The sequence below is a fragment of the Glycine max genome, chromosome 4 (genome assembly GCF_000004515.6).
Source record: "Glycine max cultivar Williams 82 chromosome 4, Glycine_max_v4.0, whole genome shotgun sequence".
Lineage (NCBI taxonomy): Eukaryota > Viridiplantae > Streptophyta > Magnoliopsida > Fabales > Fabaceae > Glycine > Glycine max.
Window position 1 is genome coordinate 1,238,567 of NC_016091.4, and position 71,014 is coordinate 1,309,580.

Here is a 71,014-nt window from a genome sequence, read left to right on the forward strand (position 1 = left end):
GGGAATTGAATGCTGAGTTAACAGTTATTATTACAAGACATTTTCTTTTGACATGTATCATTACACGACATGTTAGTAGGCATAAAAAAAAAAGCAAAAAAGAAAAAGAAAAAGATTAGCAGCAGAATAACAATAATATTATGAATATTAATATTAAAAGAAAGAACCGACGAGTCGCTTTTTAATCAGTGTTGCAGTCGCTTTACTAAATTCCCGTCCCTACCAATCAAGCCACAAAATTGTTGTTTACTGCTCAATTTTTTTGTTTGTATTTTTTATTTATTTATTTCTTTTCCAATCGGAGGAGCCATAAAATGAAAAAAGTAAAGTTTTGGTAGGTATAAGATGAGCATTTCTAATGGAGCAAGAAATTGGTGATTCATTTTTCTTTGTGAATTGCATTGCAATGTAAGTCTTCTTCTTTTCCTTTTCCTTTTTCCCTTTCCGTCTTTGGAATTCAGTGAGGTTTCCGTTATGCATTAGATTCGATTCGTCAAACCAGAAAGTTATGTGTCTATATGAAATGTATTGTACATAGGTATCACTCACTGTTCACACTCTCAGGGATTCACTCTCTCGCAACCTTCTTCTAATTTCATGTTAAATTGTCAATTTTAACCATACATATCTGTTTCCCTTCAGGATCTGGGTTCATTGATTGGCTTTGCGAGGTAAAAATCCCTTCTTCTTCTTTTTTTCAGGATCATTTTTGTTTTCCCTTTTGTTTTAATTATAGAATTCTGTGGGTTTGATGTGGAATGTTAACTGGAACATTGAATCATAGGAGAGCTTGGGTGCTACTCTGAACGCAAATTTTCAAGATAGCTATGGGTGTTGTATATTTTTTTGTGAAGAAGAATTAGTGAGCATAATGTTTTCTGAAAGATTGGGGGCAGACGAATCTCATTGTCAAGATTTACAGAGTTTGAGTGTGTCAAAGCGACTTGTGAGGAGTGTTAGCCAGAAGTGGAGGAAGAAGAGTAACAGGAATTCTGGGGAAGAAGCTGACGATGTAAATGGAGTTTCTTTAAGATGCTTAAATCTGTATGGACGAGGTGGGGGCTGCAAGGTAGGTGCTGACACTGGTGATGATTTTGGCGATTCAAGCAGTAGAAGGAGATCTAGTGCCAGTGACGAAGGAAAGGGATATAAGCCGATTTGTGGCCCAGAAGAAACTGCTGTGGATTGCTTTTCATATGGGGTGAAGGACAGGTTCTGGAGGAGACACAACCGAAAGAATTCTGAGCTTGAAGAATTGTTTACAAACAATAGAATGCATATTTTTCTTCCTGATGATATTCTTGAAATGTGTTTGGTTAGGCTTCCACTGACAAGTCTCATGAATGCCCGTCTTGTGTGTAAAAAATGGAGGTCGTTGACCACCACGCCTAGGTTCCTCCATATGAGAAGGGAGGGTTCATATCAAAGTCCATGGTTGTTTCTGTTCGGGGTTGTTAAAGATGGATTTTGTTCTGGTGAGATACATGCGCTGGATGTGTCTCTGAATCAATGGCACAGGATAGATGCTCATTTTCTCAGAGGAAGGTTCTTGTTCTCTGTTGCTGGTATACAGGATGATATCTTCATTGTTGGAGGATGTTCGAGCTTGACTAACTTTGGGAAAGTGGATAGGAGCTCATTCAAAACACACAAAGGGGTGCTTGCATTTAGCCCCTTGACAAAATCTTGGCGTAAAATGCCATCCATGAAATATGCTAGATCAAATCCTATATTAGGAATCTCTGAGGTCAGCTTGGATTTTCCAACTTGTCAAAGTCATCAAAGTCGGCAGGATAGACGTTTTCCAAGATCAAGGATTGGTGGGGTTTCAGACGTCTATGAGGATCCTCACAAGCTTTCAATGAGACGTCATTGCAAACCTGCTTTTAATGAGACTGAAGCTTCATCTTTGCCCAGTCGAAAGGCATACAAATTTCTTAGACAAAAAAGTGACCATTCAAGCTCAAAGGGCAGTAAAAGATTTTTGTTGATAGCTGTAGGAGGTCTGGGGTCTTGGGATGAGCCTCTGGACGCTGGGGAAATATATGATTCTGTGTCAAATAAATGGACTGAAATCCCAAGATTACCTTTTGATTTTGGGGTTGCTCGTTCTGGAATTGTTTGTGGCAGGATGTTTTATGTTTATTCTGAAACAGACAAGCTTGCAGCATATGACATAGAACGGGGTTTCTGGATTGCAATTCAAGCCACTCCAATCCCACCTCGTGTACATGGGTACTACCCCAAACTTGTATCTTCTGATGGCCGCCTTTTCATGCTCTCAGTGTCCTGGTGTGAAGGGGATGGTCAGATTGGGAGACGAAACAAGGCTGTTAGAAAATTATGGGAGTTGGATCTCATGTATCTTACCTGGACTGAAGCCTCAGTGCATCCGGATGCCCCAATGGACTGGAACGCTGTTTTTGTGTCAGATAAAAGCCTGATTTTTGGGGTGGAGATGTTCAAAATAATTGGCCGGGTATTGGGTTTTTTCACCGTTTGTGATGTGTCTGATATGGCAAACTGGAACCATATTTCAAGGGATCATGTTACTCATGAGCTGGACGTTTCTTCGTGCTTGACCAAATCTGTGGCAGTGTTACACCTTTGAAATCCTTTGTGCGTGTATGCTAAACAACAGAATCTTAGGTCTTCCCTCTATGTTTTGAGGTACAACATGACCGGTAAGTCCTGCTGTATATTTGCTGCATATAATTGTAATGGGCAAATCTTCTGAACACGATTCTCAGTTTCTGTGCTTCTCATGTACCTTTTATTTAATTCATTTCTCACCAATCATAAAAGTTGAATTCCACACCGACTTTGCACTTATATTAGGTTTTTGTATTATAACTAGTAGCACTAATCAGCCTCCTTGTGTATTTGGCATATGGCTATACGTGTATGCAATACAAGTGACATTGTCTCAATTCTGAAGAAGACACTCCCAGAGGCAGGGAATTGGCTCAATGAAAACGAGTATATAATGTGTGATTAGGTGCATTTTGCACCCTTAATCTTGTTTTCCGGAAAAGTTGCTAGAGATTTTCTTGTGAATCTGTGCATCTACCATTATTTGCATGTGACCATTTAACTGTTAAGTTTATTCTTGTTTATCCCTTTTTAACCGAATGAAAAGAGGCTTATTTTACTTGTATTGGAATTTTAGTTCTTTTTTCATTAGAAGAATAAAAGTCACAAAAATCAAAATTTTAATTATTTGGTCGTAACTTTTGAAATGGCCATGCGAAAACTTTTAATTTATGTACTATTGTGCGTGTGGATAATGACAACACAGTCGATTGCATGCAATATGCAACGATATGAAAATTTTAGTCATAAGTAAAATACAAACAAGAAGAAAACTATTTTGATGTTGACATATATATATATATATATGATAAATTTATTAATTTTTATAATAATTATCTTATAAGTTATATTAAAGATGATATCTGATTGTTAAACTATGTAATACTTACACTAACTATACATGCCCTTTAAACCATATAATTGTGAAAATATGTAAAAACAGCAAAGAATATGTAAAAACAAATATATAAGATAAATTGTGAAACTTTTGAAATAAGTAAAATTTAAGAATATCAAGGTCAGGATAGTTATCTATATGAAGTATAAATATTCATAATTCTAACAAACATTTATTTCGTTTAAAGAATAACGCACTGACGTCTACCTTTATTTTCAATTCAGCAACGATTTTAATTCTTCCTACAAGCAGCAAAGACATCTCACTATTATCAATATTCAATTAGTTTAGAGGCCTTTGCAATAAAATTAACGGATAATTACAAGTTTTTACAAAATTTATTGAGATTTATGAAAATAACCTGTAACTCTAATAACTTTTTTCCATGACTTATTTAAATAAGCTTTTTGATAAAATTTATTTAAAAAATTTATTTTTAAATAATAAAATATTTTTAAAATTTCAGTGATTAAAAAAATATTCATTTTTTTTCTAAAGTTAAACGTGATACTTTTTCAATTGTATAAAAGTTTGATAATAGTTAATCCAATTGATTAAAAAATAACGTTAATTTAAGTCTATAATTATAAAAAATGTTTTTTTGTTCCAAATGCATGGTCAATATAAAAATGCGAAAAAGGCTTTGCAAGGATAAAATTATTTACATAATCATGATCCATAATATATGATAAATTTATTAATTTATAAAATAATTTTCTTAAAATAATTTAAATTATAATTTATATTTACGTGATAATATAAATTAATTTTATATTATCAATAGATAGACAAACTATTTTAATATCATTTTTTATTAAAATAAATTAGTGTTATTTATACTAGATTAGATTTACAAATTAGTATTCTTAAAGTATTGCTTCATTAAAATATATAATTTAATTCTTCTTTATGGTATTTATTAGGAGACTAAAATATATTTTTTCTCTCATAAATATAAAAATATTTAAATTTAATCTTGCAAAATTGAGTCGAAAAATTAAAATTTATTATTTTTTACCCCGACTCATATTTTTAATTTTAATTTTAAAAATAATTTTGAGGATTAAAAATCGTCACAATATGAAAAAAGCCGCCACAAATTTTCTAATGAAATTTAAAAGCCATTCAAACTACATAGAAGTGCAGATGCATATCAGAAATGGAAAGTCATTACTTTTCATGCTATCAATCAATCCCAGCACATAAGATCAAGCAAAGCAAATAAAATCGAAAGTCAAACTTGGAATCTGTTCTTCAGCTGCTCATCCCCTACAACAAAGAGACATGAAAAAAACAAAAAAAAAAAAAAACTCAGAAGAGCAAAAGAATGTCGTCTGAATTTCAAACAATTTGAAGAATACCATTCCAAACCAAAGTTCCCCTTTTTCATATTCTCCCAATACACGGAACACGCATTCTTCCAATACACACACAACATTAATTACTTAATTACTAGTGTCTTCAATTCTTGATTCGAAATGAAGGAGATGCCCCTGCAGGTGAACGGAGGAGGAGATGGACAAGTGCGGGATGCACCTTCTTGCATTACCGCACGTGTAGAGGTGCATCAAGGGTTTGACCTAGCGCTTGCCCACCGACAACGTGCTACAACTCGCATGCACTCAGATCTCACGTAACAATGATCTCGTGCCGCCGAGACTAGATCTGCTCGTTTGGTGGTGGTGGTTGTAAGGTATGGCGATGATCTTGAAGGTAACGATGAGTCCCACGTCCTGCACGTGTCCTCCCGCTATGCCGACACTCACCTCGCCACGCTCCTCAAACACCAAGAACAAGGCACCCACCCCTCCAACGGCCACTGAACCTGTTCGTCGATGCGGGCGACAACCGCCACCACTTTCCGAGGCTCGATATGGTCAGATCGCCTTCTCTCTCTGCAGATCCATACACTGTTTCTCTCTCTTCGTGTTCCTTCTGGCCATTGGGGTAAGAAAGTTTCAAAGATGAAGAGGTTGGAGAGAGGGGTTCGGAAATTTGTGACGGTTTTTGCATTTTGTGGGCCCCAGAAATCGTAACTATTTATGGGAACAACGAGAGTGACACGTGGATTTGATTATAGATTTTAATTTTACAATGAAAACTTTTTCATACTTCGAGGACAAAAAAACATACTTTATCCTTTTAAGGATAGAGGATAAAAAAAATACATATTATCTATAAAGGTAAAATTAAAAACGTTATGCCGAGGTGGAATAGTTGGTAATGGTAAAATAAAACCCACCGCCACGAGTAAATCATTAATCATTAATCATAATTCATGAATACAAATTTAGAGGGAAAAACCTCAAAAACAACAAAATACTCAGAAATTCACAAAAAAAATACAAATACTCAGCACTCATCCTGTAGTAACTCTTTTTATCAAAATAAAACTTACAACTATTACTTCCATAGTATGATGGAAACCTCAAAAAGCGACAGAATCAGGAGCAACAAATGAACACCTGGTAAAAGAATGGGTAACGTGTATACAACAATCCCCAACTGCAGTTGGATAAATGCATATAGTAGACGATAACCATCATAGATACAATCCAAAACTGCTTGGCACAAGATAAAATTACATACAAATTTTTGTGATCATCAACTGGACAGTGAAGCATCTACAACAAAATACTACAAAGTTCATTTCATCCCATGTTTGGAAAGATTCCTGAGAAGTTTGGAATCTTATCAACATGCTTGAGGGCACGCTCAGCTGTCTGCCGAGTTCGATAGTCACCATGCTGGAAAGCATCCACAAGTGCAGTACTCACATTTTGGTCCCCAGAAACTTCATAGGCTATATCATCTGTTCTCAATAGTCTCTCCACTGCCCAAACTGCCCTCCTCCTCAATGTTTCTGTTCTTTTCTCAAGTAGCACATCCAGTATAGGCTTCACTCCCTCTGCTTCACACAAAATTGCCACTCCTTGCTCAATATCTACTCCATCATCTATTAAAGTAGCTAAGGCTGCAAGTGCTGCCTCGACCACAATCACATTTGTGTGGTCCAGTAGACCTACTAACTTAAGCACTGCCTGCCCTTCATAGAGACAGAATGTTTCTTTTAAAGAACATATCCCTCGGTGGAGCCTACACAATCCAGTTATGACTGGCTGCTTGCTGAAGCATGAAAACACTGAAGCACAAAAACCCAGCGATGGCATTTCAGGTAGTCTGGTTAAGTTTTTCGATTCTTGGGATAAATTCTCCAGAGCTGTAGCAGAAACCATCTGTACGTTATCAAGTCCATTGGACTGAAGCAGATCAATAAAGAGAGCGGCAAGATTGTGATCACGGCAGAGAGCAATGGCATCAGGCTCTTCTGCCAAGACATATGTAACCCTTGCAACAATCTTTACAAGCCCCTCAAGAAATGGTGTCATGAAGCGAGTGCCTCGGATCTCTCCCTGCCTGATGGCAATCACCCTGGATATGACCATCACAAAGGCACCTTCATCTAGTAGCTGTCTTGTGAGGCCCAAGTCCCGTTCAGGAAGATCCGCTAAAAGGCCAACGGCCGCTGCCTGCTCTTCAGTGATTCCTGTATTTTCTGATATGACTTTAATTAGACTACCAAGCTGTCCAACTGAGCCGCGTAGTGCATCAGCTAGTTCCTGACCCATATGAGGAGACAAATTCTGAAGAAGTTTTATGGAAGCTACACGCAGATCTTTCTGTGGTGCCTCAATGAACTGAACTAGACTGATGGTGGCACCAGAGCTTTTGATAGCAGCCACAACACTCAGAACTGTAGTTGGAGAAATAGTAAGTCCAACAAGAACTTGGAGAAGTTTGCACTCTATTGCTGGACCAGTGTTACTTATAAGATGGAGTAGATTACGAACTATATCCTCTGAGACCAGAGTTTGGTGGTCAGGCCCAAATGGAATGGAATAAAAGTCTTCTCCTGAGTTTACAACACTAGCAAGAATTGTAGCGGAGATCTCTTTTAATCGTGTTGGAAGCTGATTAGGACCGACTGCAAAAAGGTCATTGACAAGAGGAGAAAGTATTCCAGCCTCTATTAAAATTTTTGCACTTGGGTCACATGATGATATCTGATTTAGTGCCCTCAGTGCTGCTTCTCTTGATTGCATATTACCACTTTTCATTATATTGATCAGAGATGAACCCACAGTTCCAGCAACAAGGACTTTAACATCATTGTTTAAAACCAGCTCACCAAGGTATGTAGCCATGGAGAGTTTGGTTTCTGGTGGACCTGCAAACATTTTAATGAAAAACATGATACCCACATAGGAACATGAAGTTATACAAGCAAGTGACCGGTCATGATTCCAAATATTTAGGGTAGTTGATGTAAATAATTAATCAAAATTAAATGGAATGTGCTTGCATTATGTCCACACTGCAATTTTACCTAGGGCTACATTCTCTAATATTTCCTGGCAAATATATTTTTGATAAATTTTTGGTAATCACACATTTTCTAATTGCTTGCATTATCTGTATAATTTCTGGTGTTTGGACTAGACAACATTTTCCAGGAAACACTTCTCTATTATTTGAAGAGGTGAAACTGTGGAAAATATAAGATGATGTTTTACATTCAACAGAACTGAAAATATTTTCTTCCAGGAAATATTTTAATGGAAGCAATTTTCCACCAAGAAGATATTCCAATGAGCCAATAAAAAATGTTGAAACAAAAAGTTGATCAATATCATTAAAGATTTGACAAAGTTTGATGTTGCCTGTTGACTTTCTAACACAATCATCCTTTTATCCAGGCCTGGATTGGCTGTGTAAAGAAAGAAAAAAATCACAACAAAACATCTTATTCTTATTGGTGATATGAAATTGTACTGATTCATCATTCATCCAAATATCATGATTCAAAGTCATCGCCAGATGATATGAATCAATGGAAAGCCAAAGTGTCTTGTAACATTCTAATTATTCACTTCATGAGATCCTTGAAATATCCATACAAGAAATATTACCCCCCAAATAATTCAAAAACATAAGAAAAAAGAAAAACCATGCACACCATTTTAACAGGAAAATGTGTAATATGGTAGTCTAGCAAATTATGTTCTCTCTCTCAAGAATTAATATAAAATAATGAGCAAATTAGCCACACAACATGGGGTATGCTGCAATATATATTAGAGTCTTAGTACCTTCAAGAAGCTGGGTCAGAAGAGGCTGCAATCTACCATTTTCGGCCATCTGCCGCACATTACTCTCACACTTCTCCAGATTCTCCAATGTTTTATCTGCCTTCTCAACAGTGAGAAGATCTTCTGATTTGCTGCTTGTCATCCCTACTAGTATAAGAATGGCACCATTGATAGAACCAATCTTCTCACAAAGGGTTGCAGATTTTGAGAGCTCGTAAAGCAAGGAGACAGCCTCCTCTCTTTCTTTAGAAAGCTCATGTGAAAGGAATTTTACTACAGTGCGAACAGTATCCCCTTCAGCCAACAATTCCTTTAGAGCAAAGAGAATATGTTAACATCAATTTGCCAAAAGTACACTTATGATACCAAAAAACTAGACAGGAAATGAAATGAAATGAAATGATAACCATCAAACTACGACAAACCTTATTCTCATCATCTTCCTCTACCACAACTCTAAGGGTTTCCAGAGCTCTACAACGAACCTTACGGCTGCTACTCTTCAGCATGTCAACAATCATTGGGATAAGCCCTGCATTGCGGACAGTGTATTTGTTTGATCGACTTCTTCGGCAGATGTGCTGGACATACTTTAAGGCCTGAAGAGTCTCATTTTCTGGACTCCCCATATTCAATGACCGGCGAGCCATATCCAGCTGTGCAGCTTCATTCCTGGCAGTCCATTCTTCAATGGTGTTACGCAAAGCCATACTTGGATTCAGCTCTGTACTTCTTAGTTCTTGAAGAGTCAAAGGGCATAGCAGTCTCCGCCCGCTCTCTCTACATTCCTTGAACCATTTTTCAATTGCTTCACGTTCAAAAGTCTGCCCATTTTCTAAAGTAACAGGATCACGCATAACTTGCTTCGTCAGCGGACATACAAAGGCATCATAAAGAGGCTCAATGTGCAACCTCTCAAGAAAGCTATCATCTGACTGACTGCCAGGGTCACTACTTCCATCCCAGCTCGCAGCCATCATATATGCCCACTAATCTATCACAAAAAACGCAAGGTTAAGGTAGCAATGAGAAACTTACAATAATTGCAAGTTCAAATAAATTCAATGTAAATGTGTGACATTCATATAGAATTAAATTAGAATGCACTGGCAGTATAGAGGGTTTTTACCATGTTTGTTGACTTTTACAATAACTATTTTAAGAGTTATACTTAAAATTATTTCTAATTGGTTGGCATTACAAGCACAGTGCATGAAAATTAAATTCTTTATATACTATTATATTATCTTCAACCAATGCCAGAAAAGCATCAGCAACTAGAATAGAAACACAAACCAATTGTGTCAGAAGTTAATTACAATAATGAAACAGACAGAACTGGATCAACTGTGAATCAAATGAAGTCAAAACCCCTCTGATTGTCGCTGCCCAATGTAATGACAAGCAAGACAATTATCAAGACAAATTAGACAGTTGCAATGACCCAATATCAATAACTAAGAAACGTAACACAACAGATCTCCCAGAGTTGCATGTTCCCTTAATTTAGAAACAGGGCGATGCAACTTAGTTCAGCTCAACCTTCATTTAAACAGAGACCGATGGCGTTTCAAATAATTCAGACTCAATCAATTCAAAAATAGAAACTGTTTTAAGAGCAAATAGCAAGTGCGGAGCAGCGATGATAAACGAAACGAACAGATAGTCATAATTCTAAAACGCATCGAAAAATTGCAAACCACAGTAAGCTAATCAACAAGAAGCGTACCTGTGTCGGAGTTCAAAGAAGCAGCGAGAGGGACCTCTGCCAGAAAAAAAACCTACTTTTACTTTTTAGTTTGAGAATTGAAGAAAAACCCTTGAAACATAGTTGATTGCACAACGTAATTGGTGTTGTGCCATGTTAAAGAGTTGGAATTGCAAAAGGGGAGAGGTGGTTGAGTTGAGTTGAGGGAGTAAAAGAGAAACACCAAAAACAAAAATGAAAAAAACTCAGGTGATATTATAAGAAAAGTAAGAACTAATACTAGTAATAATACGGGAAAACATAAAAATAAAAAAATAGGTTTTTAAAAAATAATAGAAAATGCATATATAGAAAGAGAGAGAGAGAAGGTTGACTGGATTGTAATAGTCATCAGGTCAGACAAAGGGAAAGAGCGAAGATGGAGCTATCATCCACCCGGACCAACGAAAAGTACAGGTTGGCTCATATCATGTGCCGATAAAATAATAACGCAGAAAATTTAGGTTTAGTATTTTAAATTTTTTGTTTTTTGCGATAAAAACTGATATTAAAATTCGATATTAATTATTGAATGTGCGATTTTAAATTTAAATGAAATTTTTATTAAAACTAAAAAGAGGACTTAAGTTTTATCTAAAAAATAGTTTTAATTTTTTCATAGTTGTCTTAAGGTGTTTTTAAACAGAGAAAAATAAAACAAAAATATTATATGCTTAAAAAATTTTAATCTCCTTATACAATATTTTAATTTGAGATATAAATATATATAATTTATTAAAAATAATTACTCAATTATTGGTAAGAGTAGTGGAGCATCTCTAATGTAATATTGTAGCTGAATTGGGTTCTTAATTCTTTTAAGTAGCAGTAAAAAAATATTTTTAATAGGACCTCTTTTTATCACAAATAAAATTTAAAAATACTCATTAATTTTTGGATAAATAATCATTTTTGTGTCTCAATGTGTAATTCGCTAAGATGAAAATACAAAATTGAATCCTGAGTAAAAAGTACGACAAATATGTCTTGCCGTTAACTTCATTCCGTTACCAATATAAGGACATATTTGTCATAATATTTTTTTTTACTTTTAGTCTTTCCACTCTACTGACAAATACGTCTTAAAAAGATGAAAATGTAAACTTTAGTCCCTGAAGACATTAATAATATATTGTGACTTTGTGTTTATAATTTATTATTCTTGTTCGTTTAATATTTATACAATATATTTTTAAAATTTCCTTTTAATATATTTTTTAAATATATCTTGACATTAATAATAGAGAGTGAGCAATGTGATTTGGTGCCAATTGGGACACGGGGGACATACGTCAATACATGTAATACACAAGTAAAAGAAGAAAAAAAACTTTGCATGCACTTGCCATTAAACTTCGTAGTACATACAATACACATCAAGGCATTTAATTTTATCTATCTATCTTTCACACAAAATCCGCACATTACCAAAAAAAATAGAAAAAGTTCTCTTCAAACTGATATGTTTGCCACACCATATATTACCGTCCAGCTTTTCTTCTAGCTATACACAAAAAAAAATAGGCTATCAAGAATAATCAAGGAAATGGAAACAACAAAGAAAAACTGGGAAGAGTTGGAATGCAGGCTAGAATGCACTCCAGTTATCTGAACCTTTCTTCGGAGAATGATTTTCAGAAGAGACCTTAAAAGGGCCAGAGGAGCCGAATGGATCAGAGTCATCAAAAGAGAATGGACCACTGTGACCGAAGTCCTTGGTGCTACTAATTGAGTCAAACCTTGCATGTCCCTGACGACCAAAGCCAAAATCGTTGCTGCTACTCATGGAATCAAACCTTGTGAGCGTCTCAGGATTGGAGCCAAAATCCTTGCTGCTACTTATGGAGTCAAACCTTGTGAATTTATGATTATTGTAGCCAAAATCCTTGCTGCTACTTATTGAATCAAATCTCGTGAGCCTCTCTGGTTGTGGAGAATATCCACTTTCGTGCCTGAAGGAATCAAACCTTGACATGTCAAAGAAGTGATCCCCTGCCTCACTGTACCTTGGAGAGTTTTCGAACTTGGAAACTGGAGTTGCAGGCACTGAATCATCAAAAGCAAATTTGGAAACTGGAGTTGCAGGCACTGAATCATCAAAAGCAAATGGGCTTTTCGTCTGGAACGTGCCATCTGTATGTGTAGATCCTGTTCTAACTGGGTTTATACCAAAATCATCAGATTTAAAGAAATCTCTCTGCTCGAAGTCAGAGTCCTACAAAACCAAACAAAAATTTAAGTAGGTAGTAGCTTTATATCAATTAATTTTCCACAGAAGCACTATGTTGTAGCAATGTTATGTTGTCCAGAAAATCAAGGCAACTTCATCTTTGAAAAAAGACATCCCTTCTTCAGTTCTTTAGTAAATGTGCTAAGAAACCCATTCCAAAAATTATAAGGAAAAAAAGCCATTCATTGCCTATCTTAAACAATTCAGTATAAAAATAATCTTTAAAGAATTTCCCCAAGAACAATTATTTCTCAATAACTGAGACTAATTAGGTTGATATCCAGAACAGAATAAAATTAAAAGTTATGTATAGCATGAGTTACCTTGGTCTTGGTGTTAAAACCCCACACTGAGTCCACATCATCGTTGTTGTCAAATGCACCCCAGGTTGATTCATCAAAACTTCTGTTACCATAGATTAATGACATCACAATTACTAGATGCTCACAGTGAAAGCTATGCATTGCAGAAACATAAAAAATGGAAATAGACAAATCAACCCCCTTCCCACAAGCACACCCCTGGTGAAGGGAGGAAAAAACAACACAGATTACCTGTGTGTTTCTGCATCTGCTTCAAAACTTTTTCCAAAATGAGAATTTGAAAAGTCTTGAGAAGGACTCTCCACCGTACTCCTCCCAGCTAGACTATGGGGGATTCTTGCCAGGTCATCTTCACTGTGTGCATAGGATTCATCCTCAACTGTATAATCACCATTAGCAGAATTTTCTTGCTTCCCATTTGCATTCACAGGTGAACCATGAACAGAATTATCATCAGATAAATTTTGTTCTCCATCAATAAATGCCGACTTCGGTTTTGAAGATGTATAAGTGAGATCATTAGCAAATCCTAGAAATAAACAAAGCAATTAATAACACAAGTTAATTCATGCAAAACATGAAAATGATTTTGTAAGAAAAAACAACGGCTACCTTCATCCTCAAATTTATCCCAATCTTCATCCCAAAGAGCTGCTCCCTCTGGAATTCCAGGTTGCCAACCTTATAATTCATTTGGTTCATACACATACACAGACGCAACCACATTAAAGTTAGAAACAGAGGGAAATGCATTAACTTGTAACAAATATGCAACGCCCTTGATTTTAATAAAAGATCCTTTAGAAAAATGCAAGTTTCCAAATCATAAGAGGCTGCTTCCACAGAAGTATTAATATGAAGAATCACATATATTGAGTAAAAAAAAGTCAAAACAAATCATAAAATTGTTATTGCAGAGTGATTGAGAAAGAAGCCATAATGAGACAAAATGAGATTATTATAGTTACCAGCAGGAAGCTGAACCATTGTAATTGACTTCACATCTAGCCCATGTTTCTTGCACCGTTCGGCTAGAGCCTTAAATAACTCCTCGAGATCTGACTGTATGCGTTCAGCACGGACCTATGGAATTTGTTAAAACATCAGTAACAGAGTACTAGACAGGTTTCCCCAGAACACAAGTCTTATTCAAGAAATAAAATTCACCTGAAGGATACCATCTGCACTGCCTCCTTGTACCATTTTGACAATTGCTTGCTGCAACTCCACCTTCCTATCCTAAATAAGTACCAACTAATGGTTAAAGATGCATTGAAATTTGAAATGTTTCAACTTTAGAGACATTCATAATCCACCCAAGATACAGGTTTATTGCTGCTAAGAAAGGAGAAAAAAATTGTAGACTTCATCTATTCAATAAGAACTTGTAATTCAAAGGTTAGATTGTTGAAATTTAATATATACAAAGAGTTGTCGAAGAAGTAACTCTACTAAGAATTACTCGTGGAATAACATGATCCTCACTCTCTCTCTCTCTCTCTCTCACACACACACACATATGGAATTCCACAATGCAATAATGCCACTATAGGCTATAGTGCTGTTGCATTGCAGAATTCCTGGATCCACGATTACAACTCTGTCCGCTATTGCCACCTCTACAAGTGTAATGGTTGCAGCATGTGTTCACATCCTCTTGTCATATTTGACGAGTCTCCGGCCAATGAACTTTTGATTCAATATTATGCCATTTTTTTATGCATTTTCATGTGCATACAACTTAATTTGTTATACATATATAATTGATAGATATCATGTATTTCAATTGCTGTGCGGGTTAAAAAGAAAGGAAAAAGAAAAGTTATTTTCTTCTTAGCTAAAAAACTTTAAATTAAAATTTGATAAGTGAATCATTTTTTCAGTCAATCATTCATTGAATGATAAATCACTACAAGTGATGGAGATACGACTGTGACTATTTGCCCACATCGCTATCTGCTATATGATATTGCAGACCATTAGCTTTCAGCCATTTTCCACAATTAAAAAGTGATATATAGGGAGCATTTCGAATGAGAAATTTCTTAAAATGAAAAATGCAAACTATCAGTAATAGCCTTTAGATTATTCAAACACTCTTTAAAACAGGTCATGTGCCTATCCTTTTTCCCCTTTCACACTCAGGTATACGTAACAGAGGACTGTGTTCAGGAATGGAGGAGTGGCAACCCTGCCTTCAAGGTCTCCTAACCTGTCTCAATGCTTACCAATTCACGTTCACACATTCACAGTGCAAGCAGCCCCAATATGAAGGAGGTGAGGGAGAGAGAGGGGATTCCCTAATTGGAAGACAAAACAGAACTTCTAATTGTCGAAGCTATAACTACAAATTTTGAAGAAATGAGAATGAAAAATAAAATGAAAAGATTAACAACAACTTCAAAGCTCGAATCTGAAACACTACTTTACATGTCTGAAACAGCAATTCACCCACAAACGTGACATCAACGCAGAACCAAAAATTGGTTTTTTTATCCCAAACACGAAGCAATGAGGGAATTGAACTCAACACCCAAATTTCAAATTTTCAATAAGTCATAAAACTATTTTAAAAAAAAAACAGAATTATGCTTAATTGGCATGAAACAGAATCGCTCCATATTCCAACAGAGCTCGTAGAGGAAGTCAAGCATGAGGTTTGATCCTTTTTTAAAAGGTAAATGCAACCCACTTATAAAATCATTCATGAGCATTTACTTTATAATTTAAGCATTTAAGAGAGTTGGTCCTGGACATGGTATCAGAGCTTGTATGGCCTAGTGGTCATGAGTTAGATCCTTCTCACCCTCATTCTAAATAAAAGTTGAATTTGAGCACAATTTAAGGTGTGTTTGTGTGTTATGCATACTTCAAACCCAAAGGGATCTTGCAGGAGGGGAGTGCAAAAGATATAAGACCATTCATGAGCTATAGCCTAAGAGCTTAAATTTTGGGAGAGGTTGGTCCTTCATAATAACTTAAGACCAATGCAGTAAAAGAGGGCATACTAAATAGTCAATAACTTCACCTCTTACAAATAGCCTATCTTTAACAAGTAATTTAGATTTTCTAATTACCTGTATATCACGAAATTTAGCTTCTTCAACGGTCAATTTTGATACTATTTCTGCTACTTGTTTGTATTTCTCTTCATATTTCTTGCCCAATGATTCTGCCTGTAACAACACACCACCAAATGATAGTTAATTCTTTTCACATCTTAAATTTGCATCACGTTTTCAGAAAAGAAAAGAAAAAAAGGAATATACCTCACGCTTATCCGCAGATGCCCTTTCCGTAATCTCATTTAGTCGATTATCGCATCTGCTTTTATATAGAACCTGAAATACAAGTTAACATCCGGGAAAGGAATTCATGGCATACATTAAAAAATCATTCTGGTTTTATCCCAATAAAATCCTTAACTGAATCCACTTAAAATCATCAATCTTTTTGCTGCATTCCGGTTCGTTTCTTGAGAGGGGGGAAGTCATACTGGCTTTTACCCAATAAAATCCTTAACTTTATCCACTAATCCATTTAAAATCGTCCTATCTTTTCACTGCGTGCATGATTCCAGTAAGAGTTTCTAGGCTTCAACTGAGGCCTAACTAGAACCATAAAACCCAAACATTAAGTCACTGTAGGATGATTTGCATTTATCATAGAAAACCAATCCTTCCTGCTAAATTACACAGCTCTGGTACACTGACTTTGTGTTTTGAATTAGCTTGTATTATGCATATAATAGTATACTCAAGAGCTATTTAGCTTAGAAGTTATTCTGTAAAAACCAAGCAAAACCAAACATGCGAATAACTACAGGTCAAAGATCATTAATAAATTTATTTTTAACCTCTTTGGCATGCAATAACTTCATTAATGCAAACACAATTTTACTTTAAAGTGAACCACCAGCAGTGTGGCCTAGCAAGCCTACAAATAATCGATTTCAACCATGCTAAGCCTTAAGCAATAAACATCAATGTAAGATTAAAAAAAAAAACAAGATATGAATTACTAACCAGTTCCTGCATTTTGTTGCGGTATAACTCAAGCTTCTCTTTTGAATCCAAAATCACATTCTGAGTTTCTTCAAACTACAACAGAAAAGAGAAACATTTTTTATTTATAATTTCTCAAAATGTGCAAGAGAACCAAGACCACTTACAAATGAATAGATGGTTGAAAATATTACTGAATATGCGGAATTAATTTTGGGTTCAAACGTAACTCCAGCCACATAATTCATTTTGAACATACTTGCAAAATTATATTTAAGACCAAAAATTAACTTGGGTCCACCCGGCAAACAACTATAAAAAGTGACATACAGTTGCTTTTGGATCAAAATGTGATTTGGATCCCCATAAGGCCATCAATAGTTTTGAAGTATCAAAGAAGCACTAAGGGACTGTGAATTTATTTTTGTGTGTCCTTTCTACTGGAGCAGTTTCTAGTTAAACTTTCAAGAGATTATGGCAGAAATAAGGAAACAGTGATTTTATGAGAGGGTGCAATTTATACAATTCTTTGGTGCATTTGGTTGGGAGAGAAGTGCTTCATATTTTCAAAGGTATCTCTTTACCTTGCATTTGTTAGTAGATATAGTTGAATCCGTGGCTTTAGGAAGAGTTTTATAATCTTCCCATTTCTAAAAAAATGGTACCTTTTTTTAAAAAAAATAGAGAGAATCATAAATACATTAAGATGAAGAGAAGATAATTACAAAGGGATAGGAGAAAATCATAAATAAAGTATCCTCCTTAATTACAAAAACACAAGCATCATCGAAAAATCAAAAACATAATGGATAACCTTCACTTTCCCAAATATATTTATACATGGACAAAAACTATGAAGGCAGAGCAAATACCTTTTTCTCCGCAGTTGTTGCCTCTTGAGGCTTTGAATTCAATATATTCTGCTCACCATTTTCTGCACGATTCAAAAAGGAATCGTCCAACACAGGTGTTCCTGACTTTTGCTGATTGGGCTGTTGAGTGCCATCAGCCTGGGCAGAACTTCCCTGAACTGGTGGCCTCAAACCAGCTGTTGGTGCCACTGGCCGAGCACCTGGAATCCCTTGTTGCTGCTGAAAACCTTGAGACAGATAAAAGAAAAAAAAATCATCAAGAAATATCCTATATGACTAAGAGAAAAGGAAAAGTTTGAGATAGTGTAAATAAGGGAAAATACCTTGGCCAATACCCCAGCCTGCATTTCCATAAGCAATTTTTGGTTGGCCTATCATTGACATCAGTGTCTCGTCAAACAAAACATTGCTTGGAAGAGACTCTGGAAGAGGACGACCTTCCCTGTAACGTTCCATCAAATAAAGAGCAAAGCAAAACTCCTTCAAAGAAAGCATGCTATCATTATCCTGATCAGACAAGTCCCACACCTTCTTTAAGACATCTGCACAAAGTCCACAAAGATCTTGTTACGTATTTGCTATCAGAGAAATAATGAAAAGATTATCCTAAGATCGGTCCACCTCTACAAGAAAATTTCCAAAATAGTGAAGCACTTGCTAAGAAACGGAGTCAATAAAACAGAGTAAAGAAACATATCTAGTAACATCATCTTATCTGAAGCATGTTTTTCTTAGTAGCTTTTAATTTCTATTAGCCTGGTTGTCATGAAATACAATATTTCTTTTCTATCTTCTATTTTCTAATCCAGATTCCAAACAGTCTGACACTGGGAACCCCATCAGCAATGACAAAATTGCGGCCAACATGATGTTCTATGTAAAATAGTGGAACATCATGAATTAGTTGACAAATAAGCAACTCATGTAGGATGAATATGAGGATTTGGAATCGGTTAATTCTCTAGGTTCATACCAAATAAATTTCTGAATGTGGAGTTTCTCAGGTCTCATAACTGTCACCTACAATGTAATTGTGTTCAAAATACTAGTGTTTTTTTCCACTTTCCTTTAAAATAAAAAATAATCCAACATAACACCAAGTAGGATAAAAACAGAAGGATTTTGGCATTAATAGTTATCCTGGTTCATAACCCCATAGATTTCAAAATGTCAAGTAGATTTATTTCCGAGGTCTAAATCAAATAACTGTCATCTATCATAGAATCTGCTGAAACTCAAGCTATCAGTATTTATTGTTATTTTCCTTTAAGAAATATTTTTTAATTATTGTGATACTAAAGTGAAACATGAGGATTCGAAATTGGTTGGGATTCTTGGTTCATAACCAGACACATTTATAAATGTGTGGTTGATCTTATAGGTCTAATACCTATAACCTACCATATATCCCTTCTCAAATTATCAATATCTCTGTCACCTTCCTCCTTTCTTTAATAAATGATCGATCCATAATGAAACCAAGTAATTCATACTTCATAGTATCTATGACTTGGATTAAAAATGGGCAGGATGCCAACCTGTGATTATTTCAATTCATGCAAATCCCTGGGAGGTTTATTACAAAGATTTGACTAATTGTTTCTTTGGATTTGGGTGATAGTACTTGCATCAAGTTTTAGAAGGATACTAAGGTGGGAATATTCATTTCTTAGAGGCTTTTCCTTGCTTAGACCTCTCTCTTGTATGCATAATTATCCCACCAAAAAAATTATTATTTGTACCTCCTGAACTTTCACATTCATAGGGAGTAATAGCTAAAACATTTCTCCATTTCATCTACCGAATTTGAATCCTATGATTAAATCTTCCTTTGTTTGTGTCACCTAGCATGGTAGATCCAATATAACTAAACCAAGTGACTCGTGGTATGGTATGATCTCCAATTTTCACCTCCAAGCCCATGTTCAAATGTGTTTTGCTGAACTTGCATTCCATATACTAAATTTTCCTTCCACTTAATTGAAAACCATGTGATTCCAATGCTTCTTTCAAGATGAGAACAACTAAAATAATGTAAAATTAAAAGGACGTGATCTGACTCAAAAACATGTGCATTCCAATAAAATGCATCAAACCCCTGCAGACAAAGCATGTCAGCACTCAAGCTTCAGCAGACATGCTCTCTTTGGATACTTAAGTATGAACTGATCCTCCACCTTTGTTCTTAATTGGGATGGGATGAGCAGCCATAGTGATTTTTTTTTCTGAATTGATGAGCAGCCATAGTAATCATACATCTGTCACTAGTTACTATTCATGACTAAAGTTGGACATTGAATACCTCTTGGGCTACTAGAGAGTTCCGTTTTTTTTCAAATAAAATCCACATACTTATTTTACCATCACCAAAAACAATATCCAGTATCGGTGCACAGTTAACCATTCCTTGACAACATTAAGGCAGACCCCCAAAAAAATAATCTGAATCACGAAGCTAAGCCCTAAAATTTTCAGCTGATTATTGTTCTTGTTAGTTATGCAATATGTATGCAACATTTCATTGACAAGCTAACACATCAACATACCAAAATGCATAAACATTACGTCAAAAAGTGTCAGTTGGAAAGAAAAAGGTTTTACCTATGGGTAATCTCCAGCTTAAAAATAGACTGCGTGCCTGCTCCCCAGTGATTTTCCCATCCCTGTCGGTGTCAACTTCCATAAACACCTTTGTATACTTCTGCACATCAGTAGGTTTCATTTTTGGCCAAGAAAGATGTGAATTGTCAGAATTTGCATTTCCAAGCCCAGATGGTGTATTTGGAGAAGAAGAAGCTGGTGGTGAAATTTGTTGGCTTATGTTTGGTGCAGATTGTGCCCGCTGAAACTGACTATTTGCAGGCAGCATTGAAGAATATGCACTCTGCAATGAGTCAAGAGAATTTTGCTTAATTGCAGGTTGGGGAGCAGTGGAAACAGGAACAATGGCTGATGAGACATTGCTGACAGAGTAACTCAGTCCAGCAGGTTCTTGTTTCGGTGTCAATGAGGCAGCAGAGAAAAAATCATTGCCCAAAACTGAATTGGAGGAGAACCCATTTCCAGATACACCTAATGCTTTAGTGTTAACAGTTGTAGACTGGGGCATTGGTGAGATTGGAGATGACTGCGGCATTGGTGAGATTGGAGATGTTGATGACGGTAATGCAGCTGATGGGGTCAGTCCAGCAGGTCTGGTAGCAACCATACCAGGCCTTACATTATTCCAATCATTCGAGACGACGCCAGGATTTGAGAAATTGTGACCAGCTATGTTAACTCCTCTAGAAATATCTGGACCTGCAACACCCTGTTGTGGACGCAGACCGCCACCAGCAGGCATGGATTGAGGAGGTCTCATGCCAGGATGCTGCTGCGAAGGATAATATTGCGGGTTTGCACCAGGACCTGCCAACCCTTGTCCTCTATAGGGAAAACTTTGAGCCAAATTGGGTGCGGTAACACCCATCTGCCCGACAGACCCAGCACCGGGCATCGAATTCGGGCGTGGTTGAGGCACAGCAGCAAGATTAATCTGTGGGGCAGGGATTTTAGCAGCAGCAGGACCATACAAAGCTGCCTTCACAATATCAGGCGTTAAATCTCGCTTACTCTGAGCCACAGTGACTAACCTTAGAGCATTAAAAAACTCCGCGCGCCCAAGGAAACCCGTTTTGGCCTGATCAGCATACGCCCACACCTGCAACAACTCAAATCGAGAACAACAATAAGAATTATACGCTAGATCGAGTTAAAATATCCAAGGAAAAGCGAAATGAAGAATCAACCAAAACCTAAATCAGAGATTCTAAGCAAACAATAACGAAATCATAACGATCGATCACGAAAATCCTATGCCTCGAAGAGAAAACACAAACGGAAGTGCAGTGAGTTGAAATATTTGGTTTAGATTAGAATGAAACCTGAGCGAGGACTTGTTTGGGCAAATTGGATCCCTGAAAGAATGAGACGGCTTCGGCTCCACTGATTCTGCCATCTCCGTCCAAATCTGCTCTCCTGAAAAACGCTTCGAACTGATCCATGTTGGGTCCCGCCATTGAAGTGGATCGAATCGGTTAGTTAGGGATTTGTTTTTGATTCGTGGAAGAGAGGATGAATTGCGGAGAAAGAGGGAATTCGATTATTGTGCGTCTGAATTCGCAGATTCGGAAGAATTAAGGGAAAGCGAAAAAGTGAATGGAATATGGTTTTTATTTATTTCCGGCGAGGGCGATGCTGAAATGATTGAGATGTGGCATCTTCTCCGACTGCTGCACAGGCTGTGCCTCTTCGGAGGAATACAAATTTCATTCCGATTCCATTTACATTTACATCTAATCTCACCCTTCTCACACTCAAACAAAACAATCAATATTTTATTAATAATACATCCTAAAAAAATAACAATAACAACTTAATCTTTATAAATAATGTTGACTTTAACTCTTTAAAAGCTTAATTTATACTTATTTTACGGTAAAATATTTTATATGAAGGTAGCAATAGGAAGATTAAATCTAAATAGGATAATCATATACGAACAAAAGTGAAGATTTAATATTATATAATTATTTTAAAAATTATAATATAAGTCTTGTTGATATTTAATTATACGATTTAAATTTTAACATTACACTTATATATATAAAATGTTTCTTATATTAATATAATGCAGTAATATATTAAACTATGCGCCTAATTTTATTACATTAATGATCATTCTGTTTTCTTTTTGGTAGCGAGAAATAATAGTGAATTTTAAAAAAAATTATGAAGTTCAAATAATTAAAAAAATAAAATAAAAACTAAATTTAGTTATGTTTACAAAGAATACAAATTTTTTTGTCTAATAAAAATAATGGTTTTGATAACATTCTGTATTTCTAACCCTTTTCAGTTTTTTCCTAAAACAGAAAGATGGTCTGTTTTAAAAAATAGTGATTGCTTAATACCTTGATAAGTTTTAATATTCATTTTTGTTTTTAAGCCTTTTTATTTTTGTGTCATGATTTTTTTTCTAAAATGAGTAATCCTTCCTGGATTATAATATTCGATGGATACATAATGGTTCAATGTTTAAAATTTAATCCTCACTAATAATCGTTCATCTTAATTAGTCCCTCGGTCAATTCTATTAGTTATCCTATGAAACGAAACAAAACAGACAGTGACAACTAGATGCGGTAAATCGAGCTATAGATATTAGGTGTTATACTCGTTAGGAAGAACATATTTGAGAGGATTATAAGATGCCATGAATGGGTACCCTTTGTTAATTTTGTAACCATTTGTTCACGTAAATATGACAAATGAAGAAGTTGTTGTGCATATTCTGTGTAAAATACATGAATGGTTAATTTCCCCTTCTCTATCAATAACGTGCAAAAAAAAGAGTTATATCATCAATAAATAATACAACTCACAACAGCGAGCTATTGGGTATGAATTATCACTTATCAATATCATAGCATATATCTAATTATCTCGAGTTACTTCAAAATACTTGATCGTCATCATCAAGCAGTGACGAGAACAATTTTTTAAAATTTTATAAAAATCAAAATCAATAAAACATATAAAATTATATTTATGATAACTAAATATATATTTTTGCTTAGCTTTAAACTAGTCTCGAGAAATGTCAAAAATGCGCCTACTAAGGATAAACGAAATCACCCAAGATACTCTTCAGAAGATATGTGATGATGTGTTCACTTCAGCATCATTATAGAAATGTTCCCAGTTAGTGGCTCTGGCATAAAACAAATTGCGTTCTTAATAAAATTCAAGTGAAGAAAGCATTCTCGCAGCTATTTTAAGTGGATTGGAGCTGAGTAGCTGACAGTCCCTGATTGAACTAAATGCTTAAAGCCTTAAATTATCCCTCTTAAGCTTCAATCTCATGTCGATATGCAGAACTTTTGGATGAACGGTTTAACCTTTTTTCTGTACATTCAACAGCTAGTTTTAGGAAGGTGCTTTCTTTTCTATTTTTCTGGAATAATTTGCTACAAAGTGTAGCCGTGTTGCTGTTTATCAGATCCCTCCAGGTAGGGAGATGTTCCTTAAATTGTTTAGCTAAATTTACAAGCATTTAGGCTTCATTACTATCAGATAAAATTCAAACGGTTAAGTTTTAGCATCCAAATTCCCTATTTAAGATTTGGATGCAGGATTATAGTACCATAAAAGCAATAACTAATGCTATCAAATATCTAGAATGCAAAAGGAGACTAGTGAATACGTGATGACCAGAAATTCTGGAGACAAGTGGCAATACCAGCAAGTAGAGGTAATTGTTGAAGGCATCAGAACAAAAAAAAATTGTTAAAAGTGATAGGAAGCAGGTTGCTGCGAAGGTAATAGTTTGATGTGAGTAAATTTAGTACTTATGGACTTGAAATTGTTAACCTAATTATTCAAGGGTTATTTGAATGAGTGGTTACTGGTTTGTAAAAGTACAAGATAAAGTCTTTTCTAGCTCAAACACCCAAAAGGTGGTTCAGCAGATTTACATAACAACATAACTGAGACAATATACTGACCACGTAAGCTCTTATAAGTCAGATCTCACAGTAATTAGGAGAAGAAATAATGTTTAAACTTGTAAAATTGTAACATGTCACACAGTAACGGTTGTCAACAGTTAGCACTGCAAAGCACCTAAGCAAAAACAATTTATACAATATATAGTTATACCACATCATGTGTGGTTCATCAACATATTGGACAAAAAGCCCATATATCTAACAGTATCATCAACAAACTTGAGTCCACCAAGCTGCAATCAAGAATTTAAGTCTTCAACCCATCCATTCCACAGATTTCTCAAAGAAAATAAGAACTGTAGCAGCTTGCAACTTCTATTTTACCCAGTAATTGGTCAAATCCTGGACAAGCAAACCAATAGAATTTATATTGAATATCTTCCATAAGTTAAAATTAACTTATCCATAAATTAATTTACTGAAGCTCTCTCATTAGTTTCTCGAAAAGTTGGTGTTAATTATGCATAAGTGGTTTTTAATTTACAGAAGCTCTCTCATCAGTTGGTTTTAATTATGCATAAGTGATTTTTAATTACCTTTTTAGTTCCTTATCTATAAATATTCATTGAGAAGTTTATCCAAACAAAATCTAACAGAAAGATTAATACCTATGTCAGGACTCTGGATGTACATATCCTTGATCCTATGAGGTGATGAATTCTCATAGGGTTGAACCTGAAAGCCTTCTGCACGAGTCTTTTTCTCTTTTGGAGACTCAACTTCTGGCTCCACAACATTGGGTGCAGGAGTGAGTTGCTTCCGCTTTGAACGAGCTCTTCTATTCTGGAACCAGTTATAAACATTTGTCTCTGATATTTGGCCATGCTGGCCCAGCTCAATGGTTATGTCTTTGATCTTCTGCTTGCTCGGAGTGCCATTTCCCTCATCAAAAATACGCTCAAGTATTTGAAGCTGCAGAGGCGTTGGAGTCCAGCGCTGCCTCGCAGTTATCTTGTGTCCAGAGCATGCCATCAACGGATCACAGTACAAATTACCCAGCCTCAGCCCTGACTCAAAATACAACAACAAATTAAACACTCACATTGTTTCTCCACCGTCAAATTGAACAACAAATCCCACTAATTCAACCTACATATCCAAATCTGAAGAAACTTACACGTTTAAGAAACTTCCTGATAATCTTATGACATGAAAAAATTATACCATGGTCCTGGACCATTATGGTATCAGTCAATCTTCATGAGACACAATGTTTTTTTTCTAGAAACAAGTATCCCAGAGCTGAAAGTAATGAGACTAACACTACAGGCATAAAGATTACTGAAATAGATTTTGCTTCTCTGAATGAAGTTTTTTTCATATGCAAGGAATAGATCTTCTATCAGCATGCTTAAGGAACTCACCCATCTATCAAGTAAACTTATAAGGTTAAAACTTGTTGGTTTCATGTGACACATAATCAGGTCTAAATAACTTTTTCTCATAAATTTAAAAAAAAAAAAGAAACTCAATTATGCATCACACGAAAATTGATCGGAATTATGATCACATGGTGACCCCGTTTCTCGAAATTATAACAGACTAGATAATCTCAACTGTCATGTAATGCTATTTTCAATATAGAAAAGTATATGTTGTTAATTTGTTCCGTTCAATCATAAAATGAATTATGTTTATTGTAATAATAACCCTGAGGTGTGAAGCAATAATAATATGTACTATAATGCTGTTGGGTTAAGAAGCAATGGAAACCTGCGAGGTCCTGTTGGGTAGTGACGGCCTTGTGCATCTCAACGAGCTGTTCACAGATGGTGGCGTAGACAGAAATCTGTTGCCTGAGCAGTTCCATTTGGTCGTCGGTCATAACTTTGACGTAAAGGCCTCCAATACCACCACCGTTTGAGGTCTCTGCTTCCATTTATTCTTCTTCTTCTTTTTGGCTTTTTGCAGAACCAAACTCCTAAACAAAGAAATGACTCAGTTTTGTTTTGGCTTTGGCAGCAAGAATTGAATTTGGATTTGCATTTTGCAGAGACAAACAGACAGCATCCTCAGACCTCAAGTCAAAGCTTAAAGGACCGTAGTTTGCTGCGCGATTTAGCCTTATTCCGCAAATCTCGCAATTTAGCCTCCCTCCCCACTTTTTTTTTTTTTTTTTAACTTTAGGCTTATTTCTTCTATCAAAGAATTTTAGAAATTTATGTGACTTTGACCATTTTGAGAATAAGATTCTTAAACAAAATCTGAAACTCACATTTTAGTGAGACTTATATATTTCCTCCGGTCTTATATACGTTGTTATATATGAAATAAAATAAAATATCCTTTTTGATCGAAGTATAAAAAATATAGAATTATTTTAGTTAAATAAAAAATTGTCCTTAGTGATTTTTTTTTTGATAAATATGAATGTATTTATTGAGTTATTAACCAAACAAGATATATCCATTGATTGAAAAATTATCTTTTAAAAAATAGTCATATCTTATATCATTTAATATTATGGATAATTTTAAAATAAAATTAAATTTTATGATAAATTAACTTATTTAATTATTTTTATTAGTTTTGATAAATTAGATAATTATTTATAAAATTAAAGGTAATAAATTTCATCTCTCTTCAAGAGAGTTGGAAAAAAAACATATGGGTATATCACTATTCATTACTTTTTTTTCACAAATGTATAATTCATACCTAAGGACATGGATTTGGTTAAAAAGTAAGAAAGGAATAATGAATTCACTCAAGATATCAAGTTGATTAAGTTTGTCGGTTGTGAGGTAGTTTAGTTTAAAAATAGTAGTGAAATTTACTTTAAGTATCATTTTATTTTGAGGGAAATGAATTACATCTATAAATATTAATTCAGTAAAGTTTTATAAAAAAAAATTAACACATGACCATCTTCCTTTTACTAGCTTTTGATATTAAATTAGTTTCTTAAAATTAAAATATTATATTCGTTATACTATTAATTTTTATTTATAAGAATAACCATAGTGGAATTTTGAATATTAAAAGAATTATTTTATATTTTTTTCAAAATATAGAGATGCGTTAATTTAAATAATACCGCCAAATTTCATTGAAATATTAATTAAATAAAAATAGAAGCACAACATTAAGTATTGTAAATCTATTTTGGTTTACTTCTTTTTAAAAAAAATAATTTAACTTGTGTAGCAAGAACAGTCATTACATTTTATTAATTTCTTTTAAAACGGTCGATTTAGAAATTTTCTCGTATATTGAATCTAAAAGAAACTATAAATATATTGAAATTATCTCAATAGTATTTACTCAAATAAGCTAACTATTTAATTAATTAATTAATTAATTTTTTTAATTTTGTATGAAAAAATCACAAACACAATAAATTAATATAAATAAATAAATCAATAAATAATTGCAGGTTTGCCTTCTGGTTATTGTTTCCGGGCGTAATTAACGCTTTCCCCACGCGTACGCGTACAGCATCGCCCGACAAAGTTTCCCACCCATTATCCGCATTCTATCCAACTATAAATTAGGGTTATGTTTGGATTGATAGAAAGAGACGAGGTGGAATGAAATGAAATAGAAGGGAAAAAATTCTATTGTTTATTAGAAAATAGAAAGAAATGAATAAATCATTATCTTATTCTCATATTATTTTAATTTTAAAAAGATCTCTAACAATCTTCTTTAGTCATGGATGAAGAGAAGTTTTTATTTTTGAAGAGAAAAATAAACGTCCATTCTTCAAAATCTCATCTATTTATCTATACAGAAAGGGGAAGGGCAATTTTGATTTTGTTTTTATGAGTATTATTAATTATTAAAAAAAAAATCCAAGGACTACAGTGGCCACTGAACGAGATTGTAGAAATTTCTTATTTCCTTGTCCACTCTCAACATCATCTTTGAATGTCAAGTTATCAAATTTTCATATTAAATCTACTTAACTTCCATTGTATTTGGTTGTTGAGAAACGGCAAGCAAGAAAGAATAGCTCTGAGAATGGAATTGGAATTTCAATGTATGAGTTTGAGGTGTAATTTACATTAATAGCTATTGATTTCTACACTTTCCGATGGTCTCCTTTTTACCTTCTAAAATGTTACTTCCGGAATGAGTCCAAAAGGTTAAAATAATATTTCGAAAAAACTGCAGAAAGCAACTTGGGAGATATTGGAAGCAACATCCCATTTCTAAATTACTGTAATGAATTATTTGTAATTTGTTAAAACAAAACAATAAGTTGTACTATAAATAATCATTATCTTAAACAAGTAATAAGTTGTACAAAGAACATTTAGTTAAATTATTTAAAACAAGTTGTGCAAATAACAAAATGTTAATTACACTGAAAATGTATTGAGAAAAAAATTAATTAAAACAAATAAGAATTATTAATGAAATAAAATATAAGACAATCCCATCTCCATACATACAGGGATACTTTGGTTCCAAGAAAACAGTTGAGATATTAAAATAATAAGAGGAGTTGAGAAAAATTATTGCCAAATACATAAAAAAAAAAAAGTGTTTGAACTTTGAAGAGTAGTTTTTAAAAATGAGGAATGTGAGAACGATGATATTTGATAAAAATAAATAAATGCATAAAAAAATTGTTTAAAAATATATGAAAAACTTATAAAGATTTTTTTTTTAAAAAAAAGGTTAAAATATGAATATTTTGAAGACAATAAAATTTTTAAAAATGGTGAGATTAAAATAATGTTTAAATGTGTAAAAATGATATTTAAAAATATATTAAAATTTTGAAAATAATAAAAGTTTAAAAATATGACAAATAAAAAATAATGTTTTGAAAATTTTGTAAATAATGAAAATTTTAAAGAAGAAATGTAAATGACACAAATTGGATTTGGTTTCTTAGGCACAAATTGGATTAGGTGTTTAGACTCAAGGCGCTCCACCTCTGACTAGTGATTCTTTCTTGGGTCTTGCATGTCTCTTGGCACATTACAAAACAAAACACTTATCCCAGCCCATAATATAAAGCATTTGTCTCTGCTGTTTGTGAACTATAATGACTTATATATTTGTTCTCTAATCTGAAAGTTCAATGCACATGTACCTCACTTAAATTAATATTGTAACAACTAAAGTGCTCTTCACATAGCTGCAAATCCAGTTTTTCACAAACATGCCAAACACTTGGAAATTGATTGCCATCATGTTGTTGGTGAAAACACACAAGTTGGTATCCCACGCCTTTTACCTGCTCCATCTCAAGCTTAGTTAGCTTTCTTCCCCAAAGCTCTTTGTCCTAAGCCTTTCACTACTATTAAAAAAATTGTAGTAATATATGTTACTATACCTCTTACCTTATTTGTGGAGTTGTTGCTCTTGATGTTTAGTCAAATATTTGCTTTAATCTCCTTAAGGTAATTGATGCTTACTGATCCATTTTGTTAAAAGGTGCGGCATGCTGATCGTTTAGCTAGAAAGGTCACTTGTTCTCCTTGGGTTTTCATGTAGCTTCTAGTCATAATAAGTAGGTTTTCTTTTGCTCAACTATTTCACTGCATTACATAGTATTCTCGGTTCTTACTAGTCTCTTTCCTACTAGGTATTACTATTTAACCGTTACTTTCTGTTAGTTGTTCAGTATTTGAAGTATGAATAATGGGTGGCTAAAGTGTAGTAAGGTAAACAAGCTAGAATTTGTTATATATGAAACTTGTTTATCAAGCAACTATCTTGATCTTGCTGCATCATTTGTGTTTTGTTGAGAATGACAAGTGGGTGGGAACTACACTTTTGTTAATTCTTTAAATTGCATCCGCTGGTTTTGGAACTCCGTTTCTTATATATCTTGTGTATTTGGTTTTCTTAAAAAACTTAACATAAACTCTAACCAAACATTCAAAGTCTCTATTTGCGGGGAATTGGTATTCCAGATAACAATTTCTGAACGTGTTCAAGAGAGCATAGTTTATGGTTATTACTTATTAGACTATTTTGATTTTAGGTTATTTCATCGTAGTAATTGTGATTCGTGATTATATTGTGAGTGATTTAATGCTTTATTAAGCCAGTAGTTGAGCAATTCTTTTGGAGATGGAATCGGTTTCCATTGCTTTGCCTTGGTGGAGGATATCCGCACCATGAAAGGTAAACTCTGCTCCTGCAAGTTTTCGCATGTGCTTCAAGAAGCAAACCAAATTGCCAAGTTCGGCTTTTCTATAAATTGCACCAAGCTATGGTTTGGTCACTTAGAATGAAAGAGATGATAAAAGAATTGAAAAGAAATTCAAATGCAAGACTCAAAGTTTTGAAAATTTTCTTTCAATTGTTTCCTATTTGAACACAAGCAAACTATAGCTAAATCTATTTTTTTTTTCTTCTGTCCCGTTTTTTTTATTTCATTATTCTTATTGGGTGATGCTGCTTGGATTATCTGGTTATGATAAATAAATTATTATATTTTAAAGTTTTTGTCTTTAATTATTTTATACTTATATAAATTTTTATTTTTATATTAATACATGATAAAAAAAACATTTATTTTTTATGTACTAAATATTTATTTTATTTAATATTTTTCATAATTTTCACTTATATATCCCATTAATTCCTTTTAGTGGACTCTCATTTAATATTCTCGTTATAATTAATTATTTATTTTTAATAAATTTCAATCACTCCGTAAAAGAGTGTCAAAAAGAGCCAAGAAGAGTAACACTCATATTTTTCTTAAAAATAAAAATAAAAGAGCTAACAATAGAAGAGAAGATGAAAAAAAAACATCTTAAAATGGACTTTTAAGTGTCAAAATACAATGACGACATTAAACATTGATAAATACTCTCTTTTTCTTTTTTTCAGTGACCATTTTTTTGTAAATTATTATTCTTACTTGTACGCCGTTATCAAAGTACAAAATAATAGATCTTTTTATTTAATTTTTAATTAATTTACAAATCTATTGTGAAGGTAAAAAAACAATTGATATATATTTATTGTCGAGTATAAATAGAAAAAGGTAAAATAAAAAATTTTATAACTATGAGAATCAATATATTTTATTTTATTTATTAATTGTTGTAAAAAAAAGCTTTAAATGACAATTAAAAAGAAATGGAGATAGTAAATAAATAATTTTTTTAGTACTAAAACTTTCATAGAGCTATAGACTACTATACGAATTGTGTATGATATGGAAATTCAATCAAGCTAGGTAGATCATTTCTCTTCATGTGCATAATGATTAACTGCGGCCTGAAACAAGGGCAGATATGCCACATACTATTGGTCATAGAAAGAGTGGATTGTTGTCTTTAATAAACACTGCTGCAGATACGATAATGTTATCATTGCTATGGATAATTGAATATGAGCATCTCTTACCTACCGGCCAAAACTAGGTCTCATCGTGTTTATGGGAATTAAAAACAGAAATAGAGGCAAACGAAATTCGCATAAAGATTAAGACTCTATATAGCAATGTCATAGCCCAATTAGATTCTTCATCTCCCAAACTCTTCATTTTTCTCGAGTGTTTTCCTTTATCTATAACAAAAGGTGTAATAAAATGGATTTTATACAAAGTTGGATTTTCTAGAAAAAATGAATTTACAATCAACTCATTCAAATAAGTGGAAGGAGTACACCCCGCCCCCTATTACTACAAACTTAATGCATTTCTTTACAAAAAAATTACGGATGAGTTTGGCCCGAAGTTAGAGGATAAAAGAGTTATAATAGAAAGGAGGGAAAGGAGAGACAGGAGAAATCATGAAAGAAGAAAGAGACATGATAGAAGTGAAAAGAGGTATGAGAAACACTTCTTCACGAACTTTCCAAATATTATTTGAAACAAGCTTTTTCATAAAGAGATTTAAAGAAAAAAATTACTGCTTATTTTTTTTCACATAGCCTCCATTTTATTTTAATTTAAACCATTTTTCAAAATCTTAGAGGAATAATATAATATAACATTTCTAAAAAAATGTTATTTATTGTACAATTTAACAGGTACTAAATTATATATGTAACAATTTACTTTATTGGCGCTAAATTATATATTAAACAATATACAGAAGAAAAAAAGGAGAATTTACTCTAATAACAAATAAAGCTATAGAAATTGCACATAAACATTTAAAACCATTTTGACAACTACACTTCAAAAAAAAGGTAGTCAGAACATGCTTATACATGATTCATACGCTACTTCAAACTTCTCGAAAATTATTCTTCAAATCATTAATAGAGATTATGCTACGGGATCATAAGCGAAAAGACCTCTCTGACGATTAAAACGGTCATTTGTTAGCCATGCCTGAAAAAACGATCCAACAATTCCATGATACTGCATGGGTGGAAATACACCATCGTAGAATGAAAACAAATCGAAGAAATTTCATATAAACAACACCGACCAACAAAAAAGCAACTAAAACAACCAAATATTCAACTATCATAATCTACAATTCCATCTCTAAAACCATCGCGAACCTCAACAGCATTTACCAAGAGAATTCGGAATAAATGAATTTAATTATAAAATTCAGGCTTCGGTGTTTTCAATCGTCAGATCAGAACTGCATTAAAAGCAGTTATAATTTCAAATTAAGGAGACATTCCGATTTTTGAAAAATCCAATAACACACTGTCAAGTAAGACTGCAGATCATGACAACCCAAAAGACATGGACAAACAGATGCATCAACAAACATGGCATCCGCAGAGTATAACACGGGTCAAAAAATGACACCATAAATCAGGAACTAAAAAACATAAATCGCATATATACAGCAGAAAGGGGATGATAAGTCAATTATATTGATACAAACTTAACCAGATTTCAACAAGAAAACTCTAAATCAAACTAAAAGCTCTACAAGAGATAACCATCCCTTAACTAAACAGTTGGATTTAGAAATACAAATAAAGAGAACTCCCTTCTTTAAACTATTCACGTTTTGGAAAGACGAGCAATTTACGGAAGGAGGAGCAGGGAAATATTTTTTGGAAAGAGAAATATGTTTATAAGGAAATGACCAGACCACCTACACGGATGATCAAAATCATCAGAACCTACATAAATGCTATTATCATCAGTCCATTCTCTAATCGTCATCCTCCTCCTGCATGAAATAAACAGCACAAAATAAGAAAACTGCAAAAATGATAAAAACCCACAAGACAATGATGAAAAACGTATGAAAACAAACCTCGCCACTGCCTTCCTCGTCATCATCCTCATCATTCACCTCAGATACAGACTTCTCAGATTCTTCTTCATCCCCACCAGTAGGACCTTCCGCCTGACAACATAAACAAAAAGTCAATGAGACCAATTCATTACAGACCAATAAAAACATATTCCGCTTTCCTTGGGCTGTTGAGAACAATTCTTTACAGATTCTTCCTATAAACAAGAACACATCACCAAAGATGAACCAACCTGTTTCTTGTTATAAGCTCTCATGTTCTTCTCGTACTCCACTTTCCTTTTCTCAGACTTTGCCACATAAGGTGCTTTTTCCTAAACAATTCATAAAATTTGAATAACAAATGCTAAAAATCTAAACGCTATTTATAAACAAAAAAACATTGAACAACATACAGCATCAGACATCGTCTTCCATTTTGCTCCAGCAGCTTTGCCCACCTGAAATGTTCAGTTAAATTCATGTAACTGCCGAGATCCATTTATATGATGTGATCACCACTCATTTTAACAACAGATACACTTACAGCAGACACTGCTTTGTTGTCGGGATGTTCCTTGTTGAACACCTTCCTGAATTCCTCCCTTTAATTACAACACAAATTTCAGAAAACAACCACAATACAATCATAAAAACAACGGGGCGTGTAGTAATATCAAGTTTCACGAAGCATAAGCTAGATCTAGCATACTCAAAAAACATAATTTTAACAATAAAGCAATCGAGGTAAACAAACAACAACAGGTAAAGAACGCGTGGACTTACAATTGGACAAGGATAAAAGTTTTGACGATAAAATTATTCGGAGGAAAGATAAGAGAGCGCATCGGAAGTCAAATGAATCGTAGAGATAACAATATATTATAATTACATGAAAACGAAGAAAGCACTTGGAGGCCTCTTTGGCTTGTTAGGATCTTTCGCTGCCTTCCCCTTTCCGGCGGGTTTCCTAGTCTTGGTGGCGGCGCCCTTCTTATTCACAGCAAGTCTGAGATTCGTAGAAAAATAAATAGAATCAAAAACCACGAAATAGTAGAACGCACAAATCTGAAATAATCGTTGTACGAAATAGAGATCTCAGATCTCAGATCCGGAGTTTCCTGAACCCTAGCTTTTTCGATTATTTCACCGTACAAAGCATCGAATCGTAAGAGACGAATAATTCAAGGTTGATAAAAAAAACGCGTGAAACTTACTTGGCATCGGCTCTCTTAGATTCGGTCTTGGACTTTCCTCCTTTCATGATGGATGCTGCAATCACACAATCAGGTTAGTTTTTAGGTCAGGAATTCGTAGAAAACTGAAGAAAATAGCCGGAAAACGAAGAGAATTCCGGAAAGACGAAGAAAATTGAGGGGAAATACGTACAGAGAAAGCGGAATAGGGTAGGGAGTTAGGGTTTGGGCGGGGAGAGAGAAGAGAGAAAGATAAGGGGAATGAATATCTACTATGATAATAATGAGGCTAGGCACAAATGCGGGGAGATATTAAGCCCCTAGGGAAATTGAAATTCAATTGCAAACGAAATGAAATCAAGGGAAGGTCAGGGGTTTAGGCGGGAATTTAAATTTATTGCCATGTCATTGATCCGTGCGCTTTTCCTGAGCGTATGTCTCTGTTCCCATTTTGTGTTTTCTGTGTGCTTTCTTCTGTGTCGCCGCCTATGTTTATTTTCGCTGTTGCCTTTCTTTTCTACTCACTTGGGCCCGGTCCAGCTCTAATAAGCCCATTTTTTGTGTAGTGAGAATCAAAGACGCACTACTCATACATTAACAAGATACTTCTTCCATTACACTAGTACTTTATTTGGTAATGATGAAATGAAAAGGAGATGATGAATTTCACGTGTTTGATCAAAATTCATATAAAAATAAATAAATTGTATATATTTTCTAGGTGATTCTCCCTTTCTTTCCTTTCCACCATTTAATTCAATTTTTTTAGTTTCATATTACTTATTTTCGCTTTGAAAATATTTTATTGTTTGCTTTGAAAATATTTTATTGTTTGTTAGGATTTTATCACTCTTGTAACTCCCTTTCTAAACCCATCATTAACCTTTTATTGGTTAGGCTAATCAACTCAGTTGTTCAAGTTAACTTTTCCTCGTTTGGTTGTGGCCTAAAATCTTGTCTCCGTTGTTGGTGTTTACCTCACCAATTCTTGTCACATTAGACAACACTTCGGTTTATTTCAACCGATAGCTAAAGGTGATGTCTAAAATCCTCCACTAATGAAATTTGCATTTATATTTTGATTTCACGAGTTTCAAATCCAACTTTTAAGCATGTCTAATTACTTAACCACGCTCAAAAGATGTTATTACATTTAAAACTTGAACTTAAGTTCGTTGTTAAAATTAAAATAATTTCATAATAGTTGATCTATATATACAGTTTGTACCATAGCAAATCATATATGTTATTACACTCTAATCATGATTTCTTTTGCGCCTGAGTGCAAAAGTTTTCTCAAGTAATGAAATACACATAAAGTAAACTTGATAAAGCACAAACTCTTATGGACAAAACTTCAATGCATTATAATTTACTAATTTAAGAAGCAACACAAAGAAAAACAATTTCATGAGACGGTAACAATATAAAAAAAGAAGCAAACTCTTACTTTGTATGACCAAGACAAAGCGACAAATCAAGCCATGATGATTTCTTAACGGAATATCCAAGCAACGGTTCTATTGGTGAAACACACAAATACACAAAGTAACTCTATTCTCAAAGGACCTATTGTAGTCGCCAATATGAGAAAAAGATACGGGTTAGTGAATAGAGGTTGAAACGAAAAAAAAATGTTAAAACAAAAAACAGAGCACTCCTTGAGGAATGAGGAGTGGTTGTTAACAACATTCCAAGGTCCGACGACTAACATAGGCTGGGGCTCGCGATTTAGGATTAGGGTTAAGGCAGCAAAACTCGTGATTTGGGATTAATCTTGAGGCTCGCAAAGTTGCAACTCACAAATACCAAAAAAGTTACTTATTATATTACTCTTTACTAAAACATTTAGTAATTAGTATAAAAAACAAATAAAAATATCAATAATAATATGAGATACATCAATTTGGATTTGAACCTCATGCCACTGGCTTTACAAACTATAAATTTGACACATAAAATAATCAATAATAAATTTCATTGGTTTGATTTTAGTTGAACATGAACAAATTAAAAAAATCTAAAATAAAATAATTAGTTCGGTTTGAATTATCAAATTCATTATGTTGTACCAAATTAACAAACACCCCCAAACTACTAGGAACTTTGAAGAATATAAATTTTACCCAAGTCTTCATAAACAAATGATGAAGACGGTTTGATTACATAAAAAAAAAAGACAAACAAATGCTTCACACAAGAAAAAAAAAACTCTTTAACTTTTGTATACATAAGAAACTTAAATAAACAAAGCCAAGAGAAAATCAAATTCTAATGTGAGTCACTCCCACCTTATCAGCAAGCAAAAGAGGAGCTAACTGATAAGGGAAGACATTCCATTGAAGAAGTGATCTACATGAGCCACTTCATATTTTGCAAGCTAGTCCGCACATGCATTACTTCTCGCAAGGTATGACAAAAAGAGATGTTCCAATCACTATTAACAACCCCTTCTAATGAGAGAAATCGAAGGATAATGAGGATGTAAATCATTACAACCATTACTAATTAATCAACTCCAACGCAATCTGAGAATCAAATTCACAGTACCATTCTGAATCCATCATCCCAAACCTTGTGAAGCCCATGATAAATTGCCAGCAACTCAGCTTTGAGACTTGTTGTGATGTTGCAAGATACCGCCAAGACCTTAGCTTTCATGAGGATTTTCATTGGAGCTTCCAATGCCACAAAAATAAACATTTACAACATATTAGAACGAAAACTTTACATAGAATTCTTTAAGTATCCAAATTATTAGATAAATTTTTAGATTATGATAAATAAAAACTTTATATGTAAATATATTAATACGTTAAGAAAGAAAAAAATATTTCCATCCGAATGCAATTTCAAGTCAACGTATACAAATTTATAAATTATATAACCAATTATTTATATTTTTTTTACTAAAATAAAAAAAATTCAATAAAAGTATCAGTAACAATTTATAAACAAGATAATTATATTTTTATATAAAAACTAAATTTAAACATATTTATTTTTTTCAGGAGTTACTTATGCAAAAGTAGGCATATGTGGCTAGTTTTTTTTTTCGGAGTGGAATATACCGGTTAAAATACAAGTTAACGTTAAATATTTTTTATATTTTATTCGGGAATATTTTTAATTTAACTAAAGTTTCAGAAAGAAATATTACGCGTCAGTTATTTAAACGGTAATAGCATAATTGTTTTTGGACAGTCTACAACCATATTGTGACTATATAGCAAAAATATCATGACTATAATTACAATGGTCATTTATAATGTTAAGGATCTGGTAACGTAAAAAAATCAGAATTGTTACCGCAATTTAAAAACCAATTAGAAGCACGGTTTCCTTGTGTTGAAAGAAAGAGGGAGAGGAACAAACAAACGCGGTAGTCACGTGAGTTGCACGCGTGGATGAGAATATAGATATATTTGTTATTTTTTATTTTTATAATTTTGTTAAATAAGAATAGCTAGAAGGTGTTGTTTGGTTTGGGGAGCGAGAAAAGAGGAGGAAACAATGGGCGAGGTATCTGAAAGTACCATGACGAAGAGGAAGAAGAAGGGACGCCCCTCTCTTTTGGATCTTCAAAAGCGATCTCTCAAAAAAGAACAGCAAAATCACCACCAGCAGCGACACAATTCAACCAACGTTGTTCCCCACGACGACGACGAGGACGAGCGCAAGGAGAAGAAGCACAAGCTCTTGGTTGGTCTCAATTCCCATCTCCACCACCCAACATTATTGCCCAATTCCCAACCCTTCAATTCCGATCCCAAGAGGCGCAAGATTATTGACCCTCTCCAAACGGTGCGTTTCATTATTACAATCACAATGACCTTCTCTCTATTCTCCTGTTCCGATTTGTGGGGTCTTCATGTTAGAACGCCCAATTTTCATTTATTTTATTATTATCTTTTGGGGATTCGCGCGTAATATATATATATATATATATATATATATATATATATATATATATATATATATATATATATATTAATTTTGCGGTGAACTCGTTGAACTGGGAACCAGTGGGTATGTGTGTTTGTTGGTTTGACCGTTTAGGTTTTCAATTTTCGTGTTATTTAATTTATTTAGGGGAAAATTTTATGTGGGGCACTGACACTGATGGGTGGTGCTTCTTCTTTCTTTTTGGTCCTAATTTTAATCTTTCATTATTGGCTGTACGCCAGATCGAGCCCTTCGTTTATGCACGGATATGCATAAAAGCTTCAATTTGTCTTATCTCTGAGTATTATTGGGGCTATTCATTTTTAAAAATTTTCTTTTTTATTCTTTTCCCTTCGACACAAGGCTCTATAGTAGCTTGCTCGTGAGGTGCGCGCGCTGTTTTTTTTTTTAATATATATATATATATATATATATATATATATATATATATATATATATATATATATATATATATATATATATATATATATATATATATATATATATATATATATATATATATATATATATTTGGGGAGGGGGGTTGAAGTTGAATTTCGATTCTCTTTTTTGAGGACTATAGATAAAAAGTGGATTTTGTGTGTTATAAAATCAGACACACATGTCTTTTTATGGTATTTGATGATGGGGGTGATTTTTGCTTGCAGGATGTGAAGGTTCCGAAAGCGACTGACAGTAAACAACATGGTATGAAATGAAGAGTTTTTTTGTGAATGGTGGTGCAAATGCAATGGCATACATAGTGGGGGAATATTAATGGCGATTTTTATATTATGTGTTGACAGGTTCGCAGGGAGAGTCCGGTCCCACTACGCCTTTGCCAGACAAAAAGCTCTTGCTGTTTATCCTTGACAGGCTTCAAAAGTGTGTCTCTTGTAGTAGTCTTATTTGTTTCTTTCCTCTTCCTTTTTCTTTTTCCTTTTTTTTAAGTTGGCTATTTGATGTTCTGTACTGCTCACAACCTTCTTGCAGAAAGGACACACATGGGGTGTTCTCTGAGCCAGTGGATCCAGAAGAGGTGCAATGTCTTTTTTTTTTTTTTGTGGTGCTGCATATGGGATATTAGTGGGATATTAGAGTACTTGCTTTTGAGTTCTCACTGTTTGAACGTTCATCTCATAAGCTTTGTTTGCTGCAGCTTCCTGATTATCTTGACATCATTAAACACCCGATGGATTTTGGAACTGTCAGGAAGAAATTGGATGGGGGGCTATATACTGACTTGGAACATTTTGAGGTTGGCGCTGCAATTTTCAGAGCAGCTTTCTAGAATATATTTGATTTGTTTCTCGATCGAAGTTGAGCATGACTTCGAAAAAAACATTGAAACAAAAGTAGTATAATTTTCGGATAATGTTGCACAGTGCCGATTTCATGATTCTTGCTGAGTAACTATCGCTACTACATTTTTTCTGTCTTGAGTGTTTATGAACAATCAATCGGCCAAGTGCATGAGCTTATCTCACTCCCGTTTTTGCTTTTTTCATTTATTTGATATTCATGATGAAACCTGGAATGTAACTATAGCATAATGTTTCTGAATTGTGGCTAATGTATGCATGGCAGTTATATGAAGCTTGGTAGATTAGATACTAGGATTTTTGGAACTAGTGCTGTTGTGAGATTAATAAAGTTTCTTGTGTGAAACCAACATACGACAACCTGATCATTTTTAACATCGTTTGTCTCACGCAAATTGTATTATTTGAGGACAGTCATTTCTTATATGTCATCTGCTCATTTCAACAAGTCATTCTTGCTGTGTTCATTGTGTGGTCTGAAATCACTATAAACCCAAGCGATGGCTGTTACATGGCATGTTGCCTGTTTTAGATTCACTGATATGTCAAATTTTGGTAAAGTTTATATATTGTAGCAGATCTGCACTAATTAGTCCAACACACCTTTGTGTCAGTTTTGGCTATTGAGTGGAGTTTGGGTTTCATGTACTACTGTTTGATCATTGTGTAAAATATTTCTTGTTAGTCCGATACAAATTTGAAACACACTGTTGCTTCATCCTTGCAGAAAGACGTGTTCTTGATATGCTCTAATGCAATGCAATATAATTCCTCAGATACCATTTACCATCGACAGGTTTGGTGAAGTCTTTAATTAAACTAAATTGTTTTCATCCCTTTTTATTGTTTGTTTAGTATCTGTTAGAGGTAAAGATTATACATTTTCTTAGGCCCGAGCCATGCAAGAGATTGCAAGGAAAGACTTTGAGAATCTTAGACAAGATAGTGATGATGATAGTGAACCACAGCCCAAAATTGTGCAGAGAGGAAGGCCACCAGGCAAGCACTCAAGAAAGTCACTGGGACTGGGTATGCCTCCTCCTGAGCGTGTTGGTCCTGAATCTTCTTCTGATGCAACTCTGGCTTCTGGCGGGGATATTGCTAGTGGTTCCAACGGTTATAATCTAAGAAAAGTACCCAGCAAATTTCAGCCCACAGATTCATCTGCGAGGGCCTACAACAGCACTTTTAACAGTGGAGGGTATGTTGGCTGGTCTGAATGGGAGAATGAATTTCCAGGTCAGTATCTATATCCACACTTTCTCGTTGTTCCATTCCTTCTGGATTCAAGGGACAAATGAACACTTTTATTTATTGCAATTATTCATTTAATTATGTATTTGTTTGCAGCTTCTGTTGTAAAAGCTGTGCTAAGATATGGAAAGAAGCAGTTTGTGGTTGATGAAACCAGGCGTGATACTTACAAAAATCCAGTGACTTTAGGAAATGAACGACCGGTGTTGTCCACAGTTGAAGATGAATTCAAGCAACTTCTTGCAGTATGAACTTCTATTTTTTTCTCTTTCACTCTTTTTCCTGTTTTCTTCAACCAGAAAATGCAAACCTGAAAGCAAGATAGGCAAATATCTTTTATGAATCATGATACTTTAAAAATCTTCTATTGTGTCTACATTGTCATAAATATCTTATGCTCAGTCAGATTCAAAGGCTTTTTAGTTGGTTACAAAATTCTGCTTTGCTTCTTTTTTTTATATACCAGGTAGGTGTACACATGAAGCATAGCTATGCAAGAAGTCTAGCCCATTTTGCTGCAGACCTTGGTCCTGTTGTTTGGAAGATTGCTGCAAGTAAAATCAGCAGTGTTTTGCCAGCAGGACATGATTTTGGTCCTGGATGGGTAAGTGAAGATGATGGTTCGTCACAGAGGCGACACTTCCCAGTTTGTGATGAGGGTAGAACTTCAGACCCTCCTGTACCAGAGGATTATAGAAGTAGATTTTCTTCTCCATCTGGATCGCTCCCCCTTGCAAATAGACCATTCTATCAAAGTGGAGACATGGCTATAGATAATTACCAAAATGAGTTGAATCCAGTAATCAACATTCCTGGTGGGTCTGAATCCATAACTCCTATGAGGATTCAGCAGGAATCCATGGTGCACTCTGATGATTTTGGTTCATGTGATCGGTTAGGTTCTAATTTCCCATCTCAAATGAAGATGGTAAGACTTGCTGATCTAACTGGGACTTCGAGTGCTGGAGTTGTTCCTCAAATGTTTGACATGGATCCCATAAGCAACCGCATTGTGCATACAAATGTTGATTCTTCTTTTAAGGGTCAGCACTTAAGCAAATTAAGTCAATTAGATTCTGGTAATTTATTGTCACGGGAACCTGGATTTGAGCCACAAAGTTGGCCTCAAGGGCTTGCTGGAAAATCATCTTGGCAGGGATTGGAAGTTCCCACTAAACAGAATTCTTTTGCTCTTGCTAATGACTTAAATGGAAGGATTGGAACTACAAACTCACCCAGTTCCAACGTGGAGGCTGGTTCCCAGTTGCAGCCTAATTTGGCATTACAGCTCTGATGATATATTAATTTTTTGGATTGAATCCTCTCATATTGCTTACTAACATGATAATGTCATGTTATAGGAAAGAAAAACACAATCTAATGGACTTTTTTTTTTTTTTTTTTAAACTTCAGAAGCATTTAGAAGTAGAGCCCTTTCTTCTGAATTTTTTGTTTGTTGACTTCATAATAGAGGTTGGCCGTACCAGTAAGTATACAGTTGAATTGATATCGGCCAAGTCTTTATGACATACGATTGAGACGTTATTTCTCATTTACTATTGATTTGGAAAACAATCCTTTTACTGCATCTTCAATGTATCAAATAATAATAATTATTATACATCTTTTATATATATATATATATATATATATATATATATATATATTATTTTTTCATTACTATCTATTTAAAAGTATAAAGTAAAAAATAGTATTATCTCTCACAAAATGTGAACATACTTAAAAAATAAAAAATAAATGTTAACATACTCTTTATTATAAAGTGACTCATTTCTTCCTAGTATATAATAAAGATAATATTCACATTTAGTTTTTACTTTTTTAGACATAGTTTATCTTTTAATTACTATAAATTACCTAAACACTACCGATCACTTCATTTTTTATTCATTCATCCTTTAACGGCTGTAAATCACCCATAATTTCTCACATCTGTCCCATTTGTCAACGTGCCTTTATAAGTTATAACTAAATGTGGTAGAGCCACAACAAATTGTTAAAAGTGGTGGTTTTTCTTTTCTACAGCTTTATATTCTCGGCAGTTATGTTTTCGCTGCACGGAATCTCAATTATTAAAAAAATAGGATTTATAATATACAAATTGTTAAATATTATTTTAATAAATTTCAACGATGAGATTAACTTAGATGTGGTAAAATGGACAACTTGTTGGACACATGTTATAATAAGTTGGGTTAAAAAATCTAAATTTCATTTGATCTTCTAAATTCTTAGAAGATCCACAATGAAACAATTCATTTTTTGTGTTTTCAATCGGTCCCATATATACATGAGACTCATTTTTTGTGTTTTCAATCGGTCCCATATATACATGAGACCCATATATACAACATTTCTGTCTTTGATGCTTCTAATAGGTCCCCAAAAAAAAAACTTACACCTTAAAAACAATATTTTAATACAATTTTTGTTTTTAATTAAAAAGGCTAAAGCAATGGTTCTTCAAGAAGCTGCAACGGGGTGCGGCAGCCAAGCACCGTTGCTTCCGAAGTAGAATTGCTTCTCGTGGCTACAGTTGCTGATGCTACAAAGGGAGATATTATTCTCATTACATTACTTTTTCAAAAACTTACAAAATGACACTCTTGTTTCCCCTATTTTCCTACATCCCTTACCCCTTTCCCTCGCTCCTTACCATTAATTATGATATAAATTATCACAATGATAACAAATGTTATTTTTTTAATAGTAATAGAATTGATTGTGATATAAATTACTTTTTAATTAAAATTTGAATGTAATAACACAAGTTATCCTTTCTAATAATAATAAAATTAGTTATGATATAACTTAGTATCATAATTTAATTTGATTACTATTAATTAATAATTATTATATAAATTAGCATAACAATTAATTTGATTAATGGTAACTTCTATCGTAGTTAATTTAATTTAAATTAAAAATAATTATATGATACTGATTAATATTAAAAAGGATAAATTTCATCTCAATAATTTTATTTTAATTTAAAAAATTATAATTTATATCATAATTAATTTGATTATATTTATGATTAATTACAATTTTTTCATAAAAATTTAACAATAGAAACATATTTATGTTGTAAAAGAAAGGTGTGAAAAAATATACAACAAAAATATAATTATATATTTAATGGTTTAGTCATGGGTTTGTAAAGATTGCAAAAGTCTTCTACTATTATAAATATACATAGCTCAATAAGTAAATAGTATAATACATGTCAAACAAATTTAATTAAAGATTCAAACGTCTCTTAGCATCTTAAATATATTTAACTCAAAAAAGATAAAATATAATTTGGAATCATGCATTATAACTTTATATAAGTAGCATTTGTCAAAATAAAACATCAAAGCTTATGTCCAAGAAATGAAAGTTTGAGATAACAAATTAATAATTATTTTTAGTCTCGTTTTGTATAGGGATGCAGATCCTCTCCAGGGAGGTTGTGTCTTCAATCCTCTCTAGCCAACCTATTTTGAACCCTTAGATCTATATTAGATGGATAGGATTAAAAGTTGGAGTTATACCCAAAAGGCCATGTAACTAAGGTGGGTAAACAACTCGAATTTATGGATTGGCCTGTAGGGCTCATGGGTCATGGATCAATTTTTTTAAAAAATTTATGATTATACAGGATTTTAGGTATGTTTCGCATAATTCGTGGACTGTGTGTGTTTGGACCACGAGGTCTGTGGGTTGGCCCCCAAATCCGCAATCACTAGTCAAGTCCAAGCTCAATCCAAACTCAATTAATCTTAAAAGTTAAATCCAAAATTTATTTGCATTTATGTTGAAAATTTATTTGGTTATGATAAAACTTCTATAATCGAGTATTTGTTAGAGATTTATTAAGACTTTTTAAAAATATAGATATAATTGAGTATATTTGACTATTTTTTTAAGAGCAAAAAAATATATTTATTTTAAATTATAATTTTTTTATTAAAAAAAAAACTAAGCCCTCGAATGAGTCCATTTGACCCACCGGACAGGGTTAGACCAAAATATTAAATCTATGTAATAATGCGGGACAAGCTGGTCCGATCTACTACTAATGTGAACTTACACATATTGATCTTATGCGAGACGGACTGACCCGCTTATCCACCCCTACATGTAACTTTGAGGCTAATACTATTTTGTATCTAGACTACTTTCCTATTAACATATTTGTATATATAAATTATATATATTAATAAATATTTATTTTCATAATTAAATTTATCATAAATAGATATTATTATCCAAGGAGTTAAATAAATACATTAAAAATATAAATTATGTAATAATTTAAATTTATAATAAATATTTTAAACATGTAAATAATATTATTTACAACAAATAATCTATATTGTGATATAATATTGTTTTTAAGCATTAACAAGTTATTTTGAAAATTATTGAAATTATTAAAGTTAAACTTAAAAATAAATATAAAAATTCAAATTACAAGAGTTATACAATTAAAAAATTAAGTATACAGATAAAAGAAAAAGAAAAATGGTTTCAGATAGTCAAGAATTATTTTTTAAAATAATTTTTAATTCAAATTAAATTTGTCAACAACTTATTTATTTCAATTTATCTTTATCAGCTTTAATTCTAATTGAATTTCAATAATTTTTCAGAAATTAAAAATAATATGGTAGCATAATATTAATTATTTATCTTAAATATATAATATGATTTATATGTTTGAAAGTCTTTATTTATTAAAATTTTAATTATAAAAGTTTAACATTATTAACGAATAACCTCAAATATTAATTAACATATACGGAAAAGTTATCCAGATATAGAAGTAGTCCCATCCCTGGCACAGTAATAATTGGGTAATTATCTTTTGAATGTGACTTGAATACAACATTTAATCTGATCCATTTTTATAGATTCAATGTTTAAAATAATCCAGGAGAGGATGGGAGACACTCGGTGCAAGAGAAGATCCTTTTTCCTCTGTAGAAAACTTTACTTTATTTTTCTACCTCTCTGTCTCTCTCTAACTTTACTTTATTTCTCTACCCTCTTGCTTCATTCCTTCCTTCTCTCCCATCTTTTCTTTTTGTTATTTTTAGCTGCACGAGCACTGTAATTCTGTAAATAGAAGATCTATTTTTATACTTTTCTCCCCCTTTACGTGTTGAATAGTATTTTGTGATATCTTAAAGGAATTTTTCTTCTTAAAATAACTATTTAAGCCCCACCATGCATAAAAAATCCAGCAATATAATCACAAACGGGTAGAAAATAATGATAAACAGCTAGTAGTAAGGAGTATATTTGGAACAAAATTATGGACTCACGTTACAGAAGAGCCAAAGCCCAAAAGTTTCTAGAAATAGTGGTGAATACAAAATCAATTAAGTTTAACTACTATAAATAGTGGAGAATTATAAATTCCCCAATATGCTCCATTTAAGATTGAGTGTATTTAGAGATGGATCTACTTTGAAGCGGTTGGGCGCAGCTACCCCACAAGATTGCCATCACTAAGTTATACTCACCGAGTGTATCATTACTTATTTGTGGGTTCTCTTAAATTCTTTTTTCTCTCATTACAAAATATTATCGAGAGGATTCAAATTCAATTACGAAACAAGTTATACTCATCGTTTGATTTGCGTAAGTCGTACAACAAAAACAAACATAAATTGGATTCTAATTAGATAGTATGTCATAATGACGTTTTGGTTTATATTGCCTGTTTGCGATTCATTTGCTTGATCTGTGTGATAAAAGGACCAGCATTGCTAATTTCCAACGAAGAAAAAGAAAGGAGAAAAAAAAAACAAATTAACCCAAGCACCAATTGAGAGGGAAAGAGAGCATGCCAAAACTGAATGAAAAACATCAAAGGGTGCAATACGGAGACAAATTTAAAGTGCTGCATCGGTCCAAAAAAGAACAATGATGAGACCAATAATTCCTATTCCACGCGTAAAAAAAAAAAAACAGAATGGAATGAAAATGTCATACGAAAAATCCATCCGACCACACTAGTTTCTTTTCCTATGTGAATGTAACGTTTAATTTGCTTAGAAACTGATGGAGGTGGTGACTGAGAAGAATATAATCAATGCAAGTAGAAAGCAAATGTTTGCCAAGCCATTGGGCGTGACGGAGCCGAACCAAGAACGGGTCCAATCCTTGGAACCCCAACCCCGGACTCCTATCCTTAGAATTAGGGTTTCCAATCCACAACATACGCAGACACCCTCCTTCATTCGGAACTCATCCCAAGCCTTGTACTTTTAGTGATTCACCAACCCTTCGACCTCAACCCCTCCCTTTCGTTCACCTGAAAATGATCTATCACGTTTCTCATCGACACTTGCCCCTTCCCTCGCCAACAAGCCTTTTTTAACGAAGGAACACTTTCATGCCCCCATGAAGGAGAAAACACGTACATGATCCAACTGCACAATCCCTTCGATTTCGAGTACACCACACTGTGGGAGAATCCAGCTTCTCGTGTCTTTGGCCAAATCCAAAACAACTTGCTAATTAATGTTGTCACCTTGGGCGCCAAGCTCCTCGATCACACTATACAAATCATCATCACTTGCATTGTCGTACAATACGAAATTCTCCATGCCAACTTTTGCATGGTACATAACCCATTCCCGTAACACTTTTGCCACGTTGTAAACCATCGTGCACGCGCATAAGAAATGTTCGGGCCGGGCTTGTACGGCTAGAGCATTCTTCATGGGCTTGGGCCTGGGAATGTAATACGCTACCGAGGGGGCATTAATAATGTTTTCTGCAACGATCTCAAGGGAGATTCCGATTCTATTGGGTAAGCCATGATGAGAATCCAAATCTAATTCAGATGGATCTGGGTGGGGGCAACGGAACACTTCTTGGACGGAGCTCGTAAAGGCGGAGTTACGGACGCCGTTACCTAGGTCAAACACGGAACGGAGTTCCTTCGGGGAGCGATCGTTTCCGTTGCGGTGGTTGACCCCTTTGGCGAACACGACGACGTCGTTTTTCGTGGAGAAGGACTCGTACACGAGGAAGTTCCACTTCAGGAGCTCGGTCTCCGACGTTGATGTGACGAGCATGGGCTGGGAGAAAATGCGGCGACGGCGAACCGGTTCCGGGAGGTCGCACTGGAAGTTGAAACGGGTGATTATTAATGAAGAATAATAAGAAGGGGGAGGTTTATCATTTTCTTTATTAAGAATCATATCATTATTAAAGGGAAGGTTGTGGAAAATAGAGAGGGCCTTTATATACAGATGCATGTGATGATGATCAATGAGTTGAGAATGTGACAGTGGGTATGAATGAAACTGGTGCATCTCTGGTTGCTGAGCTTTACGTGCTAGCAACATCCCATGATAAGGTAGTAGTAGTAGTAAACTCAAGTTTTTTCTTCACGTCGCGGACTTAGAATAGACATTGACGGTGGTAACACTTGATTAATTTGTTGTTTTTTTAAAAAACTAATTGTTCAGATTATCTCTCTAAAAAATTACTATTCCGTATTTGAGTCCTTGGAGTTCAGTTCTGTTAATCTGCCATTAGTTCTGTTGACGATGCTGAAGGTCTTTTTCTTCTACAAATGGATCATAAAAGTTATGAATTTTATCTACCAATTAATGAATCGATTTTTTTTTCCGCATATGATTGCAAATGTTTGTCTCGGTCAGTTGGGATTTTTTCTGCCATTATGTATTGGCCCTTCCATCGCTTTCTTGTATTCCACTTCTCTTTGTTTTATTTTTATATCTTATAAAAATGTGGATTTTGTCTTTGTTTTATTCCTTAATTTTCAGTTAATTAAATTAAAGGGGTTTTCGAAATCAAATGTGGGCATAGATTAAACAAAGGTGATTAAAATGTTCATTAGATGCAGTAAAAGAATTTGTCATTAAACATACAAGAGTATGATAAAACCAATGTTATTCTAGTCATTGAGTATTTTTCTTGTTCATAACAAGTTTTTTCTATTAACAAAGGTTAATAAATAGATTTTCATTCTTAAGGCAAATCAATCATTTATAACCATTAAAGTATAAATAATGTACTCCTTAATTATAAAAGGAAGATATTTTCAAAAAAAAAAAATTATACTTAAATATTTTGTGTAAAAAGAAAATGCAATTAACTGTGCTTTTTTTTTTTCCTGAATTATCTCTACTTTGAAGACTATAAAAAATATTTATTTAAAAAGAAAGAAAATACGTCCTTATGTTAAAAATACTTAAATACTACTATTATCTACAAAATTATATCTTATCAAATAAAAATATTAAAATATCATCTATTATAAAAATTAATTCCAACCGTGTACCCCTTTCTTCACGTTGACGAGTGCATATTAGTTCCTCTTTTCCAGACATGTAATCTACTTGGGTTCGGATTTGAGAGTTTCTATTCTCACTCCCAGTTTTGATATTTTTTCCTTATTTTTTTCAAATGCATGTTTAAAAGACAATCTTACCCTCCTTTTTCCAACTTTACTGTACCCAACTTTCTCATCTTTTGGCCTCTCATTTTTTAAAAAAAACTTGTAGACTTTACAAAATCTTAATTACGTTGTGTATAAATACACAATAAAATTGTGATTCTATTTTATATATAAATCTAATTATTTAGTTATGATACAAACAAAATTGTGATTATGAGTTTAGATATGAACAAAATTGTAATTTTGTTATATATTTTTTTAATTATGATATAGCTTATCTTTTTAATATGAATTGAATTAATTATGATACAAATTATCATAACGGTGAAGCATGTTATATTTTCTGTTAGTAATAGAATTAATTGTAATATAAATTACTTTTTAATTAATTTTTGAATTAATGATAACATGTTATCCTTTTTAATTACAATAAAAATAAGTATGATAGAAATTAGTATCATAATTATTTTATTATTATTATTAATAAAGTAAATTCACATAATTGTTAATTTGATTATTTATATAAATAGTAATTTCTATATAATTAATTAAATTTTAACTAAAAGCTATAACTTATATGATACTGGTTACTATTAAAAAGATAAATTGTATTTTTATTAATTTAAAAAATGATAATTTATATTACCATTATTCGATTGATTAGAAAAAATAACTAATATCTATTATTAATTATATTTTTTTTAGAAATGGAATAGAATAAAATATATTTCCTTTGTATGAAAATGATGTGAAAAATATACAATTAAAATATTTTTTTTAATAAAATATACACGGAAAACATAGACAATTTGTCTGGCGGAATTAATACACTCTTTTTTTTAGTACAATGGGCTGTGCGGTTTGGGCTAGGGAAAGCAGACGATTTTGTGTCACTTAAAATCGGGCTATTTACACCTTTTATTACTAAATCCTTCCAAACCTAATTCAACCAACTTTTTTATTTTATTTTTTATGAGTGATTCAATCATTCAACCAGTTTATTAAGTTGCAACTTGCAATGCACAAGAATTAAAATACAATTTAAACAAATTCATACAAACAATTTTTCTTCTTCGATGATGTCATCCATTAATATTTTACAAATTATCCAAAGTGTAATACCTCGCTAAGAGCCTATAAGATTATATGACTACCCGTACAAGATACATGAAAGCCATATTCAAAATGCTTTAGTTTGGTTGATGGTTGTGTAGCTAAGGCTAAATGCTTAAAAGATCCACCACATAAACCATCAAGAGCACGAATTTCACATGGTAGAGAGAGTATAAAGCTTGAAGTGGTGTGGCAATATAGACCCTTGTTTCATTCAAAGCTTGTAGATGGAAACGTTTCAAACTATAACTTTGTTAGAATTCATGCAATTCATTATAAAGACACATTAAACATGGAAACTCAACTTAATTAACTACTATGGTATTTCTCCTAAGAGTATATATTCAACTTAATTATTATAAAAACACGTTAACTTAATTTCAAGGATGGAACAACTAAGAAGAAGATTTACCTGAAACTTACTAATGAGACGTAAGTTTACATTCATAAAAATAGTTTATTCCTCCATAAATAATGATGGATAAACGACACTAAATCAAGATATGTGACAGTGGTCAAATTGAATGTGTCTTATGTGATCAGCTAATGCTGCCTTCGAGCTACCTGATTATAAGGCTGAAAAATTGTTAAAAATTACATGCAAAGAACTTATTTCTACACTGAAGGTATTAGAATCCTGATTATTTGATTCTTGAATACTCATGATGTGGTTTCATATATCTTAAAATCATATTTTACTTTTTTTGGTAAAGGATCCACCTACATATGAGTATCCTCTTCTGCTGAAATCACTGATTGGGAGGCAATTGCTATTTGCAGTAGATAGAGGTCCACGATCAAATGTTTTCAATAGTTAAATGTGCTTTACTGTCAGTGAAATATGCCATAAAAAAGAGATTTTGAGGATGTTATTAAATATGTATATATGTGTGTGTGATTAAATGAAATTATTAAAAAAAAAAGACTACACACGTGTTTTTAAATATTATCATAGTTAAATTGTGAAAAGAGAAAGTAATTAGATACTTGGATAATATTGAATTATTCTCTAATTAAACAATCGATTTATTGAGTTGTTTGTTGAATTGGCTAGACTGAGCCATTTTTCACTATATTATTATTTTTTGTCTAAAACTATAAATATCTTTTATGAATAATAATGTTATTTATATTGAAAGTATTTATAATAATATTATCTATTTTTAATAGGAGTAATTTTCTTATACACAATATTTGAAATGTTAAACTTTATTAAAAAAGAAATGATGCAAGTAGTAGCCCAACCACCGAATTCACAACACTGTTTTTTGTTTTCAACATAATACACGTATCTTCTGTGAAGAGAACTCTATTTGAATAAGGAAATTTATTCTTTTGTAGTATTTAACAAAATTACGTACTCATCACTCAATTTCAAATGAATTTTAAGTATAGAAAAAAAAAATTCAAATGAATTTTTTTAGACAACAAAAAAGATCGATCCTGGTGCTGTGCGTTCCGTGATTCATACACTAGTTGCCAACAAATTGTTGTATTCTTTTTATCAAGTAAATATTTTTAAAATCGATGGAAAGTGGAAACGGTGTTTTTAAACTTGTCTTTCATGACTATTAGGGGAAATTTTTTAAATAATAAAAGAATAGAAGTTAAATATAGTTAATAAAAAATGAGATAAAAATTAATAATATGAAAATAGTGAGAAGTTAATGTAAGTTAAAAAAAATAAAATAGTGTAAAAACTATGGATAAAAATACTGATACTTGTTGTGGCGTTATTAATTAAAAGTTAAAAAATAATAACTTTGGGCAACGGTTGGATGGTGATTGCGGAACAGGGAGGGCAGAAAAGTAAAAGCAGAAAGGAGGCGATGATGGCTGGGACCGTAACGTTTATAAATGCGCATTAGACCGATAGAGAAGGATTGAGAGCGACTCGCAGCAATCACGCACAGACATTAATGCAACGAAAGTGGAAATCGAATAATAATTCAAAATAAAAAGAAAGAAAGACAAGTCCAAGAATTGTAAATATATTTTATTTATTTTTATAAAAAAAACACAGTACACAGCTATCTCTACTAATGTGGACACAGTGAGTGACTTCCGCTAAACCAGTGTTTCAGAACTAACAGACAAAACACAACACAAATTCAGATTGTTTCCTACGCGTCTTAAATTTTATCTTCGAGGTTGCATTTGAACTTTGCGCAACCTCATTATTATTAAATTAAATTCATTGATCCCTCGCCTAGAGAGGGGAAATCCAGAAATACTCTGATTGACTTATATACGGATCTTATTTTTTTTTATTATTTAATTTAAACGAAATTTAGTTGTCTGTAGCGCCGATGAGTTGCTTTTCGTGCTTTGTTTCTCGCCGGAAAGATGTGAGAAGGGTTGAAATTGACAATGGCTCTCGATCTGCTACCGCTACTGCTACTTCTTCTTCTGGTTTGTTCCGAGCCTCCCATTTTTTTCTTCTTGTTTTTAATTTTCTGAAACGGCTTCTAACAATGCGTTTTGTTTTATTGCAGAGAGTGAAAGGAAGAGGGAATCCTCAGAGGGGAAGGGGAAGAAGAGTGTGAGTAGTAGCAGTAACAAAGGAAGTACGGCAGCGGCAAGTTTCGGTTTTCGCGAACTGGCAGAGGCAACGAGGGGTTTCAAGGAAGTGAACTTACTCGGGGAAGGTGGTTTTGGAAGGGTTTACAAGGGTCGTCTTGCAACGGGAGAGGTCAATTTCTATTTATTTATTCAGATCGTTCTCTCTCTCTCTCTCTCTCTGTTTTTTAAAAATGTGATTTGGATTTTTCTGATTTGTTGTTGTTGTTGTTGGTGATCATCACAGTATGTTGCCGTGAAACAATTGAGTCATGATGGTCGGCAAGGTTTTCAGGAGTTTGTGACGGAGGTTCTTATGTTGAGCCTGCTGCACAATTCTAATCTTGTCAAGTTAATTGGCTACTGCACTGATGGAGATCAAAGGCTTTTGGTTTATGAGTACATGCCCATGGGTTCACTTGAAGACCATCTATTTGGTAACCTTATCAAACCTTTAGTGTTCTGTAACTGTTCTTTCACCATTTATTAGTTGTTTTCTTGTTTTCATTCTTTCATTTGTATTTAACCTACATTACAACTTTGACCACAAGAAGTAATACAAACTTAACGCGTGTTTTCCATTGACGTACACATGTCCTTCTGCTGCATTACTAAGCTGCTTCACTGCTTTTTAATAATTTGACTCTAAAACGTCAACTTATGTGCGTTCAAAATGGCACACCAAACACACTGTTAAACTTTCTGCATAAGTTCTTCAATTTCTGGATATCCCAGTATTTGTTAATCTCGAGAGTCTATGCAATGCAACAGTGCACATTGCTCATCTTGTACTTACTGCTGATATTTTGTACCTATTAACCTGCGCATATTAAGTGCAGTATATCTATATAGAGTGAATAGCGTTTATACACTTTCTTCTTCAATGAAAGATTCTGTGACTGAATATAAACTGACTGGAGCTGGTTAATGGTTTAACTGTGTAATCAAAGTTGTGCCCATAAACTTAATTCACTACGGAGAGAAACATTTTCATTCCTTGCTTTCTATGTTTTGTCATAGACTACATCAGGACAGTGTCCCCGATTCATTAGTATGCATGCAAATATACGAAGGAGTATAGGCCTTATTATGAAAAAAAGGGTTTTTGCTCCCTCTAAATAAGGGTGAATTTTTGTTAGAAAAGCACATTCCTTGTTATTTGCTTTCTTCTTTTGGGATTTAAATACGTTGGGGCTCTAAGTAGCCTTTGAGTGTTGTTAAATAGCTGCTATAACGCTATTGTATTGCACAATTCCTTGGATCTGCAATTGCAACTCCGTCCACTACTGCAGCTGCTATGGGTGTTGTGGTTGTGGCACGTGTCCTACATTCTCTTGTCATCTTTGGTGAGTCACCAGCCAATTGAACCTATGTTGTCAATTGTGCTGCTATTGCAGCAAATAGGGTAGCAGTTGTGAATTTGGCCCGTTCGATGCAAAAGAGTGTTGCATTGCAGGTTTGGAGAAGCCGGAAAAGCGGTTGTGAATTACCCTCATTTTTTTTCCCATTTCCCCTCCTCTTTTTTTGGGTTTTTAAATTTTTTTGTCTTTCTGGCACCCGTTTTAGTTTAATTAGGTTGACCCTGGGACCTTTCATCTCCCATTTGAATGTGTTCACTCTTCAACAGTTAACAGCTCTTGTCTTCAATTAGAATTAGATTTTAATGTTAGTGACAATGACAATGGATTTTGATTATTAATTATGACTGTCTTTAATTTTGTGTATTTCTCTATTTTTGAGTATTTATGTGTATGATATAAATTATGTATATTGTTTTCTAGACTTCGCAATAGCGGCCATCTCGCTTTTTGCTATCCACTTTAGTGGTTTTGGGGTCCGCTACATGCCACTATTTGGGATTTGACTACTTAGAATTGAACTTCTGTGTTAATGTCAATTTCAATTTTATGCATTTTACTTTTATTAGCACACAGTTTGCCTTTTTTATATGTCAACTGCTATACAACTTCCACTATTTACCTAAGACCTTAGCCGCTATATGATATAGCGGATTATTGGGTTTCTTCCATTGTCTCGATCAGCATACCACATCTGGTTTTTCAGTGGGAGTGGTTTTGTGTGTGGGTTATTCTGTACTTTCCAAAAGAGGTCACAGCTGTTTTTGTGTAGGCCAAGATGTGGTAAATTTATGAAAATAAATATTTTGGCCTAAATGTAAAGTTATGAGAAGAACAATTTAGTTTTGAATAGGTTGCATTATTAGGAATTCCCCTTAAAATATATCCCTAAATTAGTTTCTCCTTTATGTGATTTTTACAGGACCATCTTTTAATGATTAAATATACCAATCATGTTATAACTTTATCTCTCATTTCAGATCCTCACCCAGACAAAGAACCACTAAGTTGGAGTACTCGAATGAAGATTGCTGTTGGAGCTGCTCGTGGCCTTGAATATCTCCATTGTAAAGCAGATCCACCTGTTATCTACAGGGACTTGAAATCTGCAAACATCTTGTTAGATAATGAATTCAACCCAAAACTGTCAGATTTTGGGCTTGCTAAACTTGGACCTGTTGGAGACAATACCCATGTTTCAACCAGAGTGATGGGAACATATGGTTACTGTGCGCCAGAGTATGCCATGAGCGGCAAATTAACTCTTAAATCTGATATATATAGCTTTGGTGTGGTTTTGTTGGAGTTGATCACTGGACGTAGGGCAATAGATACTAATAGAAGACCAGGAGAGCAAAACTTGGTTTCATGGGTAAATATTTAGTTTGTATCGTTTATTTAAAAAGAAATTCCCCTTAAGTTTAGTATGTTTGTCTTAGCTTTGCTTGTAAGTGATTCCTTTTAGTTTTTCATCTTTTCAGTAGCATATTGACATTTCTCATATTAAATTTCATGTTAGAAAGTGTGGAAAAACTAGAATCTAGAGCATGTCTCATCTCATTAATCATTATGAAAACTCTAACGTGTGATAATAAGGTGTTTCCTGCCTTCTTCATAAATTATAATAAATGCTTGGGATTCTTTGAGATGTCACATGTGTCTTAAGCTTTACTGATGACTTTATCTAAATGAATCATCTTCGCATATAAGATTACTTATGCTTAGTTTTTTTTTTTGTCCAGTCTCGTCAATTTTTCAGTGACCGGAAAAAGTTTGTACAAATGGTTGACCCTCTGTTACACGAAAACTTCCCCGTGCGCTGTTTGCATCAGGCAATGGCTATAACTGCTATGTGTATCCAGGAGCAACCGAAATTCCGTCCACTTATTGGTGATATTGTTGTTGCACTGGAATACCTAGCTTCTCATAGTAATCCCTGAAGTCCATAGACATGGTGGGCGCAGCTCACCACAACAGTCACCTTCAGAAATGGACAGGATTTAATATTCAAAGGTATCTGATTCTAGCTTGAGTTCCATTTTGTATGATTTTGGGTGCAGATTTCCTTACCGGTTTGGTCAGTGTAAGCTACCAACTTGGCTATTTAAAGTGTTATGTGTTATTGCTTTAATTAACTTATTGCCACAGCAGTAGTGAAGATAAACTTCTTGATATAGCAGTAGTAAACATGTGAATTGATTTAATTGCAATGGACATGAGTTTATGCTTGTTTAGGCTTTAAACTTCTACGAGGCACCTATAACACGTTTCTTGTGACTTGTTGATTTTGGTGTTTGGTTTTCCCGACATTGATTTTGCAACACCCCAGACTGGAGCTGGAGTGTTATTGAGTGACGGTAGCTCTGATATAAAATGAATGAAAGTTATGTTACATATATATATATATATAGCGGGGATAAATGCTTGAGATTGTGCTTATACGGTACTTTTTTGTTTACGCTCGGGTCTTGTTTTAAGGATAGATTAGTGGCAACATGGGTGTTAGCTTGTACCTATTTTCTGGTGATTCTTTGTTGGGCTTTAGAGCATTTTTGGACTATGATCCTGCATTCAGTGACACGGAACAGCGAGTTTCCTTGTCGTGTGAAACAAAGATGACAGAGTGGTGTATTTCCACAAGTGTAGCTTTTTGTTATAAAGTCCTGTTATTTAATATTTACACAACTCACTCATAAAAATTATAAAACACACCATTTTGGTACAGGCTTATAGAGAGGTTGTTGCAAAAATATAATGCTAAAACCAACAGCTTTCATAAAGTTGGGTTTTCTTGTGTAGGCAAGCAATTGTTACTCTTCAATGTGCAACAACATATAATTGCTGTATTCCCCAATTTCCTTGTCCTTTCTATTATCTTTCTCTCTCTCTTCATCAGTAAGTGGTAGGGATTATACTTGTAGTACGTAATGTAATTATGTGTTTTCTCTTCTTAAGCAGGGGTTTATTCATTAAGTCGTTAAGAGAGAGAGAAATTAAAAAGATAAAATGAATTGAGTCTTTACAAGCTAAAATTAATTTATACAGCTAATCTTAATAAAATCGCTCATCTATTTTCTCCAAAAGTTTAGGCTAAGTAGATTTAAACTTAGTCTTTATAGGTATTTATGAAAAAAAAATTAATTTATTAATTAAAATCCTTAACTCACTTGACAGCAAAACTCGTAGTTTCATATTAAATGTCTGTACCAATTAACAGGTTGGCTAATTTGCCACCATTTGTTCCTCATTGCCAAGTCTTCAGAACTTACATTTTCTTGAAGGTAAATAGTGAAATTCATTCGGGAAAGTCTGAAGTGTTAACAAATTAATCATTGAAAGATGAAAAAAATAAAATTTAGTCTATTAATAATATATAAAAAATGTGATAAATTAATCCTGAAGATAATCTAATAATAAATTTGTTCTTAAATATTATAATTTAATGTCAAATTAGTTTTTGAAAAATATAATTTATTATCAAATTAGTCTTAGAATATTATAATTTAACGATAAGATTAATTTATTATATTTTTTTTGTATATTCAGCAATTAAATTTATATTTCTCAATTTTTAAAAACCAATTTATGTGGCATTACACTTTTTGACTCAAATTTAATTATTTATCCTTAAATGTGAAACGGTCGTTACATGAGAGCTATTGAGGTCATCAGCATCTTCACATGGCTAACGTGAGCACAAGACCCGTCATCCATTTTTTAGTTGAATCACAAATAAACCCATCAACCCTGCCATACTAGGACTATCATATCATGGCTAAAACTTCCTGCACCTACATTCTTGTTTGCTGCACTCTATTACACTCCTAAAAGTTCAATTCAGAATGTAATTTACATTTTAGATTGAGCTTTCCGTAATGCAACACGATCCAGGAAGCAACAGTCTCATCATATGTCTGATCAGAAAATCTTTTAAAGCTGCGTCTACAACTTCACAAGGTGTAGTCCAAATCTGGTGACTGCAAATTTTTATTTTTAAAGGTGATATTTTTTAAAAAAAAAATTACTCGGAATATTAATTTGACGAAAAGAAATGAAAGAAACTAAAGTAACCTGAAGAATGACAATGGTTATGTTTGAATTATCTAAATAAGATCAAATAAACTTGATAGAGTTTATTGTAGTTTTAAAAAAAAAAATTGACTCAACTAGGTCTCTAAAATAAAGAAAATTACTAAACAATCATAAATAGACATTTTTATTTTTCATTCATTTTCCTTTTAGATCTTTAGATAATTAGTCTTTAAAAAAAGGTAAATCTATACCATTTCAGTCCTTAAAAGAGTTATTTGTGACCTAAATTGGTTTCTGAAAATATTAACTAAGATAGATGAAGGGTTAAGGTGCTTACATTTGTAATATTAAAGATTATTCAGCGACTTTTTTTCTTTAAAATTAAATTATGTCAGATAATTTATTTTGAGGAATGGATAAGTATATGCACTAAAGTAAATTAAAATGAAACAAATGAAATTTAAAATCAAGTTATTTTGGTCAACTTACTACAATCTGCTCTGAAGATTAGCGTTACGGTGACAAAGAACACGGGTGCTATATTTTCTCCTGCTTGGTGCGTAGATATTTTAGCATCAAGAAAGCATGCAACGACACGGAGAATCTTTGCCTGGCGTGTCTTTTGTTTCTTAGCAATAGCAGCACAATTCTCTTGACTATACTGGGTTTGATTATTTGAAAAATGAAAATAGTATAATTATTTTACAGTTTTCTTAGTCTAAAATTTTACTAAACTTACTACCAAGTCTCCCAGACTTTTCACTGATAGATTAGCAATTTCATTTAAATTGCCAATGTGAATCGAACTTCTTTTTTGAGATGTTAATTGTTAGATTTTGTTAGGGAAATTGGACTCATAATTTTTTTTAAACCATCCAATTAACTTTATAGTTCCTTGGAAATTAAATTCAACAAAAAAGAAAAAAGATATTGTGATCCAATTCCAAATGGACGAGTTAGTGTCAAATACTAATGTGACTGCACTGACTATTGAAAGCGGCCGACCAACTTAGAAGAAAAGTTATCTCCAAAGTGAGGGACAGATTCAATGATAACGCGTATTTGCGTTAAGTTCCGTGTCCTTCACATTTTGTTCTGTTTGTTTTCACCCAATTTCCACGTTTTTCTGCACTTAATAAAACTAATTTCAAAAGAAAATCAATGTAATTTTTCAAAAAAAAAAAAAAGTTTAGAATCTTATCCAAAACCCTGTCACTGAATCGATGTTGGCAGGTTAAATAAAATAATCATTGAGTTAATAAAACTAATTTCAAAAGAAAATCAATATGTAATTTTTCAAAAAAAAAAGAGTTTAGAATCTTATCCAAAACCCTGTCACTAAATGGATGTTGGCAGGTTAGATAAAATAATCATTGAGTTAATAAAACTAATTTTAAAAGAAAATCAATGTAATTTTATAAAAAAGAGTTTAGAATCTTTATAAACTTAATGATTATCTTATCTAACCCGCCAATATCGGTTTAGTGACAGAGTTTTGGATAGTTTACCCATGATACTAAGTTTAAATCTTGTTATTGTACATAAAAAATATAATCCTTTTATTTTAAAAGTTGCACTTAGTTTATCTTTGTCAAGATTCAATAATCATTAGTTCATTACGCTTAAGATAGGTGACCGAAATTATGTTTATTTCCCTTGAAGAAAGATTACAAGCACTTTCAAAATAAGAAAAGTTTGGTGCAGTTAAGTCAAATCTTAAAAGATATTAATGTAATTTTTCTTTTTTGTTAATTTTGCATGCTATAGCAGAGATTGAACTTGATCTTCAGCTTGAGTGAGTAATGTGACTCTTAAGTGTGTTACATACTTGGTGTCTCACCCCATAGTTGAGCTTAGCAATCACCTAAGGCTACTACTACTACTAAGATGCCCCCTTTTGGTAATCTCAGTGTAGCCCACACTCGAGGGATGGTAGGAGAGGAAGAGTTCTTACAACAAACGTAATTTTGATAACTTGGTCCAACGACCTAGAATTGAGGTTAAATGTCTTGACATTGGTTCTGCTCTTGCAAAGATAATGATGAAACAGAATTCAATTGAGTGAATAGGCAATTTAGTCCCTGAGATTGTAACCACTTTGTATATTAGTCCCTGACTTAAATTTTAATTCATAATAGTCCCTAACTTTACCTCCGTTATGCAAATAAGTCCCTGCTGTTAAAATCTAATTTCCTCCGTTAGTCAAATGTCTATTTGGCAAATGTAAGCATCCAATGTGGCAGGTTTGAGTCCAAGTCAGCAATATTATGTGGCAAGGCAAGGACTGAATTGAAAAATTAGGTTTAAAAGAAATCAAAAATGAAGTAAACCCATTTTCCCTTTCACTGTTGCTCTTCCCTCCCCTGCAGCTGCCAAACCCTTCTCAAATTTACTGGCAAGATCGCGAACCGACAGACGTTTCTGCTGGTCCAACAGCTGTGCAGTCTCTCGCGCAACAACCTCCTTCATAGATAGCACTTTTGGACTATCCTTTGTCTCCATGATCTGATTGTTAACTCCGATTTTGTAATTAGGAAACCGAAGAGAAGCAAATATTATATCAGCCGACACCGCCGGCACTGCATCTTTTTGCATAGTATCCCCAAAATCACGGGTCATCCTCGTCATTTTCACGAACTATAACCTCTGCCAATCACAATAAAAATGCAGTCTTTAGCAACAATAACTGAGCAGATTACATTCCACTTAAAGCCGTCCAATGAATCTTTAAAAACAAACTAAAAGAAAAAAAAAAAGCATTCACTCACAGATGTGCATAAACAGAACAAAAAAAAAAATACTCCAAAATCAGAAACTAATAAATTGAGATACCACCACTCCACTCTGTCCACTAACCTAGTTCAAATCAAAAGCAAAATCTGACAGCTTGTAACAATGAAACTAAACCCTAATCCTGCTTCTTATCACATTTTCTTTTCTTTCTTTTTTTTTTTTTCTGAGTTGGAGCAATAGGGAAAAGCAAGCTAACTAAAAAAAGACAAAAACAAAAACTTGAACTTACAGATCATGAAATGACAAAAAATGGGTATTTGAGGTTGGGATTCTTAGATCAGATGCAAAAGGGTTGCTGAAGTTTTGCTATCCACCAACAGGGTAACAATGAGAGAGAGAATATGGAAAGAAAGATGGTAGCTTTGCTTTTTGAAAGGAAAAAAGAGAATGGCGCCCGAGAGAGAGAGAGGGTGTGACCCCTCGAAAGGAAAAAAGAGAATGGCGCCCGAGAGGTTTGGCAGCTGCAGGGGAGGGAAGAGCAACAGTGAAAGGGAAAATGGGTTTACTTCATTTTTGATTTCTTTTAAACCTAATTTTTCAATTCAGTCCTTGTCTTGCCACATAATATTGCTGACTTGGACTCAAACCTGCCACATTGGATCTTACATTTGCCAAATAGACATTTGACTAACGGAGGAAATTAAATTTTAACAGCAGAGACTTATTGGCATAACGGAGGTAAAGTTAGGGACTATTATGAATTAAAATTTAAGTCAGGGACTAATATGCAAAGTGGTTACAATCTCAGGGACTAAATTACCTATTCACTCGAATTCAATTGCATTAATTTATTGGTGTTAATTATAAAAATTTAAATTATAAATATCATTATTATATTATAATGTCCAAAATTTTGAGGATATCGTATAAGGTCTTCAGTATTTCTATGCTTGAGTTGGTCTATTTTTTTTATAAAAAAAAATCTCAGTTTTTAAAGTAACATTTTGGATCCAATATATCTACTTATTTTGAAGAATAAAAAACTTTGAGCTTATAAAATAGTTGTTTTAGTCTAACACGTCCGTATATTTGGATTGTTATATTATTAATTTTTTCACTATGTATACGATTATTAAATTTATATTTAAATTTTATAGTGTGTATATTTAAATAGTTGTTTTAGTCTAACACGTCCGTTTAATTATGGCCTTTTCAACTCGACATGTGTCGGTTAAATGGGCTAATATGTTGGTTTCTTATGTATTTTTTATAACCTACTTAACAAAACTTACACTTGTGTAGTTTAGTAAAAAAAAAAAAAGAAGAACTATTAAAGCACTTACACGAACAGTGTGACTCAAATTATGTTTATATGCGATTCTATAGTTGGTGAATGATGATACTATATTTTAATTTAGTATAAAATTATAGATTAAATAAGATGTAGTAAAATATTTTTTAGGTGACTTAAGACAAATTATATCATCATTTTGGAAAAATAATTTTTTTGTTTAGACAATTCACAATTAGGTTTTCAAATGGTTTAAAATGAGATAGATTTTACATGTTTAAAAATTAATTTTCTGTTTCTTTTTAAAAACCTTGTTAAATGCGGGTTGACCTATAAACCCATGGGCTATGTAAGACAGGTGTGCTGACTCACTAAAAATCAACTTGTTTAGAATGTAAGCTACTTAAGATGGACTTAGTGGATTTCATGGGTTGTGGGCTTTGCGGGTGAACTTACCTACATGTCCGGCTCCAGTCAATATACATAAAATACAAGAAAATTACATTATTTAAATGCTTTAAGAATCAAGAGAAGGTTGACTTAAAAAAATGTTAAGGCAAGTGTCTATCCTACATCCTACTTAGCAAGAACAATTCAACTTAAGTATAATGTCTGGGACTTGGTTAGTGGTGATAAAATGGGTTGGCTCGCCTCGCCCCGTCATCAACTTGTTAAAAAATGAATCAACCCATATTTTATATGAGTTTAAAGTGTCAATTCATCCCATTTTTATTGGAGTGGTATGTTGAGTCGTCAAAACTAAAATATTAAGAAAAAAATTATATAATATTTTAATTAATTTTATATTTTATAAATATTAAATATATTATCTTAAATTTTGAATAATAATTTATTTAAATAAAAAAATAAACTAATTTAAAATTAATAAATATAAATATCAAATACCAAAATAAATACTAAAATTATTTTTTAATAAAAAATGAGTTAATGAATTGGTCCTTCTCGTTTTTCTCTCAACCTTTTCTTTAAGAGGCCAAAACAGAGAGGGTTGAAGGGTCAAGAATCTCAACCCGACCCATAGAAAAAACTCATTTTACCACCCCTATATCAGATAAATAATGAACTGTCACGCACAACAATTTAATTGACTTGGCTTGGTAAAGTCTCATTTATTTCTTGTGGAAATATTAAAAGTGTATTTAGTAAATTAATTAAAAGGTAAAGTCTCACATTTATTAATATTATAATTAAGCTTATTTTTTTCCATGTTACGATCATACATTCACACACACCATATCTATATAATATGCTACTGTCATATTTTTTTATATAATAATTAATGGTAACACATCGAAAACAAATCAAAAGTATGCTGAACTTTCAGAATGAGAAGGTTCTTTTACTTCTTAACGAAGATTACACACTTGTAATCAAATTCTAACGTCAAATGTTTAAATTGTTTCAATTTGACACCCGAATCTTTTATGACGCATAAACCCAAAATCATAAGATTGTTTGTTTTAGGATTTTTACTTTTGTATTTTCAAGAATGTTGATGTAAGTATCACTTTCGTAAGAGTTTTAACGGTGAGATAGGTTATAAGAGAATTGAATAAGAGTTGGATGAAATATGAATTTGATATTGTTTTTTCTTTTTTATCTTGTGTTTCATTATCACCAAATAACAAAATTATATAGATACTATATTATATGTTTAGAATGCCCAAAATAATAATAAAATATTATAAAAATTATATTTAAATAACATGATTATTTCTTGACAAAATTATATATATATATATATATATATATATATAATTTTTTAAATGAACTTTAATATGATTTTTGAATTTTTATAGTTCATTTTAAATTATGTGACCACAGGGTTGATTTAGTAATAAAAAAAAAAAGCCATGAACGATGGCAAATGCAATACGTGAATTTTCATGTGATGGTGACCCTAATAGTAGTGAGATTGAAATCTCATACTCCTTCATTGAAAACCAAGTTCGAGTTCTAATGCCTCTAGCTCTACCACCAACAGTATTTAGTTAATAAATTTAACATGCATGTCAACTTTTTATTAAATGACACTACTGTAAAAAGTTTTTACATTTGTCAATTTATAAACTATTTGCTCTGATATCCATCTAGCTCCATTATTAGTTATGATTAATTATTAAGTTTAATTTATTTTTTTGGAACGAAATTGTTTAAACAAATCTAGAATCCTCTAAAAAAATAGTATAAACATTTTTTTCTTTGGATTGCTCATACATATCTATTTTGTATATATTAATATAAAAACTATTTTTTTTTTCGTGTAAAAGCCTTGGTCCTAAATAGTGCACCTTCTCGAACGAATATACACATTGGAACTGACCAGAACGATCGGTGGATCCCATTCAACACTCGTGATATATATTTGTTTTTCTTTTTTCCACCAATTCATGCATTTACCCAGAAAACATAGTAGTCTCCGAGTATTTTCTATTAGTCTTCGAGTTATATAACCGCATTATTTATTCAAAAGAGAACGTGAGGAATTGTCTTTAAAACATTTGTTAGAAAAATAATAAGAAATTTATGTAAATGCTTTTGAGACATCCTCATAAAAAAATAATATAGTTTATCTTAATTCTTAAGAGATTTTTTATTTATCTTGAATTAATATCTTTAAAATATACTTCCTTATTCAGACGTTTTATCAAAGATCTAAATGGACTTGGACTTAAAAAAGTGACGTAAAAGGGGCACCCACCGACCCCTCCCAATGAATGCATCATTTTCTATTTTACGGGCCCAATGTTCATTGCATGTCTTGGCTAATAGTTTCTTACATTGACTTTCTTCTTCTATTTTTTTAGACCAACTTTCTTCTTTTTCTAAGTTCTAACGATTTGTGAAAATGAAAAAAACTGCCATCTGCAGCTTCATTAGCGCAACTAGTTGATCGTAACGAGACATGATGATAACGAAATCAGAGGACATTTTCAGACTAAAATTCTCCTCTTAGGTACACGAACATGTCCGAGATTTGTTGTGTATAGGCAAAATAGCAAAATCAACCACTGCTCCACGTTTAGCACATACTTTCTCCCATCTGAAATATAAATAAATTTTAAATTAGTTATACGTTATTTAATGAGATTTTATCTAAAATATTTTTATTTAATAAGATGAAAAACTTTTTTTTACTTCATATTAAGTTCCCATAAAAAATAATTTAGAAACACTTTTTAGTTGAAAATAATATAATTTAATAAAATTAACTAATTTTTTAATAAGTTTAAAATATATTTTTTTACTTATAATTAAAACAGAAGCGAGTGCTCGTAAACAAAGTTCGTTTTCCCTCTAAGAGATTTGTTATTATTTAATACAGAAATACTATGAAAATAAAATGTAGTATAATAACGATACTTATTAAACTACTCCCTTCATTTCTCTTGTGATTGATGTTTTAATAACTTTTTGTTTCATTTTAATTGTAATTTTACAAAAAATCAGTGAATAATTAAATATATTTTTTGAATTCATGCTGTATTTATTGAACAGTGTGAGAGAAATTAATTAGCATGAAATATAAATAGAATAATAAAAACATTGAACAGTTTTATAAAAATTAAAATATTAATTATATTCTTTATTCTTGCATCACAATCTTAAAACGAAATAATCATGGACGAGTAAATAATATATTGTAAATTAAAAAAAAAAGGTGAAACCGAAAAACAAACGAATATTAACAGAGTGATAATGGTCAATTGTAAAATAAAAAAAATGTCATAATGGTTAAAATTCGAAATCATGTCGCACGTACAGCTATTACATTTTGTTCTTATGTGATGTAACACGTTATATAGTACTACTTTCTTTGCTAAGAGGACAATTAAGCTACCCAAAGGCCTGAAGAAATTAATGAACGTTATGACTTCTGACCTGGTTTCGTCATACTAAAATATACTATATGAGTTATAAATTGTAATACACTAATTCCGTAAAAAAAATATTTAATTACGAGTTGTAATATAGGAGTAATTGGTAATTGCTGGCTTCATTATAATTTTTTTTTACACCAATAATGATTCAAAATTAAACTCATAATTATATTTAAATACTCGTGTGTATATGTATTGATATATAATTATTTTACCTCATAACGTGTAACGTAGCCAAGTCCAGCCTTGGCTGAATGCATGGTTTAAGAGGTCAAGGATCTATTCCCTCTCGCATGTGAGGTATAAGGTATACCATCAAGATCCAAGTCAATACTCCTTTAAAAAGGGACAAGTACAAATATTGGCTAATCATTATTACATATCTTTAGCAATATTTTTTATTTAAAACTTAATAAAAAAAATTTTTGAAAACTTTTGACAATATTATGAAAATATTGTCAAATTATAAATAAATATTACTAATATATTTTTATAATATTTCATCAAATGTTATGTATAATTTTTGTTGTTAAAGTCTTTAAGCTTTAATCATATAGATTATACACAAAATTTGATAAAATATCATAAAAATATATTATTAATATTTATTCATAATTTGACAATGTTTTTTTAATGTTATAAAAAACTTTTAACCACATTTTTATTAAGTGTTAAAAAAAAATTTTAACAGTGAATAAAAAATAAACACCAAACTTGGTGCTTAAGGTATTACATCCATGAGTACAGTTCATAATATTGCATTCAGACATAGTATAGGTTCCACTTTTCACTCATAGAATGAGGGTTTGAATCTAATCATTTTAGCTCTGCACCATTCCCTCTCGCATGTTGAGAGCTAGGTTCAACGAACTATTAATTAATTGTTAGATGTCTGCTATAGTATACTAGTACGATATAACCAATACAATTTTAAAATTAAAATATGTAGACGGAAAATATCACCAATACAATTTTTAGCTTCCACATAGCAGGTTTTGATTTTATTTCCGTTTCTTTAAATTAGATGAGCAAGAGAAACTTGAAACTTAAAAACTTAATAAAAAAAAAACCTTGAAACATGAAAGATGCCCAAAAAAAATGTTGAAAGAAATTGTGCAGAAAAGGTTTTAAAAAGCAAGAGTGCTACTTATTTATTTTAGCTAATATATATGTGACCAATATACAAAAGTTATATTTATGTGATCGCCATATATACGTTATTGGTTTCGTTTACAAAGTAGAAGTGTTTGTTGATTTGGTCCATGTCCAAGAATGAGGCTACATAATAATTAGCTAGAGATTACGAATTGTTTGTAGAATTTGTCTTCGCACGGAGTTCGCGCGTTCCTATTGTCCGCGACTACTCAAGACATCAACGTGTGAATGTTCAGTGTTAATTAACGTTGACCTTGATGGATAGCGTAGTCCACTTTGCTTTGCAAAATCTTCTTGGAGGAGGGCCATGTCTGATTCTGATATCTTAGCCCCAGAGGCTCTATACCGTGAGGTTTAATTTGGAAAAATGGGGACTCAAATGTTTCATCACATTTCACAAATCTGAATTTCAACCAAATTGCCACAAGAATTTCCAAGGCACACGTAGAAAAACAAAGAGTTAACCAGTCCACAAACTAAGTGTGGGACTAGCTAGCTAGGAATAATTTCCGATCCGTATAAACTATTTTAATTACAAGCAAGTCAATACTCGAGAGGCAACAACACGCATACAAAGAAAAAGTCGAGAATTAATTACTTATTCTTCCTTTTAATTGCCTAATTAAATCTCTCTGCCACGGCTCTTTCTTTTCAATTTCTCCTCTCTTTCGTGGAACCCCCTCACCCATATATTATATCATAACACACAATTTGTCAACTTCATTTTTCAATCACATAGACTTGTTCCGTTGCTGCCATAGTTTTAGTATCATCACTTTATCATACTCATGGGAAACTGTTTCAGAAAGACAGCAGCTGATGACAACAAGATTCACAAGAATGAGTATAAGACTCCCACCACCAATAATCCACGCCCTTCTCCCCCAGGTGCATACATGATTATGATTGGATATATACAATTAAATGTGTTTGCATCATTTACATAAAATAAATCAACCCTTTAATTTTTTTTCCTTGCTAGCTGCATAGTTTCATGTTCTTTTAGTATGAATTAATGTTCAATCCATATATATGGGAAATGAAATCATTAATAGATTGATTAAAATGCAGAGAGATTGGTGAAGGAAACAGTGGAAGAAAGAGGTGAGCGTCCACAAAACAACAGCGTTCCAAAGCTTATAAAGTACACGTTGGATGAGTTGAGAAGTGCGACCAGAAACTTCAGACCAGACACGGTCCTAGGCGAGGGTGGTTTTGGACGTGTTTTCAAAGGGTGGATTGATAAGAACACCTTCAAGCCCTCAAGAGTTGGTGTTGGAATCCCCGTGGCTGTGAAGAAGTCTAACCCCGATAGCCTCCAGGGTCTAGAAGAATGGCAGGTATGTATGTTCCTTTTTTATTCCTCAATATTCCCATCGTAGTGATTCAATTTCGTTACCTTCAATGTATTTGTGTTTGTCAGTGCGCGCCAGAAGGATAAAGTCTTTACTATTCATGATTGTGGCGTACACTAAGCTAATCTTTATGCCTTTTTAACTAATTTCAATTTCCATTCCATATATAGTTTTCATCTAATTAAGCCATCCTATTAACAATGATCAGAAGATTCCTTGCTGAATGCTGAGTTTAGGATATAAAATAATACATAACCTATCAAACGGCGCCGATTACTAAATTTTTTAGTGTCTCCACTTAATTCCAAAAGTTCATATTGGACAAAAATCGCCGGTTTCCCTTACTTTCCTTGATCATTATTAGTATTACATTTGTCACATTGGTACGTGTGTGGATAAACACCTTAGCATCCAAATCTCATCCTTCTCATCGTAGATAAAAAAAAAATGTTAAACAATGATATAGCAAAAATTAACAGACAATTTTGGGAGCAATTTTCATGTGAGCAAAATCCATGTATGAATACCAACAAAGTTGAGTCTAATGAAAAAAGGTTAATTCATCCTAATGTAGCGAACTAATGTTTCAATTTTTACTTGAAGAGGTATCGATCCACGTGTATTATTTGATTGTGTTTTAAATAAGATTGTATCCAAAGTAAATTATACTTAAAAACAAAAGAAAAATCCTAAAGACATAGTTAATAAAAAACATGTCTTAAATAATTATAAAGTTTACGTCAAAATTTATCCTGAAGTTGTTTGGACTCTAGCTAACTCTCTTTATTGATTGTGATTTCAAATACTATAATCTCCCATTGCAAGAATTGTTCCATGTGTAATTGCTTGGAGTAACGGTATGAATGCATATTTGTTTAATGTATAAAAGTAATATATTGTAAGTGTCGGTGTCAAGTATGACGAGTCATATAATATTAGGGGGGGAAGTCTAGATTTTGTTGCTTGGGTTGCTCTATTTTACTCACACATGGTAATCAGCGTTTAATAATTAAGAAAACAAAGTAGAAAGTTTTCTTTAAAAAATATCACTTATGCATTTTTGCCGTAATTTTTAATACATTTCTAATGTAATTTTTTTTAATCTTATTAACAAGTATCCTAAGAGCATTGTTTAAAGAATTAATAAGAAAAAAAATAATGTGAATATTATAAAAAAACACAAAAATTATGAATAGTTTTTTCTCTCAATAAAAATATTTATATTTAAGTTCTTTAACTAATACACTAATTCACCAAGAATACTGATTAATATTTATATTTTTTCTATTATTAATTCTTTAATTAGTGTTGTAAAAACACTTAACGATATTATCATATTTATGTTAATTTGTGTACATGCAAGTTTGTACATGCACACGTGAGAACCTGTGCATGGAGTCTTTTGATATATTACTTGAATTAAAAGTTTAATATAGTACATTATAAAAATTTATGAAATAAGAATTCTTTTATTATGATAAATGAGACACTATAAATTTAAGTCATACAACATATGAATGATAAAGATTAAAAGTAAATTAAAGCTCACATAATCAGTGCAGTAAAAAAATGTTAGTTTGAATGAACATTAGTTTTATAATGTAACAATGATATTTATATACTTATATGTTGTAATATTTGGTGCAGAGTGAAGTGCAACTTTTGGGGAAATTCTCTCATCCAAACCTGGTTAAACTAATTGGCTATTGCTGGGAGGAAAGTCAATTCCTGCTCGTATACGAATACATGCAAAAGGGCAGCCTCGAAAGCCACCTCTTTAGAAGTAGGAAATTCAGCAACAGACATGCATATTTTGTGGTAAAAAAACTGATATAAGGATTTTTGTTTAATTAAA

General features: G+C 32.8%; 7 protein-coding genes and 2 pseudogenes across 10 annotated transcripts in view; 4 read left to right on the forward strand and 5 right to left on the reverse strand.

Moving 5' to 3' along the window:
- Positions 1–225: 225 nt before the first annotated feature.
- On the forward strand, positions 226–2,930 carry LOC100813797 (F-box/kelch-repeat protein At5g42350). Its single transcript, XM_003522988.5, has 3 exons — positions 226–408; positions 643–671; positions 785–2,930. Exon 3 carries the CDS (start codon positions 872–874, stop codon positions 2,609–2,611), a length of 1,740 nt encoding a protein of 579 aa, XP_003523036.1. The 5' UTR covers positions 226–408; positions 643–671; positions 785–871; the 3' UTR covers positions 2,612–2,930.
- Positions 2,931–5,855: 2,925 nt separating this feature from the next.
- On the reverse strand, positions 5,856–10,779 carry LOC100815928 (U-box domain-containing protein 44). 2 transcript variants are annotated; one of them, XM_003522992.5, is made up of 4 exons: positions 10,370–10,779; positions 9,066–9,634; positions 8,641–8,950; positions 5,856–7,718 (listed from the first exon to the last, which is right to left on the reverse strand). In XM_003522992.5, the coding sequence occupies exons 2-4, from the start codon at positions 9,618–9,620 to the stop codon at positions 6,142–6,144; spliced, it is 2,442 nt and encodes an 813-aa protein (XP_003523040.1). In that variant the 5' UTR covers positions 9,621–9,634; positions 10,370–10,779; the 3' UTR covers positions 5,856–6,141. The 2 variants fall into 2 exon arrangements, with proteins under 2 accessions (XP_003523040.1, XP_006577931.1); XM_006577868.4 differs by having other exon boundaries at positions 9,066–9,629; positions 10,370–10,723.
- A 926-nt stretch (positions 10,780–11,705) lies between these two features.
- LOC100818930 (actin cytoskeleton-regulatory complex protein pan1) lies at positions 11,706–22,219 on the reverse strand. The gene is made up of 13 exons (XM_003522997.4): positions 21,740–22,219; positions 20,418–21,516; positions 18,140–18,358; positions 17,817–18,043; positions 16,966–17,040; positions 16,210–16,281; positions 16,018–16,116; positions 14,108–14,179; positions 13,909–14,023; positions 13,553–13,621; positions 13,172–13,469; positions 12,941–13,022; positions 11,706–12,602 (listed from the first exon to the last, which is right to left on the reverse strand). The coding sequence occupies exons 1-13, from the start codon at positions 21,872–21,874 to the stop codon at positions 11,976–11,978; spliced, it is 3,189 nt and encodes a 1,062-aa protein (XP_003523045.1). The 5' UTR covers positions 21,875–22,219; the 3' UTR covers positions 11,706–11,975.
- A 2,176-nt stretch (positions 22,220–24,395) lies between these two features.
- On the reverse strand, positions 24,396–26,490 carry LOC100820530 (WUSCHEL-related homeobox 8). Its single transcript, XM_003523000.5, has 3 exons — positions 26,078–26,490; positions 24,973–25,371; positions 24,396–24,706 (listed from the first exon to the last, which is right to left on the reverse strand). The coding sequence occupies exons 1-3, from the start codon at positions 26,241–26,243 to the stop codon at positions 24,645–24,647; spliced, it is 627 nt and encodes a 208-aa protein (XP_003523048.1). The 5' UTR covers positions 26,244–26,490; the 3' UTR covers positions 24,396–24,644.
- A 6,580-nt stretch (positions 26,491–33,070) lies between these two features.
- On the reverse strand, positions 33,071–35,131 carry LOC100500173 (HMG-box superfamily protein). Its single transcript, NM_001349791.1, has 8 exons — positions 34,885–35,131; positions 34,713–34,767; positions 34,388–34,504; positions 34,043–34,100; positions 33,912–33,956; positions 33,750–33,830; positions 33,517–33,609; positions 33,071–33,429 (listed from the first exon to the last, which is right to left on the reverse strand). Exons 2-8 carry the CDS (start codon positions 34,757–34,759, stop codon positions 33,412–33,414), a joined length of 459 nt encoding a protein of 152 aa, NP_001336720.1. The 5' UTR covers positions 34,760–34,767; positions 34,885–35,131; the 3' UTR covers positions 33,071–33,411.
- A 3,004-nt stretch (positions 35,132–38,135) lies between these two features.
- LOC100811115 (uncharacterized) lies at positions 38,136–42,800 on the forward strand. Of its 2 annotated transcripts, XM_006577869.4 has the most exons (9): positions 38,142–38,495; positions 39,305–39,344; positions 39,443–39,521; positions 39,630–39,675; positions 39,796–39,894; positions 40,686–40,754; positions 40,849–41,197; positions 41,309–41,457; positions 41,679–42,800. In XM_006577869.4, exons 1-9 carry the CDS (start codon positions 38,205–38,207, stop codon positions 42,504–42,506), a joined length of 1,950 nt encoding a protein of 649 aa, XP_006577932.1. In that variant the 5' UTR covers positions 38,142–38,204; the 3' UTR covers positions 42,507–42,800. The 2 variants fall into 2 exon arrangements, with proteins under 2 accessions (XP_040870675.1, XP_006577932.1); XM_041014741.1 differs by having other exon boundaries at positions 38,136–38,495; positions 39,443–39,675.
- Positions 42,801–46,423: 3,623 nt separating this feature from the next.
- On the reverse strand, positions 46,424–48,334 carry LOC102662378 (glycosyltransferase family 92 protein Os08g0121900-like; annotated as a pseudogene).
- A 4,467-nt stretch (positions 48,335–52,801) lies between these two features.
- LOC100782249 (probable serine/threonine-protein kinase PBL21) lies at positions 52,802–56,901 on the forward strand (annotated as a pseudogene). Its single transcript, XR_413755.4, has 5 exons — positions 52,802–53,186; positions 53,270–53,466; positions 53,581–53,770; positions 55,672–56,063; positions 56,434–56,901. The product of XR_413755.4 is annotated as a probable serine/threonine-protein kinase PBL21 (transcript).
- Positions 56,902–68,305: 11,404 nt separating this feature from the next.
- Positions 68,306–71,014, forward strand: part of LOC100812725 (probable serine/threonine-protein kinase PIX13) — a 5,276-nt gene continuing 2,567 nt past the window's right edge. Inside the window, exons 1-3 of the mRNA XM_003523481.5 lie at positions 68,306–68,692; positions 68,876–69,144; positions 70,807–70,942. Of these exons, the coding sequence (XP_003523529.1) occupies positions 68,593–68,692; positions 68,876–69,144; positions 70,807–70,942 (505 nt within the window). The 5' untranslated portion in view covers positions 68,306–68,592. The remainder of the gene's footprint in view (positions 68,693–68,875; positions 69,145–70,806; positions 70,943–71,014) is intronic.

What these genes read in the sequence shown, in the direction of transcription:
- LOC100500173 (NM_001349791.1), bottom strand. Translation starts at nt 34,759, where the DNA reads ATGAAAGGAGGAAAGTCCAAGACCGAATCTAAGAGAGCCGATGCCAA. An exon ending in GGAAGACGATGTCTGATGCT is followed by an intron (nt 33,831 to 33,911) that starts GTATGTTGTTCA and finishes TGAATTGTTTAG; the next exon opens with GAAAAAGCACCTTATGTGGC. An exon ending in GAGCTTATAACAAGAAACAG is followed by an intron (nt 33,610 to 33,749) that starts GTTGGTTCATCT and finishes TTATGTTGTCAG; the next exon opens with GCGGAAGGTCCTACTGGTGG.
- LOC100818930 (XM_003522997.4), bottom strand. Translation starts at nt 21,874, where the DNA reads ATGGCGGGACCCAACATGGATCAGTTCGAAGCGTTTTTCAGGAGAGCA. An exon ending in GGATAAATTTGAGGATGAAG is followed by an intron (nt 13,470 to 13,552) that starts GTAGCCGTTGTT and finishes GTTTATTTCTAG; the next exon opens with GATTTGCTAATGATCTCACT. An exon ending in GCAGATGCAGAAACACACAG is followed by an intron (nt 13,023 to 13,171) that starts GTAATCTGTGTT and finishes CTATGGTAACAG; the next exon opens with AAGTTTTGATGAATCAACCT.
- LOC100815928 (XM_003522992.5), bottom strand. Translation starts at nt 9,620, where the DNA reads ATGATGGCTGCGAGCTGGGATGGAAGTAGTGACCCTGGCAGTCAGTCA. An exon ending in AGGAAGATGATGAGAATAAG is followed by an intron (nt 8,951 to 9,065) that starts GTTTGTCGTAGT and finishes TTTGCTCTAAAG; the next exon opens with GAATTGTTGGCTGAAGGGGA. An exon ending in TCTGACCCAGCTTCTTGAAG is followed by an intron (nt 7,719 to 8,640) that starts GTACTAAGACTC and finishes AAATGTTTGCAG; the next exon opens with GTCCACCAGAAACCAAACTC.
- LOC100813797 (XM_003522988.5), top strand. Translation starts at nt 872, where the DNA reads ATGTTTTCTGAAAGATTGGGGGCAGACGAATCTCATTGTCAAGATTTA.
- LOC100820530 (XM_003523000.5), bottom strand. Translation starts at nt 26,243, where the DNA reads ATGGAAGCAGAGACCTCAAACGGTGGTGGTATTGGAGGCCTTTACGTC. An exon ending in TACCCAACAGGACCTCGCAG is followed by an intron (nt 25,372 to 26,077) that starts GTTTCCATTGCT and finishes ATTTTGAGTCAG; the next exon opens with GGCTGAGGCTGGGTAATTTG. An exon ending in CATCCAGAGTCCTGACATAG is followed by an intron (nt 24,707 to 24,972) that starts GTATTAATCTTT and finishes TTGCTTGTCCAG; the next exon opens with GATTTGACCAATTACTGGGT.
- LOC100811115 (XM_041014741.1), top strand. Translation starts at nt 38,205, where the DNA reads ATGGGCGAGGTATCTGAAAGTACCATGACGAAGAGGAAGAAGAAGGGA. An exon ending in GACTGACAGTAAACAACATG is followed by an intron (nt 39,345 to 39,442) that starts GTATGAAATGAA and finishes ATGTGTTGACAG; the next exon opens with GTTCGCAGGGAGAGTCCGGT. An exon ending in AGCCAGTGGATCCAGAAGAG is followed by an intron (nt 39,676 to 39,795) that starts GTGCAATGTCTT and finishes TGTTTGCTGCAG; the next exon opens with CTTCCTGATTATCTTGACAT.